Source organism: Phragmites australis, chromosome 12, assembly GCF_958298935.1.
Source record: "Phragmites australis chromosome 12, lpPhrAust1.1, whole genome shotgun sequence".
Classification (NCBI taxonomy): domain Eukaryota; kingdom Viridiplantae; phylum Streptophyta; class Magnoliopsida; order Poales; family Poaceae; genus Phragmites; species Phragmites australis.
In genome coordinates, this window is record NC_084932.1 from 794,655 (window position 1) to 865,873 (window position 71,219).

At 42.1% G+C, this 71,219-nt stretch overlaps 7 protein-coding genes and 1 long non-coding RNA gene across 9 annotated transcripts; 4 read left to right on the forward strand and 4 right to left on the reverse strand.

Moving 5' to 3' along the window:
* The first annotated feature begins 4,073 nt into the window (after nt 1-4,073).
* On the forward strand, nt 4,074-4,864 carry LOC133886986 (non-specific lipid-transfer protein 4-like). Its single transcript, XM_062326898.1, has 2 exons — nt 4,074-4,496; nt 4,606-4,864. Exons 1-2 carry the CDS (start codon nt 4,159-4,161, stop codon nt 4,613-4,615), a joined length of 348 nt encoding a protein of 115 aa, XP_062182882.1. The 5' UTR covers nt 4,074-4,158; the 3' UTR covers nt 4,616-4,864.
* Nucleotides 4,865-7,796: 2,932 nt separating this feature from the next.
* LOC133886973 (eukaryotic translation initiation factor 4G-like) lies at nt 7,797-9,820 on the reverse strand. Its single transcript, XM_062326886.1, has 3 exons — nt 9,321-9,820; nt 9,139-9,198; nt 7,797-8,914 (listed from the first exon to the last, which is right to left on the reverse strand). The coding sequence occupies exons 1-3, from the start codon at nt 9,333-9,335 to the stop codon at nt 7,967-7,969; spliced, it is 1,023 nt and encodes a 340-aa protein (XP_062182870.1). The 5' UTR covers nt 9,336-9,820; the 3' UTR covers nt 7,797-7,966.
* Nucleotides 9,821-22,774: 12,954 nt separating this feature from the next.
* LOC133887092 (non-specific lipid-transfer protein 1-like) lies at nt 22,775-23,528 on the forward strand. Its single transcript, XM_062327010.1, has one exon. The coding sequence runs from the start codon at nt 22,914-22,916 to the stop codon at nt 23,268-23,270; it is 357 nt and encodes a 118-aa protein (XP_062182994.1). The 5' UTR covers nt 22,775-22,913; the 3' UTR covers nt 23,271-23,528.
* Nucleotides 23,529-28,377: 4,849 nt separating this feature from the next.
* On the reverse strand, nt 28,378-29,240 carry LOC133886090 (non-specific lipid-transfer protein 3-like). Its single transcript, XM_062325820.1, has 2 exons — nt 28,788-29,240; nt 28,378-28,663 (listed from the first exon to the last, which is right to left on the reverse strand). The coding sequence occupies exons 1-2, from the start codon at nt 29,144-29,146 to the stop codon at nt 28,654-28,656; spliced, it is 369 nt and encodes a 122-aa protein (XP_062181804.1). The 5' UTR covers nt 29,147-29,240; the 3' UTR covers nt 28,378-28,653.
* Nucleotides 29,241-37,611: 8,371 nt separating this feature from the next.
* Nucleotides 37,612-39,144, reverse strand: LOC133886127 (chalcone isomerase-like protein 2). 2 transcript variants are annotated; one of them, XM_062325861.1, is made up of 5 exons: nt 39,040-39,144; nt 38,832-38,903; nt 38,621-38,716; nt 38,123-38,511; nt 37,612-38,016 (listed from the first exon to the last, which is right to left on the reverse strand). In XM_062325861.1, exons 1-5 carry the CDS (start codon nt 39,059-39,061, stop codon nt 37,855-37,857), a joined length of 741 nt encoding a protein of 246 aa, XP_062181845.1. In that variant the 5' UTR covers nt 39,062-39,144; the 3' UTR covers nt 37,612-37,854. The 2 variants fall into 2 exon arrangements, with proteins under 2 accessions (XP_062181845.1, XP_062181846.1); XM_062325862.1 differs by having other exon boundaries at nt 38,832-38,952; nt 39,040-39,120.
* A 1,710-nt stretch (nt 39,145-40,854) lies between these two features.
* On the forward strand, nt 40,855-46,161 carry LOC133886636 (uncharacterized). Its single transcript, XM_062326371.1, has 5 exons — nt 40,855-40,975; nt 41,072-41,271; nt 41,966-42,048; nt 42,143-45,543; nt 45,638-46,161. Exon 4 carries the CDS (start codon nt 42,365-42,367, stop codon nt 44,690-44,692), a length of 2,328 nt encoding a protein of 775 aa, XP_062182355.1. The 5' UTR covers nt 40,855-40,975; nt 41,072-41,271; nt 41,966-42,048; nt 42,143-42,364; the 3' UTR covers nt 44,693-45,543; nt 45,638-46,161.
* Nucleotides 46,162-48,337: 2,176 nt separating this feature from the next.
* LOC133886637 (probable WRKY transcription factor 46) lies at nt 48,338-50,056 on the reverse strand. Its single transcript, XM_062326372.1, has 3 exons — nt 49,698-50,056; nt 49,504-49,611; nt 48,338-48,994 (listed from the first exon to the last, which is right to left on the reverse strand). Exons 1-3 carry the CDS (start codon nt 50,012-50,014, stop codon nt 48,610-48,612), a joined length of 810 nt encoding a protein of 269 aa, XP_062182356.1. The 5' UTR covers nt 50,015-50,056; the 3' UTR covers nt 48,338-48,609.
* A 16,320-nt stretch (nt 50,057-66,376) lies between these two features.
* LOC133887166 (uncharacterized) lies at nt 66,377-67,610 on the forward strand. Its single transcript, XR_009903528.1, has 3 exons — nt 66,377-66,570; nt 66,786-66,928; nt 67,365-67,610. It is a non-coding gene; the product is annotated as an uncharacterized LOC133887166 (long non-coding RNA).
* Nucleotides 67,611-71,219: the final 3,609 nt, after the last annotated feature.

Below are 71,219 nucleotides of genomic sequence, written 5' to 3' on the forward strand. Positions count from 1 at the left end.
TGCCTATCACACAGCATGGGTCAATGACTCGAGCTTGAGCACGTCGACTTAATTATCATGTAAAGTCGTTTCTAGCTGTTCATACAAGTTCTTCTCCGAATTGGATGCTACTAAAGTCCTATGATGTTTTTCTTGTGCTTCGAAACTTGGGAGAATCAGATGGGAGTAGGACTAACCAAGAGCAAGTTCGGACCGCTAGTTCGGACCACTGGACAACGCCATTTTGAATCGGCCATAACTCTTGACTCTGGATGATGGTGGAGGCTCATGAGTATTTGATGGAAATATCTCCTCGTCTACTTTCAGATGGATCTGACATCACCATCAAATTCCACAGAAGTTGTTCGAAATCGACCAAAGAATGTTCGGACCCTCCAGCTATGGGCCTTGAGCCTTGTATCCAATAGAGCCCATGTGGGCGCATATTAAGTTAGGGTTTGCACCTCTTGGTGGTTTGTTACCTATAAATACCAACAACAGCCGTCACTTTGAACTTGGGTTTTTTAGACTAAAATAGTTTCTGATCCTTACTTGTAAACACGTGTGTCGGCTAGACTACCCAATTTACTCGAATCAGAATCCCACCTTGGTGTAACAGATTGAATCCTGCGGCTAGATTTATGAGTTATCCTCTTGTTCATCTTCTTCTTGATTGTTCATCGATTGCTACCAGGTTCAAGGTTGTTCTTAGCATGACAAGAACCGCAACAATCCAGAGTTGGTGTACCGGTTGCTAAGACGCAGCGCCCCTATGGTCGTTGTAGTCGGACCGCCAACATTGACTCCTCCCTAAATCGAAGTTATCCCAGTTCTTATCGAAAGATCAGGAACCCCCGTTTACATCAGAAGGGGAGGCATGACGATGGCACCATGATCTACGAGTGATGCTCTGGTCGGGAAGGGGAGGAGAGGAGATGAATCGTGGATGGCAGCTCTCAATCTGAGCAGTGGAGAGGCGAATCACCGATGACATTGTTCGGGCTTAGGGAGCGTGGAGGTGGGCAAGTCATGGCTTAGCCTAGGAAGAAGAACAATGTAATACTCCGAATATTCACGAAATTTCTTGAGAAATTTTACGGTGATCCAAAATTAATATGAGCCATCTATTTTTAGAGTCCAACGGTCCAGATTAACCAGGATACTACTCATTTCTCACCGGTAGTACAGGTAGTATATGTGAGTAGTATGGTAGTATTAGGGTTATTTTTGGGAGAAAAATATATGGTATGAAAGTAATATTTCATTACCGTTTTAATATTTTAATCTGTATTTAGCATAAGAGTTCATTTGCTACCTATCGGCTAGGGTTAGCGATCCGATATTTGCGACGTCGATCTTTCTATTAGCAAAAGCATGGTGGGTAATTTTAACAAAATTATCATAATTACCAAAATATCCAATTACGTGGATCGTCGGATTAGATTTATACTACCTCCTACCTCTTAGATAGTATGAACCACCGTAAAAAAAGCTCAATTTCTTCACCCTCTCGCTGGTCCTATGGTTAAGCCAAGCAGGTACTGCGAGGCCAGCTGTCAGACACACTATCGGCATGTCCTTTCCGGTGAGTCCCGATCACTTCGCCCCTGTTCTATTGGTATGTCCATGTGTGTCGGCTACCTGCTTGTTGTATTGCCTGAGCTAAAGAAAAGAACACCTGAGGATGGATTTATCTCTTGGATACAAGATTAGCGAGCTGTTAGCAGTACTTTTTATCATTTTTATTATTAGCTGTTTTGATTGGTTCATGCTTCCTGTAGTGCTCACATTAACAGATGTCATTATTTTGTATCTCTTCATATTCTTTAATGTTCTTGTGTTTGCAATGGAGCAGAATATTAGATGAACAGTTGAACGTGATTCGATTGTGGCTGCTGTCAGATATACTAACTGTATTAGATGAACACTTAAGAAACACTAACTGTATGATGCCAATTTCCATGTTTAAGTGGTGAATCAAGTGTTATACTAGTTGAGAATTAGATGCTGCAATGGTCCAAAAACTGTTGAATGGTTAATAGTTTCTGAATGGTCGTCAATTTTTTCTTTGAATGGCCCAAAAGTTTATGTAATAGGAGGACAGAGTTCAGATTTCAGAATGTAGTGCTATTAATTCAGATTTCAGTAAATTGGCTATTGATACTTCATTTGCATTGGCATTTTGTGCTGTTAATTCAGATTTCAGAATCTGGTGCTATTTGTTGCTATTGGCTATTGAAATTTGATTATGTGTTATTTTTTATTTATAGGATACTAATAAAATATAGGTGAGTGAAATTTAGATAGCGATATTTAGAAAGCTGGTTAGGACGCGTAGAGAAATAGAGAGAGAATTCTTTAGAGAGATTTCTTATATGGAGATATAGATAGTGAGATTTGGAGAGTTATTTGGAGATGCTCGTAGACCTAGGAATTTGGGGTTATAACCCATGAGGATCACGTGGATCAAAAGGGTTTTTACTCACTTGTTTCAGAGTTTGCGCAATAACAGATCAAACTCGTTTTAGAGTGTCTTAGTATTTGAATCAGCCAAGTACATAATAACGAAAGTTGCAGAGGATTTCATAAGCTTTCCATATTGTATTTATATACCATTTTTGGCTGAGTAAATTGAGGGCTATGAATTTTCAAAGTTTACTGAATAATCTGTTGTCGGCAGATTAGACTGTCTCGGTTTTGAGTAGTTTTTGGGGCTTTAGAACTCAGAATCAGTTTTGGGTGTAATTGAAGATGTTGTAGATCTTTTAATTTCTAAGCAGTACTCACACATTTCTTTATACCGAGTAACCTGAAGATATGGAGCTCTAAAGTTTGCTGTCAGCATTAGGTCTGTTTTTTCTATCAGTCTACTTTGAAGTTCAGATTAAACATGCTAAATGTCTTAATTAAATTAGGGCGTGATTACAATAATTGTAGTCATTTTTGTGCAGATGGGGAAAATGCATTTATTTACCCTATAGCCTCTGTAGGAAAATAGATACAAATTATTAAGTAACAATGTTATAATAAATCGACGGTTGCTAGGACTGTTTTGAGGGAATTAAGGCGTTTGAGCGTAGAAGCGTGTTATGTTCTGTACTTACTTGATAATATGTGCCTACGATCCTGGATAACTACCCGGGCTTCCACAATGGCTGGCTCCACCACTGAATGTATGCGAGACAGACAGAGATGAAGGAAGAACACGAGGGACAGCCATGAACGAGAAATATGGATAAAAATGAACAGTCCCATGTATGCATGTGATCACACAGTCAGTGATCGATCAAGATGAACAGGGACTGGCCAGCAGACTGGCCCATGCCTGCACGGAGGTGACTAGTCACAGAGTCGCAGAGCAGATCATGCATGCCATGCCATTCCCATCCGCCGCGCTCAATTGAATGTGATGCTGGACTTCTCTGCACCTGATCGCATGAGAGTCACCGGATGGAGTTGGAGTACTAAGCTATATTATAAGCGGATGTGCAGTGCAGTGTACGCAAGAGCGAAAGTAACGTCGATCTTGGAACCATGTACATATAGAATGGTATATATGCATGCTTTGAAACAAACTCCGAAAGCTAGGGTGGTTTACTCCGAAACTAAGCTTCTTCATGCATCTTCTCACCTGCAATGGCCGGCATCAAATGAACGAGAGACACGTACACCAACTCCACCAAACATGTAGTAAGCTCGAGCTTGTCGATCGGCCGGCCGACACCGACGAGCACACGGAGGTCGACGGTGGCTTGTACTGGACCGTCGAGGCAGAGGCATGGCCATCCCTGCCATGAAATGTGAAATCTGCCATGAATGTGTGTGTCAGGCTATCGAGTTCATTGGATCAAAGTAAATGAACGTGCTGGTCCAACGACCACCAACTCTCTCTCTCTCTCCTCTCTCTTTGCGATTAAAACTACTGGTCGGCCACCGCCGACATGAAAACTATGAAAACAAAAGCAAAAGGAAATTATAGGCTAAATTGTTAAAGATCAAAAGGAAAAGGAAATGAAATATGAAAAGCTAGCTAGGTCCCCGGCCGGCTTTTCTATATAAATCCTCCAACTCAGTCCCCTCCTCACTCCAAGCTAAGCCACATAGAAAGAAACACTTAGCGAGCAGCTACAGCTACGCTAGCTCGATCTCTCATCTGCTACACGCGACCCGATCGATCCCATGGCCCGCTCTGCCCAGCTCGCTGTCCTGGTGGCGCTCCTCGTGGCCACGGCGCCGGCGGTGAGCGCCGTGACGTGCGGGCAAGTCGTGAGCATGCTGTCCCCCTGCCTCAACTACGCCATGGGCAGGTCCCCCACAACCACGCCGGCCTGCTGCGCAGGCGTCAGGGGCCTCAACAACGCCGCCCGCACCACCGCGGACCGCCAGACCACCTGCAACTGCCTCAAGCAGCAGACCAGCGGCATGGGCGGGCTCAAGCCCAACATCGTCGCCGGCATCCCCAGCAAGTGCGGCGTCAGCGTCCCGTACGCCATCAGCCCATCCACCGACTGCTCCAAGTAATTTACTCATCTTTATTACATGCACCATCGATGCAGCCTTGACATGCAGGATTATTTTTTGATCATTTGCATGGTTGCGTCCTGAACTGTTCTTTTGCGCATGCAGGGTTCACTAATATAAGATAGCAACGGTATGAGAGAATAATAAAGATCGATCGATTCCCATGGATCGACCGAGCTGTTCCTCTGGATCGATATGATTCTGCATGGAGGAAGGGGTGCATTGCATGCATGGCTTCTTCACCTCATTTTACCTGCCTTTAATTATCTGTCACTGCTCTTAAGCACTTGTACTGCTACTGCAGAGGGTTACCTATCCAAGGACCTTGTACCATGTTCTCCTTCTAATCGACATCAATCAAGTACAGGTCTTTCAATAATAAAAAATCACGATATATATATATGTATGTGTCAACATGTATCACCAAAAGCGATCGCATCACAACACAATTGAACTCAACAAAACTTTGTGTACAAGAAGATATTCTTTTAGGAGACGTGCATGGTGCATGAGTATAAGAAGATGATTGCACAACCCTTTTTTGTCTTTTTTTAGAAAAGATGGGTGCACAACTTAAGCTTGTAGGCCGACCAGCCCGTGGAAGTTGATACCCAATTTGTCTTGACGGCCCAACTGCAGCACTCCCGTTGGGGCAGACACCAGGCCGAACAAAAACAAATAACAGTCGACTAGTCACTATTCACTCCACACGCAACAGCCCAAGTGCCCAACTAAGGCCTTGCCTTTCTTGTTTCTGCAGACTATCTTATACACTTGTCAAAATCTTGGGTCCATCTTAGACTCCGGACAATGTCTAAGACTCTAAGGTTACGGAATTGAAACTTGAACCAACGCATTGTCACTCTCCTATGCGTTCAGTGGACGGTATACCACGCCTGATCTCAAATATAAATCCATTTGTGATTATCATGAATTGTTACCGTTAGATGCGCAGCACAGCAGAATAAAAGTTGAAGCAGATCGATTTAACGTCATGCGCGTCCTCGACCAGTCCCGACTACGAAAAGCAAGTAGTCGATCTCATACGCGAACCAAGCGTCTCCTCCTAACGTTCTTGTAGTCGATCAACACCGCAACAATAGTAGCAGTGCCTCCACGGTATCTACGCGTATAGGGATAAAATACTATGTGTCAGTGTGCTAGCATCGCGCGCACAGCAAGGAATTGGTGAGTGGCTCAGGTGGATAAAAAACCTTAGAACTAACCAAATGCGAGCTTGCTTGTTTGGGGCAACGGTTTGCCCTATATATATAGGGGAAAATTCTACACCTCTACATCTATTTTCAATACGGGACTAATAGATAATGGCCCTTCCTCACACAAATGAGCCTTTTAATCCAATTATTTGACCCACTACAAATCCAATCTGTAATATTTATGATTGCCTCTAGGGCATATCTCTAACAATCTCACATTTACACTAGAGTCAATCATGCAAGAATCTTAATGTTCCAACCCGTTAAGTATGTGACCCGTTAAATTCATATGTGATAGCCGTGACTCGGAAATCCTTTCCGAATCACAAGTCAATAACAACACCTAGTATGGCATATTGACTCTGAACATATATAAAGATCATATCAGGTTTTCTTATCAAGTACAACTTTGTTCGACGCCTAGAGGGAGCAAATTAAACTGTGTGGAACAACTCCTCTAGCGAAGGGGACGCTCCAGCCCGGCGGTTTCTACCATCACTAGCTTAGGAAGTTGGCGTAATTAGCATGGAAAGTGCATGGGAAGAGTATGAAGAATTCAGCATTCATAGAAAAACTGAAAAAAAAATCAGAAAAAATTCGAGAAACCAAGAACAGAACAACTGATCAGGCCATTGAGCTGCCAGTCGGAGCTCATAGGTGCGCTCGGCTTGGACAATGGTTGCTTGGGGGCAACGATGCTCCAACAAGTGGAACGACTGCCATCAGCCTCGATACCCACACAACCATCGCACTCCGCGCGACAAGAAAGAAAAAGCAGAAGAGCTCGTAAAGGAAAAAGTTGAAGTCCGGATCCGATTCACCGCAGCTTCATGCAATTCTTCAATTCCAACACGGAAAGACAAGGAAAGAAGATTATGCCTTGCAATTTTCCCTGTATAATTTATCAATTCAAACACATCAAATTCTCAATTCGGACACACTATGCAAACTCAATCAAATTAGAGGGAGAAAGACAAGGAAGCAACCCCAAACCGGATCGTGTTGAGAGCGCGAGGATGAGGAGACCGGTGACCATCTCTGCCAATGGCGGAAGTGATTCACCATTGCAGTGGTGCTACTTCTGCATATCATCTCCAGATCTGCACCAGACATGTGGAGCCATGAGGAACCCATCTCGACGTGTCCAGATCCGTCCGTTGGAGAGAGAGTGACGCCTACGCTGCCATGTTGGGGAAGGAGGAGGCCGGCCAATTGCGGGTTTGTAGCAACATGTGTGGTTTTTTTTGCAAGGAGAAGTAAATTCTACGAGATTTGATTTTATAGAAAAAAATTTTCTTGTGTATGTTACGTGTATCTTTCCTTTCTCTTAGTTGCACGTGACAGTCGTTGAATCAGGAAAGAACAATATAGATCAATATTTCGTATGAATTTTTCGGTGAAGTATCTCATAGAATTTTCTTAAAGGGAGAGGATGGCCGAGCGGCTAGGCGGGGACAAAAGCTTTGCATGTGCGGTGAGGAGAGGCCGCGCGAGCGAATGTGAGCGCCCTTCACTGTCCGATTTGATATGGATGCACAGAATAAACGGATGTGATTGGGAAAAAATGAATGGTCTTTGGCAGGAATACTGTAGAAGAGTGAGTAATCCAAATTCGCACTTTTGGCATTATATAGTGGTATAGATAAACATGGAGGGAAGAACATTGATCCCTATGGACTCCCAACATCGTCATCCGTTCCTAATACGAGAGATACCAACACATTAAGAACATCACAGCTTTTGTATTTTTGACAAGAACAATTTTTCCCGGCTAAGGTCCCCAAATAGGACAAGTTGAACATATATTTACTCTTATTTTCAAACACCTCCTCGATAAAAAAAATCCTCTAACTGTTTTTTTATCTAGTGATTTTGCAAAGTTTATGGGATATTTCACAATGCAATATGGATAAATGCCTTTACCATAAAAAAAATGCTTTTTCTTCCATTATTTTCCCAGTTGCCATGACAACTGTTGAACAGGACCGACAAACGTGGCTACCTTCCCCAGTTTGACATGCTTTGTCAATCGCGCAGAACAACATTTACTACTAATAAAGTCATAACGAAAAATGTATATCACAGGCTCATAGTCAAACAGCAGACAAGCTACATCGCAAAACTGATGAAAAGGACATAATTTGCATGCTCGCTCTACATAAATAAGTAGGATGGCAAAGCACCACCGACATAGCGAAATAAACTTCACACAAGAGCTGAGAATCCCCAGATATCTGCAGGAAACGAGATCACTTTACATTCTGCTGCCATTTATTCGTCCTGAGATCCATTGAATCTCTCAACAGAAATCTAACACGAAAAGACAACTTCTGGCTTGTTGACAGCTTCTGCATGATCTCAAAATAGGCATCCATGTGTTGCTTAGCCTTTGGATGATCTATCACCTCCCCAATTGTACTCATCAATTTGCATAGCGCTTCAATATTTTCTTCATCAGGATTATGGAAATCTCCTATCAACTTTTTAATGCATTCATGCATAATGCGTTCTGTCAACATCCTCTTTTTGTACAATTCTCCAAAAAAAGTAATGTTTCCCAGCATGCGCCTTCGAGCACAGATTCTCCTCTCCTCCCTCTCCTCTTTGGTTTGATCAATCCCACCTTCCTCCTCTGTTTTGCCAGCTTCAGCTTCTTCCCTTTCACCCCTCTCAAACTCCTTTTGACATTTGTTCAAAAGTAATCTCTTGAATGTAATTCTTTCATTGTCCTCACTAAAGTCCGGCAAGTTCGAAGCCAAGCGGGAACAAAAATTAGCATATATTTCACAGAAAGTTGGTTCCATCAAAGCTCGGTGAAATATCCGTGAAACGAACCCTGAAAGTGTTACCACATTATCAATGTTAACCTCCTTCACTTTTTTAAAGAGTTTCTCAAAGTTTCGTGGAGTCAGTTTGTTAAGAATGGCATTCAGCTGCCTTAGCTTCACCTCTTCCAGGCCAGAAACTTTTCCAACAACATACTTTTTCTTTGCTTTGTGCATTATTTGCATGGGGGCAACTGGAGAAGGTCCCATCCTCTTATCAAGATTCAGTTCTTCATGAGCTTCTGCATGAGTAATCTCAACATTATTCTTCAGAGGACCAACAAACCTATATGGTTGATGCTGCAATGGCTGCTGTTTAAGATCTAGTTCTACAGGCGTGGAAGGTGCAACCTTAAGTTCTTCTGGAAGTGCCTGAACAGCATATAGAAAGATAACATGATCATAGATCTTTCATTTAGAATACTGGAAGTTAAGAATACCTACCAAAAACAATATCAACAATATACAAGCAAAATGAACTGCTTGTGTGAAACTAATGAAAGATTTTAAAAAACCAGTTACAAGCTAACACGCACCAATAATAATGTAATTAACAAAGATCAGATTTACAACGTTGCGAGGGAAGGACAAGATACCTGATTACGTTTTTGCTCATCCAAGTCCGGGTTAGTTGTGCTTGCCCTAGCAGGAAATTGCTAGAGAAGAGTTCATCAAAATTAGATGATAAGTTTGAAAAGTAAAAAAGTAATTTATTATAAAAATGGAATTATATGTTGCAAGCTTCAAGGGAAAAAAAAAAGGAATAACAAGAGCATACCGGGATGCCTTCCATGTTTACACTATCAAATTGATTGCTAAATCCCTTGGAGGATTCCCCTAATCAAGAAGCAAAACCAAAAGAAAAGCATAAGGCAGTTAACCTGGTTGCACGTACGCCAGCACGTATAACTAAAAGATATATGTGAGCTTCCCTGATGCAATCGCAAACCACCCATTAAGACTCCAACAGAAACAAACAAATAAATCGCGCCGCGAAACCAACTACACGCTGGAGGCTGGACTCGCCCCTCGCCGGTGGGGCACGCACGCACCTGAGGGATCCGGTCCGGTGGAGGCGGCGACGTCTATGGTTTTGTCGTGGCTACGGCGAACCTGAGACCCGGGGGGGGGGGGTGTTGTTGGAGTGGACACGAAACGAAGGTCGGGGTGGTGCTGTGTGGGAGGGTGTGAGGCGTCTTATTACGACGAAAGCTATCACAACACCATGGTAGCACGCCCATACAGTGTTAGACGACAAGTGGTTTCATCACAGTGCCGTGGTTTGACGGCGGTAATAATCTCCTTTGGTCGCGCGCATGGGGCCACAACGACCGCTAATGTTTTCATCCCACAGCAACAGGCGGGCTTCCTCCTCCAGTGCGAGACCGGGAGGAGAGAGGAAGAGGGAGATACTGAGAGGAAGAGGTGAGTTTCTTTTTCTTTTGTCTGCAACGATCATCAATTCCACCATCAAAAGAATACTCTATCAAAGTGAGCCATGTATGTATAATTCTATGAAATTCACCGTACCACTAACTGTACGCCTTTCACGAAAGCTACTTTTCTCTTCCATTTTCAGCCAGGGCCCTGTTGCCGAAAAAAAAGGTTCTTTTTCTCCCACGCAGCATCACAGGAGCCCATGTCACTTTGCCACGCAAGAAAGGAGTGAACGGGGAAAAGATGGGCTGCAGTCACTAGCCTAGCTGGTAGATTTCTCAACTCATGTCATGCTAGCCCGCAGAAACTGTACCCTCCGGTCGATCTTCCTAGCACCAGCTTCTGTCTTAGAGATAGAGAGATACGATGCTGCGTGCTGGAATGCTGCGAAACACTTGTAATTAGCCTCTGTCTTTTTTTTCTAGTTCTGTTTCTGTTGTTGCTAGAAGTCAGAGGTTTTGATGAGTGGTTTTAAAAAACAGAAGTCTGATTCTGAGAAAAATAAAACTGAGAAGCTCGCTGTGAGACGTTTTTTAGAAGCTATGTGCTGAAAAGTCAAAAATTTATTGTAGAAACCAATAATTTATTTTCAAAAATAGCTTTTCAGACAAACAAAAACACAACTTTTCAGAAAAATTTAAAAGTAGAAGCTCAAATAAATAGACCTTAAAATGAAAGAAGTATGCCAACGAGCTTAGTGACCGGTTTGAAACTAACCTTAAGCAGCACCCTTGAGGTCCCAGGTTCGATCCCGAACAGGGACGAATTTTGGTATGTTTTTCGAGAATTTTATTTCTGGGTTGTTTGTTCCCATATTAGATCCTGATAGATTATCACTACTATAAAATTTGTCATAAATAGTGGCTCATCACTGCCGGTTGTTCTAGAACCAGTAGTGAAAATGTATCACTGTCGGTTCTTAACCTCCCATGCCCGAATGATGATGAAACAGTTAAGAATTCTATAGGACTCGGTCTTATAAAAGATCATCTTCTTTGTGATGACACGTGTTCACTTTTTCTCTTTCCTCTTCAGCTCAGTTATTGGATCACGGGGTGGATGGCAAGGATAGGGTCTTGTGAAAATCTTTCTGAACCGGGTCCTATAGAATTTACTTCCAATGGGATATGCGCACGGGCAAAGGCGCGATCAAACCATGCGTGCGGGGCGGACGAAGGAGCTGGACAAGAAAACACTGACTATAGATGGGCTAGAGATTTTTTAAGTAAGAGAGAAAGATATGTATGATGTTAGGACATCAAAATTGAACCGCGTGCATGTTTTGTTGTCCTAACATCATACATATACAATGTTTGGATTATGAACACGTATAAAAAGTTTTAAATTTTTTGAAGTAACAGAAGACCACCATTTTGAAGGAGAGTAGAAACGAAATTTAATCAACATGACTACTGTTTATGGCAACAGGAGTTGATGGAGGGTTGGCTGTATTCAACACTTGAGTTGCTGAATATGACACTGTTCACTATTTTTGGTAAATAAGGTATCAAATACGGATACTAAATTTATAAATACGATGACATATTATCTATTTTAATAAATATGATCAAATATATTTTCTACTTTTGAATTTTTGCCCATATATGACTGGAGGGAGTATATCCTTCGGATGGTTCCCCTAAGAAGCAAAACCGGAAGAAAAATGTAAGGCAGTTAAGTTGGCAGCAGGTACGCCAGCATGTATATCTAAAATGGGGCTAACAACGACCAACTATGCTGGTTGCTGATGGGGGCATTCGGGAAGAGCATGATGCTAACATCTGGCTAGATCGCTTCCCCACTTATGTAACTATTGTGCATATAAGCGATGTAGTCGTGCACCCAGGTTAATTGAATACAAGCATTATTGCAGTTTAAAATAAAAAAGAAAAGAAAAGAAAAGAGAAGAAGTAATCCGCAAGGAAAGCTACCACAACATATAGCACGGCCATCGCACCGTCTACTTCAGCTAGACGCAAGTTCTTTAAAAATAATCATTTTCGTGTTTTACAATAATAATGTGTACATAATTATTTTTCAGAAATAATACAGTATTGCATGGAAACAAAAAAAATCACGATGCAAAGTTATTACAAGGAAAGCTACCACAACACATAGCACACGGCCATATGGTGCTAGAGGACACGTGGTTTCATTACAGTGCTGTGGCACGACGATGTTAATAATCTCGCGCGCAGGTGGCACAATATCTCCTTTGATCGCGCGTATAGAGGCACAATGACCGCTAATGTTTTCGTCCCACAACTAGCGGGCTCCCCTCCTCCTTGTGCTTGACCGGGAGAAGAGAGGAAGGAGGAGGTACTGAGAGGAAGAGGTGAGTTTTCTTTCTTTTGTCCACAACTATCATCAATTCCATTATTCCACCACTATCAAAGTGAGCCATGTACAATTCTATAAAATTCACCGTACCACTAACTTCACATTATTCTTTTGAGACGAACCATGCCTAACTTATATGCCTTTCATGAAAGCTACTTTTCTCTTCCATTTTCAGCCAGGGCACTGCAGCAGCACATGAGCCCATGTCACTTTGCCACGCAAGAAAGGAGTGAATGGAGAAAAGGAACATGGGCTGCAGTCACTAGCCTAGCTAGTAGATTTTGTCCACTCATATCATGCTAGCCCGCAGAAACTGTGCCCTTTGATCGATCTTCCACCAGCTTCTGCCTTAGACCATCTCCAGCAACAGATTATTTATTGTGCAGTATCACTTACTACTATAAAAACTATTTTTCAAGATACCTAAGATAACTTTCTACAGACAGTTTATTTGAAAAACCAGTTGAACAGTTGACGAGGGCCTCCTGCGGTTACGGACCGTCTGTGAAAATATATTTCCATAGGCGGTTCCTTATATTAACCGCCTGTAATAATAAATCTATTATTACAGGCAGTTCATATAAGGAACCGCTTGTAAAAATGGTCATTTTCACAGACGGTTCCTTATGTGAACCACATCTGGAAATGACTATCAATTAAAAAATTTATAACTTTTTCATATGAATTCAGATGAGAAAAAACTCTATATAAAAATTGTAGTTCTCGATGAGATCTAAAACTTTGTAGTTAAGATTTTTTTTTATTTGAAGTCATTTAGATGTACTAATAATCGTTTCAAGTTTCAAACGATTATTTAGGCATCTAAATGACTTCAAATGAAAAAATTTCAACTCAAAGTTGTAGATCTCGTCGAGGGCTACAATTTTTATATAAAGTTTGTCCTCATCCGATTTCATATGAAAAAATTATAAATTTTTAAAGATAAATTGTCACCCATTTCGACAAGCGGTTCACATAAGGAACCACATATAGAAATGTTCATATTTTTACAGACAGTTCACGTAAGGAACCGCATGTGGAAATGAGTGCTAGCTTATCTTAAAAATTCATAACCTTTTTATACAAAGTCGGATGAGAACAAAATTTATATAAAAATTATAGCCCTCGACGAGATCTACAACTTTGTAGTTGAAAAGTTTTTCATTTGAAGTTGTTTAGATGCCCAAATAATCGTTTAAAGTTTCGGATTGCAGATATCAAAAGAATTACATATGTTCATATGTTCAGTAGTCATTCTCTGGTGTGACGGTGGGGAGGGTTCGCGCGACCCAATAGGTTTCGAGTTCGAGTGCCAAAAACCGCGTAGCACGTGTATTTCGCACGAAAAAATGCGTGACTTGTGAACCGCCTGCGGTAATAGATTTCCACAGACGGTCACTTTTGCGTCTGTGAAAATCGTTCATTTCTACAGGCCTTCGATCGCACACGAGTGCACTAAACGCCTGTAAAAACGAGTTACCACCCGCCTCTAGAAATAAATTTTGTAATAGTGAATGTGCCAATTTTCGCTGATCAGAACGGTGGCACACGGCTCCAGCAAAGTCTCTATCCTACTGCTACAGTGAAAAAGAGAGAGAGAGGTACTTAAATTTGAGGTTGTATCCTCCCTTATCACTATTTACAGAGAATGATCATAAATTTGAAAGGAGGAGAAGAGTAATGTAAGGTAGAAAATAGAATATCTGCTGGAGATGAAAAAAATATGAAGTCTTGTAATAGTGTTAGGGGATACTATAATAATATTATAGGAGATAAATTTTTAAAGTATCTACTGGAGATGACCTTAGAGAGAGATATGTTGCTACTTGCTGGAATGCTGCAAAACACGTGGATGGGCATTTAATTTGATGCCTGTTGGAATGCTACATCGAAGTGTCTACCAGCTACTCATTATAACACGAACCGGCACTGATAGTCGGTATTAGTGCCGGTTCTAGCCACGAATCGACACTGATGATTTTTCAGTATAAAGGAGGTATACAAATTGAATGTCTTAACTTATTTCTTATGTAGAATAGAGGTATATAAGTGCAGGACAGACGACATCTACCATGCATGTGGGATTCATCAACCCTTTTAAAGTAAACCCGACAACGATCCAAACCAAACCAAAAGAAATCGAGGACTATGCATTAGAGTGTATTTTGGAGCTACAATAGAAGAAATACATATTTTTACCTTACCACTTTAAGTATGTATTTTCCTCTATAAATATTCTACTATTTTTGAGCAATACAACATTAGAAATTAAGATCAACTAATCCATAGTGATATATGTGCAATTATCATTTAATTCTTCTTATCATCCAGTCAGATATTAGCAAGATCAATGTTTTGGACTCACAAAATAATCCAAAATAAAACTACCATCCGTCATTGGCTTGCTACAAAGGTAAACTTGATTATTTCGTTATTGTTCTTGTAATATTTGATTTGATCAAATCTAAGTCTACTTACGATATTAGTCACACACATACAGGGTGTACACATGATATATCAAGAAGAGTGTTAGACACTGGTCATACGCGAAAGAATGGATAGTGCAACACAATTTTTTTTTTAGGAATCAGGGTGTGGGCAATAATTTATGTGGTTTTTATATATGGGAATTCATGTACGGATTCATCGGAGACACGCCACTCGAGGAGACCGATGCTGAGGTAAGTGGCATACATAATGATGACTAATTTTTAGGTCTGATACCTGTTAATAAGGATTAATATCTTCAATTTTTAAAATTGTAGTTGCTCAAACTAGCCACATATCGACTATTGCCTATTGAGATGAACGCACTTCAAGAATAATTTATCGGGTTCATCAATAACTATGCCATCAATCCAATCTGCGAGTATCATAAAATTGATTGGTCAACCTCATTACCTTCATCTAACCAGAAAAGACAGAGTTCAGACCCTTAGATTAGCAAGAAATCTTAAACTTCTTATCTTTATTGTAATGAAATTTGACATGTATGCGGTGTATATATGCTGTGATGAGACTTGATGTTTTATGATTTAAATTTATACGTGCTTGTGTATATATGCTGTGATGAAACTTGATGTCTCGTGAATTAAATTTATATGTGCGTGTCTATAAGTATGCTGTACACTATTGACGGCAACGACCAAAATTTGAAAATAGCCACGCTATTGGCGGCAACCACCAAAATTTAAAAAGGGCGAGAAACAAATATCACTGTCGGTTAGTAAAATCAACCGATCGATATTGATAGTCCACATATCACTGCCGGTTAGAGTCACAAATCGACAGTGATCAGGACTTTCAGTGCTGGTTCCATAATCGATACTGATAGTCACTGACTATCAGTGCTGAATAATCAGTGGTAGTTTAATATTCGTCACTGATGGTAATTTTGAACCGTCACTGATGGCATATCTGTAGCAGTAGAGGGAGAGAGAGATGCAGATGGCTCACACGACATGCTTTGCACGTTGCTGCTCTTTTGGGATCTCCTTCACCTTCTGCATGTTCGCAATATCTATTGAAAAAGCACTGAAAACTTCCTATTAGTTGTTTTGGGGTACCTTCCATCTATCCTGTATATGCGGATGATGAAATGAATGAGGTTAGAGTAGATATACTTTAGAAGTTTTGAAAAATTCTAAAAAAAATCACACATGTAGAGTAGGTGATCTTACACAAGGGTGCCAAATTTCAAGATCAAACTCAACTCCATTTATCAAATTTGTATCTTCTAAACATAGTTCATTTTGATCTTGAAATTTTACTTGCTAAGATCACCTACGACTCTACGTATGTGTGATTTCTTTTTAGAAATTTCTAAAGCTCTAGATATAGCTTAATTTGGGAGAGGTTTTCACGGTTCCATCGAAGAGGTGATTATTTTCCCATCCATGCTTCCAGCAATAGGAGGGCTGTCTGCATAATTGGAGTCTTCTCTATTGGGTTGAAATCTGGGCGTGAACTTGTGTAAGGATCTGGTATGTGGATTTAATTTCTTTATCATCCAAAGGACACACCTGGAGGGGAACACACCAAATAATTAGCAACAACTATAGATTACCTCCTACAATGGAAGAGACTAAAACAAGTACTTTTTTTTTAAACGAAACTAAAACAAGTAATTAGTCACCATATGATAGCCCGAGCTATCAGGCGGGCAGTAGCCTGATTGGCAACACCCACATGGCGTGGTGAGTCGGGGGTTTCGATTTCCCCTCCCGCATCTTCTCTGTAAAATTTTTTCAAAGAAAGTCTTAGATAAAGAGGGGCCTAACTGTAAAAAAAATGATAGCCCGAGCACCTCGAAAGAACATGACATAAGGCACCGTCGTAGAAACCCCAGCAAAAAGATCCCAGAAGGCACAACCATCTGAACAAGCAAGAAACTATGGGAAGCAACTTCCTATGCACTGGAAATAAGTGAGGAAATGCACTAGAAATAAGTGAGGAAAAGCGAGTGTGTCGTTTTCGATGGAGTATCTTTATGTCATGTTTGACAGAACTTCAACTTTATAAATTAAAAGAGCTAGAATAGTAGATACACCGAATGTATTTGTGTGAGTTATCTTGTTTATATTTCAAACTAGAAACAGAGATTTAAATCATTCTATTTTAACCTATAATTTTAAAATTTAATGTGGAGTTGGAACTGGAACTCCGACAAACAGAGTCTTGTTCTAAGAATTATGCGGAGGAAAGAAACTTGTACATACGACTAGTTTATATACAGCAGTACAAAACAAATTAGGAGAGGGTTTTAGCAAAGGAGAGCTACGTGTCAAGCATTATACAATGGAGTGGGACCTACCTGCAAAGGGAGATAGAAGGTTGGTGAGAGGCTTACTTCCTTACAATTAGTTTTGGTGACCTGACCCGCACAGAAGAGAAAACGGTGACTTGCACACATATTGATAGTAAAAAATGGTATGGCTCAGAATTTTTTAATACCGGATGTTTTGGTGTATTAGGTTGTATCATCAGTAGGACATCCGATGGGTAGAATAGGTCAGTGTGAGTGATTTGCAGAGAGTTTTGGTCTCTGAAAATTATTCCAGTGAAGTTTCTAATGTGTACATTTGTACATAGAAATATCTGGTGTTCATTAAATAGAGTTTAGGGGTTTCAACCCGGATTAACTCATCAGATGTTCCTTTATTCAAAATTTTATTCTCACCAAAACATCCAGTGTTCAAATCGAGTTCGGGAAGTTTCAATATATCAGAACATTTAATATAAGGATCGGAACATCCGATTAATTATTTTCGGCCAAAATGAAAGGTTGATGTTTGTAAAAATCAGATCTTCTGACCCTATGAACTTGCTTTCACAAAATATGAACAGTTAAATGGGTCGTGCCGTGTCAACCCGTCGTGCTACGGCTCCGACCTAGACACGGCCCAAGTCGTCGTGCCGTGCCGGCTCGACCCGTTAGCCGTCGTGCCGTGACGTGCATAGGCTGTACCAGCAGTATCATGCCTCAGATCGACCCACATTGCACCACCCATTTGAAGTTATTTAGATGCCCAAATAATCGTTTAAAGTTTCGGATTGCAGATATCAAAAGAATTACATATGCTCATATGTTCAGTAGTCGTTCTCTGGTGTGATGTTGGGGAGGGTTCGCGCGACCCGATAGGTTTCGAGTTCGAGTGCCAAAAACTGCGTAGCACGCGTATTTCGTGCGAAAAAACACGTGACTTGTGAACCGCCTGCGGTAATAGATTTCCACAGACGGTCACTTTTGCGCATGTGAAAATTGTTCATTTCTACAGGCCTTCGATCGCAGCCGGGTACACTAAATGCCTGTGAAAATGAGTTACCACCCGCCTCTAAAAATAATTTTTGTTGTAGTGACTGTGCCAATTTTTACTGATCAGAACGGTGGCAAACGGCTCCAGCAAAGTCTCTATCGTACTGCTACAGTGAAAAAGAGGGAGAGAGAGGTACTTAAATTTGAGGTTGTATCCTCTCTTATCACTATTTACAGAGAATGATCATAAGTTTGAAAGGATGAGAAAAGTAATGTAAGGTAGAAAATAGGATATGTGCTGGAGATGAAAAAAATATGAAGTCTTGTAATAATGTTAGGGGATGCTATAATAATATTATAGGAGACGAATTTTAAAGTATCTACTAAAGATGACCTTAGAGAGAGATATGTTGCTACTTGCTGGAATGCTGCAAAACACGTGGATGGGCATTTAATTTGATGCCTGTTGGAATGCTACATCGAAGTGTCTGCCAGCTACTCATTATAACACGAACCGGCACTGATAGTCGATATTAGTGCCGGTTCTAGCCACGAATTGACACTGATAATTTCTTAGTATAAAGGAGGTATACAAATTGAATGTCTTAACTTATTTCTTTTGTAGAATAGAGGTACATAAGTGCAGGACGGACGACATCTACCATGCATGTGGGATTCATCAACCCTTTTAAAGTAAACCCGACAACGATCCAAACCAAACCAAAAGAAATCGAGGACTATGCATTAGAGTATATTTTGGAGCTACAATTGAAGAAATACATATTTTTACCTTACCACTTTAGGTATGTGTTTTCCTCCATGAATATTCTACTATTTTTGAGCAATACAACATTAGAAATTAGGATCAACTAATCTATGGTGATATATGTGCAGTTATCATTTAATTCTTCTTATCATCCAGTCAGATATTAGCAAGATCATTGTTTTGGACTCACAAAATAATCCAAAAGAAAACTACCATCCGTCATTGGCTTGCTACAAAGGTAAACTTGATCATTTCGTTATTGTTCTTGTAATATTTGATTTGACTAAATCTAAGTCTACTTATGATAATAATCACACACATACAGGTTGTACACATGATATATCAAGAAGAGTGTTAGACACTGATCATACGCGAAAGAATGGTTAGTGCAACACAATTCTCCTTGTAGGAATCAGGGCATGGGCAACAATTTATGTGGTTTTTATATATGAGAATTCATGTATGGATTCCCTGAAGACATGCCACTCGAGGAGACCGATGCTGAGGTAAGCGGTATACATAATGATAACTAATTTTTAGGTCTGATACCTGTTCATAAGGATTAATATCTTCAATTTTTAAAACTGTAGTTGCTCAAACTAGCCACAGATTGACTATTGCCTATTGAAATGAACGCACTTCAAGAATAATTTATCAGGTTCATCAATAATCATGCCATCAATCCAATCTGCGAGTATCATAAAATTGATTGGTCAACCTCATTACCTTCATCTAACAAGAAAAGACAGAGTTCAGGCCCTTCGATTAGCAAGAAATCTTAAACTTCTTATCCTTATTGTAATGAAACTTGACATGTATGCGGTGTATATATACTGTGATGAGACTTGATATTTTATGATTTAAATTTATATGTGCTTGTGTATATATGCTGTGATGAAACTTGATATCTCGTGAATTAAATTTATATGTGCGTGTCTATAAGTATGTTGTACACTATTGGCGGCAACGGTCAAAATTTGAAAATAGCCACGCTATTGACGGCAACCACCAAAATTTAAAAAGGGCGAGAAACAAATATCACTGTCGGTTAATAAATCAACCGATCGATATTGATAGTCCACATATCACTGCCGGTTAGAGTCATAAATCAACAGTGATCAGGACTTTTAGTGCTGGTTCCATAACCGATACTGACTATCAGTGCTGAGTAATCAGTGGTAGTTTAATATTCATCACTGATGTTAATTTTGAACCGTCACTGATGACATGTCTGTAGCAGTAGAGGGAGAGAGAGATGCAGATGGCTCACACGACATGCTTTGCACGTTGCTGCTCTTTTGGGATCTCCTTCACCTTCTGCATGTTCGCAATATCTATTGAAAAAGCACTGAAAATTCCTATTAGTTGTTTTTGGGGTACCTTCCATCTATCCTGTATATGCGGATGATGAAATGAATGAGGTTAGAGTAGATATACTTTAGAAGTTTTGAAAAATTCTAAAAAAAATCACACATGTAGAGTAGGTGATCTTACACAAGGGTGCCAAATTTCAAGATCAAACTCAACTCCATTTATCAAATTTGTATCTTCTAAACATAGTTCATTTTGATCTTGAAATTTTACTTGCTAAGATCACCTTCGACTCTACGTGTGTGTGATTTCTTTTTAGAAATTTCTAAAGCTCTAGATATAGCTTAATTTAGGAGAGGTTTTCACGGTTCCATCGAAGAGGTGATTATTTTCCCATCCATGCTTCCAGCGATAGGAGGGCTGTCTGCATAATTGGAGTCTTTTCTATTGGGTTGAAATCTGGGCGTGAACTTGTGTAAGGATCTGGTATGTGGATTTAATTTCTTTATCATCCAAAGGACACACCTGGAGGGGAACACACCAAATAATTAGCAACAACTATAGATTACCTCCTACAATGGAAGAGACTAAAACAAGTACTTTTTTTTAAACGAAACTAAAACAAGTAATTAGTCACCATATGATAGCCCGAGCTATCAGGCGGGCAGTAGCCTGATTGGCAACACCCACATGGCGTGGTGAGTCGGGGGTTTCGATTCCCCCTCCCGCATCTTCTCTGTAAAAATTTTTCAAAGAAAGTCTTAGATAAAGAGGGGCCTAACTGTAAAAAAAAATGATAGCCCGAGCACCTCGAAAGAACATGACATAAGGCACCGTCGTAGAAACCCCAGCAAAAAGATCCCACAAGGCACAACCATCTGAACAAGCAAGAAATTATGGGAAGCAACTTTCCATGCACTAAAAATAAGTGAGAAAAAGCGAGTGTGTCGTTTTTGATGGAGTATTTTTATGATCTGTTTGACAAAACTTCAATTTTATGAATTATTAGAGCTAGAGCTATAGGTACACCGAATGTATTTGTGTGAGTTATCTTGTTTCTATTTCAAACTAGAAACAGAGATTTAAATCATTCTATTTTAACCTATAATTTTAAAATTTAATGTGGAGTTGGAACCTGGAATTCCGACAAACAGAGTCTTGTTCTAAGAATTATGCGGAGGAAAGAAACTTGTACATACGACTAGTTTATATACAGCAGTACAAAACAATTTAAGAGAGGGTTTTAGCAAAGGAGAGCTACGTGTCAAGCATTAGACAATGGAGTGGGACCTACCTGCAAGAGGGAGATAGAAGGTTGGTGAGAGGCTTACTTCCTTACAATTAGTTTTGGTGACCTGACCCGCACAGAAGAGAAAACGGTGACTTGCACACATATTGATAGTAAAAAATGGTATGGCTCAGAATTTTTTAATACCGGATGTTTTGGTGTATTAGGTTGTATCATCAGTAGGACATCCGATGGGTAGAATAGGTCAGTGTGAGTAATTTGCAGAGAGTTTTGGTCTCTGAAAATTATTCCAGTGAAGTTTCTAATGTGTACATTTGTATATAGAAATATCTGGTGTTCATTAAATAGAGTTTAGGGGTTTTAACCCGGATTAACTCATCAGATGTTCCTTTATTCAAAATTTTATTCTCACCAAAACATCCAGTGTTCAAATCGAGTTCGGGAAGTTTCAATATATCAGAACATTTAATATAAGGATCGGAACATCCGATTAATTATTTTCGGCCAAAACGAAAGGTTGATGTTTGTAAAAATCAGATCTTCTGACCCTATGAACTTGCTTTCACAAAATATGAACAGTTAAATGGGTCGTGCCGTGTCAACCCGTCGTGCTACGGCTCCGACCTAGACACGGCCTAAGTCGTCGTGCCGTGCCGGCTCGGCCCGTTAGCCGTCGTGCCGTGACGTGCATAGACTGTATCAGCAGTATCGTGCCTCAGATCGACCCACATTGCACGACCCATTTGAATATTTTTAGGCCTAAGTCAAGAAAGCCTGGGGAGCTAAAATTGTGGCATCAGATCAAACGGAGCCTAAGAAATTATGACACACCTAACATGTTGCATCGCAATGTTTGGCGTTTAACCAAACAACTGTTCACAAGAGTATTATAAACTCTTATCGAAGCCAGCATATTCGTGTTCTTGTTTTTCTTGTTTTGCCGGTCTCTAATGAGGTAAATAAACTACTGCTACTAGTAACTGTCTGTAAGATCCTTCTGCTTTGGAGATCTGAACCTTAATTTAGATCGAGACAGGGACATAGGAGGTACGTGTGTTTGTTTGTGGTTGTAGGAAGACTACTGGAAGGATCGGTCGACAGATGGGTGTGTTTATTGTGTGATAAGCGCTTAGATCTAACTCCGAATTAAACACACACTGATCATGAGTGCGGCATATACCTATCTATCTATGGCCCTGCCCCTGCTGCACTGCACACTAGTCGTCGGCTGCTAGTGCTAATTAAGTGATCACTCTCAACTAACTATCGACCATCTGCCCCAGCAACCAACTACCTCCTGCCCAGCTATTAACCTCCTGCCACCGACGACTGGAGCTCCAGAGCATGCATGCATCCATCTCGGCCTCATCACTCACACACAGATCGAAACCCTATTTAAAGAGCAACATCCCCTGCACTGTCCTCACCAGCGCTTGCTCCATCCATCTCTCAGTAACAAGCAAGCAACTTACCAAGCAGAGTCTTCTTCCAAGAGATCGAGATCGAGATCGGCATGGCTCGCGCTCAGCTGGTGTTGATCGCTCTCGTGGCGGCGCTGCTGATCATCGCGGCCCCGCACGCCAACGCGGCCATCAGCTGCGGCCAGGTCAACTCCGCCATCGGACCCTGCCTCGCCTACGCCCGCGGCACCGGCGCCGGCCCCTCGGCGGCATGCTGCAGCGGCGTCAAGAGCCTCAGCTCCGCCGCGGGGACCCCCGCCGACAGGCGCACCGCATGCAACTGCCTCAAGTCGGCCGCCGGGAGGGTCAGCGGGCTCAAGCCCGCCAACGCCGCCAGCATCCCCTCCAAGTGTGGCGTCAGCGTCCCGTACACCATCAGCACATCCGTCGACTGCTCCAGGGTCAGCTGAACGACGACCCTGCATGCATGCATGCATAGCCGATGCCGTTCGTCCGCTTTACATATCTATAACTCTACACAATAAAATCTCTCCTCCGTCGTGTACGCTACCATACGCTTGGTAGTGTCCGTACGTGCATCTCAGAGAGGAGTCACACGTGTCTTCGTTATGTTTTGTGCCTGCAGAGGTGTGTTTATACCTCCTTTTGGTATACTCCATGTACCTCTTTTTTTTATATTCCATGTGTGTTTGTTCGACGATTTTCAATGCTTATGTCTGTGTTTAATAGTTTTCCTATTTTTCTACCGCTCGAAATTAAACCAACTTATTCTTCAATCACCGTCTTGGTTCTTGGGTCAACATTCAACTACTTACGGGTTTGACACGAGACTAATAAGATGGTTACTGAAAAATAAGATGGTTTTTATCACTTAAAAAATAGTCGCAACATTTTTTTTATGTTTCTCCTGTAGCAACGATCTTTTTTTGTGCAGATATATGCATATAACTGACTTACAGCAAAAACAAAAGGCCATCTAAACAAATTCCAAAAAGTAAAACATATACTTATATAATCTAATTAATTAGAGGCTTCTTCAGAAGCTCCACATTAATCCCAAGACAGAAGCATCAAGAAAAGATATACTAGAAATCCCAAAAAGAAAAGCAAAATATCAGACCCTTGAGTTGGCTTCTTAACAAAACATGATCGATAGATCTTACTAAAATATGATCGATGGATCTTATTAGAATCCTCAATAAATAAATGTGCACAGTGGTAGAGCCAGGAAAATAAGACTATAATCTGGGCAAACTTAGCAATACTTTATTACTAAAAATATGCTCTAATTTATAAAGCAACATTCAAATATTAAAAATTCGAAAAAAAAGGAAAAATGACAATGATTACCTCAAAAGCTCCATTGACCCACCAATAAATATTCAACCATAGTACCATGGCTTGGCACCAGCAACTTTTGGTCTTGAATTTCTCGATCGATGAGCAAATTTAAACGGGAATGTATAATTTCATCAATAATCTCTCCATGCTGTGATGCATGCCTTTCCAGTGTGAAGTAAGGGAACAGGCCGCTGGCTTCCAAATAGTAGCATTTTTTGTATGCTTTGATTTGCCTTTCCAGTAATGAGACATGTGCCTTTCAGATTAGTTGGTCTGGGATACCAATGCTTTTATGTAGCATGGTTGAATGTATCATTGAAAGATGTATCATTGCCATTTGATGGAGTTCAGATAACTATTCTTGTGGTCATACTGTTGTAAGGTTTGTATTCAGGATGTTGTGTTGTGGCATATTTATGCCCAATGGTCCTTTCAACTTGCTGAGTGTTCATGTGTTGCAACGGAATCTCTTGTAAACCCACATTCTTTTTTTTTTGTCATTTAGAGTTTAGTAATTGTAGCATTTATTCGAGATTCATGGCAATAGGTAGAAATAATTACCTAATTACCTGTGTTTACTCTCTATCTCTCTCTCAACATTTGCTCTGCTCTCTGATGAGGATTATTTTTTATCTTGAAGTTGATATATGTTGGAACAATCTTGGAGATACTATTGACCTTGGTGTTAGAACTGCTAAGAAATGAATTAAATGAGTGACTTGAATAAATTGTGATTGGACACAGTTTCGAAACCTGTTGCACGAGCTTACACTACCAAAAAATCATTCAATAACGAACAACAGGTCCATGTTAATCGATACTAGCTTGTTGATACATATATAATTGTCATCTTTCATTAGTTGGCCAATCATGTATTTGAAATTAAAGCGGTATTGGGTGTAAAGTTTAGGAAGTTGCAATGAACGAGCACCTTACTAATATCTATGATGCAACTCTTGGAATTGTCTTTTCTTTGCTACTAAATGCATCTACCTCTTGAAAGATAATATAAGAGCATGTTTAATAGGATGCTTATATTCTGTCCATATATCACATCTTTTACATGTGGAGGCAGAGAGACAAGATGGAGGATGAGCACGCCCCTGATCCATTGAGAACTTGAACAATTGATTGGGGTCAAAGAAAAAAAAAATCACAACAGAGTTATGTTTTAGCAAACCTTGATGGTGAATTAATTGACCATTTGATCCTAACACTTGAGCCAAACCTACTTATTTGATATAAGGAAGGAGCCGAGTTAGTGTGATGCAAACCATTTCCATTTTTAATAGAAGGGGCAGTATATACATGTTGACAAATTGGCATATGTATTAGTAAATTGAAATTAAGAAAACTAAAAGCTAGTCCTGAGAAAGACTAATGTTTTGTATGGGGGATTGAATGGCCGGCCACGTATGTTGATAAGAGGTCCATATCATACTCTGAGGAACTAAATATCACACACTTGAGACCGTCCACGAGACAGAGCGATGGGAACAATCTCGCTAGCTAGTTGAAAAATATGCACGGAATTAGCAATCTAATATTAGCGACTATGGGAATATATGAATAAGTTGAACTCCTTTATATTTTCTAGAACGCAAAAAAAAGCTGGTGGGCCTGTCGAGTACTTCACTTGTCATATCGTTTTTCCACAAAAGAGTACGGCATTTCCTTTGTACAATGTTTATTCAATTAACACAGTAAAGCTACGTTTAATAGCCATAAATCAATGTTTAGCTGCACCTCTCTTTTCCCCTCTATTCCAACTGTTTCCTTTGTACAAGGTTTATTCAATTATTTGTTTTCAATTTGGCTGCAACCATAAAACATGCATGCACATCATATAAAATAATATCCCACCTTTTATTCTCATTTATTTTGCATCATCGTCCATGCAAATTATTATCTTTAATTTTCCCATGTCGCTTTGTTGTGTGGGGGTGGCGCCAAGCCGCCAAGCCAAGAAGAGGCTCAAAGCTCTAGACTCAATTGAGCTAGGTGTCGACGATTAATAAAGCACCGATCTTACGAATACGTGATGAGTATAGGGATACCCTTTCTTGCCGAATCAAGCATCAAAGACAAAGATTTTATACAGGTCCAAGCCTCCTGGTGGATAATAACCTTACGTCATATATGTGTTCTTGTATTGATCTTTGAGACTAAGTACAATGGGGATGTGGCTAGCTTAGATGTGATTTAAAACTAGTTGAAGGATCCTTGTGTGTCGTCTGACGAGTTGTTTATGTAGATCGCGATTGTGGATATGATTGCAGATGCAAATGGATTGTTGGCTTTTGGATCGCTTGTGTATTGCCTGTCCTTCTCTGCACGGCCCTCCGGCTCCATATATATGGGGGTTGCCGTGTAGCATCCGAACTCCTTTTCGAGTAAGATTTTGTCATCTTTAATTTTAGAGATAGACTTTTTTTTAAGATATATCTTGGTATCTGCAGAAGGTTTCCATACGTCCGGGGATTCCCTTCTTAAATACAATTGTACGCTCCGAGTATCTAGGGTACCCAGGGATTTATATACATATTTTACATGGTATTTTTATACTACTCATCATCATTAGGTAAACCAATAAAGTTACTAGATTTTCGTAGAACAAAACCACATGATAGATACCGGAGGGATGCCAATCCACATAGGTATATAAAAACTAGAAGTCTTCAGGATAAAGAGAGAGATATCATTTTACACTTTGGCATGTTTGTGTGTGTGTGTGAGGGGGGGTGGGGGGGGGGGGGGTGGAAGGCAACTCTACATGGGGGTGTGGATACACGGGTTATATCGTCCGTCCGTCCCTCCATCTCATATATATTAATCTGTTGATTCTCTCATCTTCCTCACGATTTTCTTCACCTATCTTTCCAGCATGAATCTCAACACAAATGAATGATCTTGATAGTCTATGTGTACGTAAGGTCTAGTAAAAATTTTCCTTCTGTATTTGTGGGTGGGTGTATAATATAAGAGTGCAATCTTAGCGGACACGGGCCTTGCACTTACTTTTTTATCAATATTATCCATATTTTCTTCTATTTTCCATCTACCTTCTAGTGTTACCTCTTTAGGTCTGTACCATTTGGTCCTACAACCACAACAACTTAATGCAGAGATATTGAAGTTGTTGGAGAGACATAGGGCTACATTGTTTAACACGCTGGCCAACCCAGCCTCATCGAATCACCCCGCAACCGGAAAATCCTTTTTATAAAATCGAAAATCACACCTTATAAAACAGGAAAACTATAAACAATAAAATCCTTAATACAAAATAGGAAATCACACAGTATAAATAGGAAAATTGACAACGGTAAGATCTCTATTAAAAAATAGGAACACTCATTCTGAAATCAGAAAGCCGACGAACGAAAAATCCCTATTTAATGTGTTGGGTGTTAAATATGAGTTATATATATATATATAGGTAGATATAGATATAGATATATACACCTACTATATAAAATACAAGTTGGTTCTCGTATCACCTCTTCTCTTACTCCCCTTCCATGTAATAAAAATCCCTAAATTTTGAACGATTTACCCACTTTTGCCACCCACTCTCTTTCTCTAGCCTCCCGCCTCGTTACCGGCTACGAATATAGGACTTATTTTACTAATAAAATTCTCTATTATATAAAATATAAGTTGGTTCTCGCATTACCTCTTCTCTTACTCTCCTCCCATCTAATAAAACCTCTAAATTTCAAATGATTTACCCACTTTTTCCACCCACCCTTGTTCTCAAGTCTCCTTGTCTCGTTACCGGCTACGGATATGGGACATATTTTACTTTTACCATCCACCCTCCTCCTTCATCCTCCTCTCCTCCTACTTTTTCGAATCCAATCTGAAATCAAACTACAACATCGCTCCTAGCATATTCATTTGGTGACGCTCCCATGGCGCATCCACATATCCATACATTGAGTTTGTGCTTGATGTTACCGTGTCCAATATTTGTATTGTTGCACACACATCTTGTTAACAACTAGAAGGGTAAAAAGGAATTAGAGTTTCAATGCAATGGATTCCTATGTGAAAATTCTTATGAAGCTCTTTGAAACAAAGAGATGAACATCTAAAGTTCCTATGGAACAAGATGTTGGATAGGAATTTCTAGAGGATGTTCATATGCCAACTTAATTTAAGATATCGATGCACAAGCATCATTTAAAGATATTAATGCCAAGCATCACCACCTACAGCAATACAACAAAACGATTAATAGTCCCAATAAGTAGGTCAAAGCCACACTGAACAATATAGGAGTAGTAACAACAGTTCACACATACATCAGAGAAAGCTAGCTAGCAGTGTAGCACATATGCATATAGCCATGTATATGCACGCGCACGTACACAGAGCACAAGACACCTAATGTAGACGACGACGCTGCTGCCACAACTTTATTTTATTTTTCTAGCTAGCTAGCTCCATGCCTCCATCACGTAGTACGTTACGTCTGACTGGATTGATCTAGTTGATCCTGCATGCATGCACCAAATAATCCGAGCAAGACATATATGATCAGTAATTAGTTGAGTCGTTAATAATGTAGGAAAGACATATATGCTAAGTAAGTAGCTTAAATAATAAAGAAGATTACGCACTTGTTGCAGTCAGTGGACATGCTGATGGGGAATGGCACGGAGACGCCGCACTTGCCGGGGATGCCGGAGACGGTGCCCATGTTGATCTTGCTGATGCTGCCGGCCAGGCTCTTGAGGCACCGGCACGCCGCCTGCCGGTCCGCTGCCGTGCGCGCCGCGCTGTTGAGGCTGCGCACGCCGCTGCAGCAGCCCGGGGTGAGCGTGCTCCTCCCCGTCGCGTACGGGATACACGAGCTCAGCGCCGAGCCCACCTGCCCGCAGGTGATCGCTGCCGACGTGCGCGGCGCCTCAGACGCCAGCAGCGCTGCCGCCGCAACCACGACGGCGAGGGCGACCACTGCCTGCTTGTCAAGAGCCATCGATTGCGTTAAGCTATAGCTGGTAGCTAGTGATCAAGTGATGAGTGTGTTTGCTCTATGTGATCCAGTGATGAGTGTGGAGGGAGCGAGTTGGATACCGGGGGGTTTAAATAGGAGTAAGTAATATGCATGCGTGATTGATTGGAATGATCAATTGACGATGGTCGTCGCTGTCAGGTTGTTGGCTGTTGAACTAGTATCACTGTACTACTGTCTTCAGTCATCAGCTAGCTGATGGTATAAGATTGATCATAGTGCAACTGCAACAACAACAAATACGTGTGCTTCAATATAATTGGGTTTTCTGGAAAAAATATTTCAGATTTTTTTCCTTTTCCATTACATACGTGTGCCAGATGGAGACTGTTCACCGGCATTTTCCACTACGGCAACTGAACTTTCTTTCCGGCAAAACGATCGATGCTGCACAGATGCGCTAACGCGTCTCCTTTCTATGTTTCCCTGAGGGAGCGGTACCTCAACAATTACCACAGACACATTTTAAAAAGAAAAACAGTTATCACAGACATATATGCTGATGTGACTATGCACATTCCATGTAGTTGCCACCTTATGTCGTACAATAAATTGGTGCAATAGTAGATGCAAGAAATCTTCGTTTCATGTACCAGCTAACCTAGTTAGTATGTCAAGTACCTTTCCGGCCGCTCCTTGAATCGTTGATGCTGCTAGCTTTAAATTGTTTGTTGTCACGTCTCTCTACTACATGTATAGATATGGGTTACCAGCCGCTAGCTCCTCATTCTCGATCGATCGATCACGAGCAACATTATATTCCCTAGCTCATCGACATGCATATGGTTAAATAGCTCTCTTCCATGCATCGCGTGGATGCTTCTCAGCCAAGACTTTGTGCTCACATGCATTCAAGATTCAACTAACTTCAATTCCAACTCCACATCGCGCCGTCGAATTTGTTGGCTAGCTCCATAATCATTTGATTTAGGCATGTAACAAAACAGATTTCATCTACAAGTATGTCATAATAATTCCTCTATTCTTCATAAAGTGATGATAATTACTGCCTTTTTAGAATAGCGTAAATAAAACCACAATTCATCAAAGTAATTTAATGATAAATTAATTTAGCAATATATTCATTTTTTCATGTGTCTAATCTAGGCAGTTTAACCGTATCGATTATCAGTATTTATAAATCTTGACTGCATGTATTCTATAACTTCATTTCAGAACGGACGTGCATGACAGAGAACTTTTTTATATTATAATCGATGTTCTAGTGTTGAGAGGATCGATGTATCATATACACAATCATTATGATCCTGTTTGGCAGAGCTCTAGCTCCGAGATTTATGAAAGATTTCAAATTTGTGTTAAAGTTTTTTAAATATCTTTTTTTAAGTACAAAATAAGAACAAGATGTCTAAACCAAAAACATTTGATCTGCCTACAGCTATATGTCTAAGAATTTCTGGAGCAAGATGATCAACTTCAAAAATTCTTAGAGTTGAAGCTCTGGCAAACAATTATTGTATATCTCTTTAAGACAAAAGTTACTCTATAGATTTCAGAAAGCCCACAATTGAATTGAAGGAATCAAAACATGGACCAATCATTTCAACTACTCTAGCTACAAATTGAAAGGTACTTGTGCAAATTAATCATGCCTACTTCAAATAATTACATACCTACTCAAGTTTAGGCCTTATTTATTTTTTATTCTGATTATATATTCTAGTCTCAAAAGTAAAAAAACAAATGATTACAATATAGAAACCGATTATCACAATCTACAAGTCAATTTGTATAACAAAATCTCACAACCCACAATCTAATGAGAAGTAACAACCTATAATTCTACCGACTAAACTAAATTATCATAATCTAAAGTTAAAATAAACATTCCCTTACATGCTCAACAGCTGCAAGATGCTTGTAAAAAGCTAGGTAAAGAGAGAACGTAACCATGTCATCAAATACCTATAGAAGATGCGCATAGTCCCAAGGTGCCACCATGGCTTTCACGTGCGATGCATCGACATGTGGCTCGCCGTGCACTCATCATGCCGTATATGCCTGAACTCGCTTCTTGAGGAGGCTGGTGCCGGTGAGGCAACGGTGGCCGGTGACATGACATAGCGCCGCGCGGGCAGGTCGTTTATGCATGGGAAATGCAACTCCGCATTCCCTTGCGAATGCACGGTTTATCTTGGATTCTCTCCTACCTGATATTTATCCATTCATTGATTCTCTCACCTACTTTATTTTTTTTTTTTACCAACCTCTCCAGCAAGAATCTCAACGCAAATTAACGGTCATGATAAGGTGTGCGTCCGCAAGGGCTAGTGGAATTTTCGTGTTGTTGTTGATTGCTGGTTTGCAGTTTCTTGTAACGTAGGGGTTGAAGTGCAAAATACATGGTTTTGTTCCCAACTGTTTTGCTATTTTTTTTCTATTTCTCTATGGTGATACCTGTAAAGTGGGATCTAAATTTTGTGACGACACAGGGAGCTAGCTACAATATTTGTAGCGTCTTTGCCACTTTGATTTGTTGTTTGTCCTGCTTCATGATTTTCTCCCCACGTTGGAACCACGTTTGGGATTTTTCTAGATTCCATCTTGTTTAATTTAATTTTGAGGTTGCATTGGGTTTGCGGTGGCCCAGACTTCAGAGCCTTTTTATTTTCGAGTGTTTTTTTTTAAAACGAGTTCAGAACATATTTGGAATGCATGAATTAGAAAACGCAAGAATAATACGATATAGAGATGTTCAACGCAGAGATATTAGAGTTCATAAGTTTGGAAGGTTGGAAAACACAAGAATTTTGAAGAAAAAGGGATAGAATATATAGATTGTACTTCTAGCCGGAAAATAAAATTCACTAGTGGCATATAATGAAATTCTACAAAATAAATTGAAATGTTTAAGCTCGTGTTTATTATTCTATGGAATTAGGGGGCAAGAGAATACATAGCATATATTACTACATAAACCCCCTTCACTACCGATTTTGGAGCTGACGGTGGGTAACAGGCAGTGATAGTCAGGGACTATACCTGACTATCACTGTCGACTTCGTGGACCAGCAGTGAAAGAGGTTATCACTATGGATTGAATGATTCAGTCGGCAGTAATGCCCTGGGTATCATTGTCGGCTGGTGGTTTCAGCCGGCAATGTTGTGCCTCCCCCTTCTACCCTGGCCCTGTCCTCCCTCTCTCTCATCGATCTCTTCGTCTCTCTCCCACTCAATACATGCATACAATGAGATATATTTAATGTAAATTAATAATAAAGACACCTTCATTAATACATAGTAATTCATGTCACACATATATACATAATAGTTCTCACAAGTCACCCTCGAAAAGTCGGTCGAGTTGAGCCAATCCAGTATCCCTTTACCTCTCCATCGATTACAACCAGAACTAGGATTATAACACATTGATCTTGCAAGTCATATCATCTTACATAGCAAAATAATGATGATTACAAACAAAACTAGAATTATAACATCTTTACATGATATCACACTTCTTCTTATTTTCGAAGTTAGCCAATTTTAGCTCGGCTTATATGATTTGACTGTTATATACCGCAATAGCTTTATGTTTGGACTTGTATCCTTTGTAACATGCTCCTTTAAATTCATTAACTTGTGTGTGGTATTCCTCTTAACTAGAGAACACTCCACTTTGTCGACCACGATGAACAACATATCATGTTATAGCAGTCCTAAATTTTAGAGAATATGCAAAAATGATATACTACAAACCACACTAATGCTCTCTGAACTAGTATTACACTAGATAGCCAAACCAACTAGTATTTCAAAAGCATGAATATTATACCACATATCAAAATATAAGAGAATATTCAAGAGTATTCATTACACATGATCTTGAGGTAAAAAGACAACAAGCCATAAAGGACAGTATCTCTCATCATGTATAAAAAAGTAATGGACAACAGGAACATAATTTGTGAAAAAGTGCTCTCAGATATTGAGTAACAATTGGCCCCAGAACTGTTAAAGTTTTGCTCCCTAATTGTTCTAGTGAACATATCATAGACATGTCAATGTTTCTGAGATTTCAGCTAGCAAATAGAACCTGATCTAGTTCTTTAAAATTTAAGACATCATCATGGACATGGCTGCTATGCCAACAAAGTGCACAAACTCTAAACAGAACAAATAAGAAAGTGCTGAGGTTGGAGAACTGAATATCAATTTGCAAAATGGCTGCTCAGAGGAGCCAACATATAATTTACCAAGTATCAATTATATTAGACAAACTTTGAACTCACATCAGTACACGTCCAGGGATCAATTTAACATGTATTGCACTGGATAGCCAAACCAACATGGATTTCTCAGTGTACAGTTACATAATCGAACATACAACAAGGAACATCCAAATCTATGCTAGTGTACTCAGAAATCAAGCCCAGTCTTAATGCATTCTTTCATCATAGAGCATAAAGCACATATAACCTGTTGTCCTTATTAACAAATTAGGGAGGGATGTGATGATAAAATTTACCTTTGCTCTATCGGCCGGCGAGACGGGTGGGCGCGGACGATGGTGGCACGAGCGGGACGGGGGATGGTGGTGTCGGGGACGGAGACGGTGGCATCGGGGACGGAGACGGTGGCCTCCTGGACGGGGAAAGCGGGGGTCTGGGGAAGGGGATGGCGGCCTTTGGGACGGGGACGACAGGGCTCCGGGGATGGCGGCCTCCGGGATGGGGATGACAGGGCTTCGGGGACGGCGGCATTAGGGAGGATGTGGCGGGGATGGTGGTGTCAAGGAGGAGGAGGTGGGAGACGTTTCGACGCGGAGGGCATAGGCCGGAAATTTTTTTCTAAGTGTTACAGGGCAGGCGTCGAGCAATTATATAGGAGAGGGCTTTCACTGCTGGCTCAATATAAGCAACTGCAGTGAAAAAGTACATTCACTGCCAACTCAATAGGACGATCAGCAGTGAAATAATTTTCACTGCTAGCCCAATAAGTCCACCGACAGTGAAAGTAGTTTCACTGCCAGTCTAATATATCCACCAATAGTGAAACCCCTTTCACTGTTGTTACCTCGGGGAGCAAAAAAATTGTTTTAGTTTTGCGCGCGCCTAGAGAATTGAACCCAGAATTTGCACCAAGTAAGAACGAACAAACCACGACTACTCAAGAGTTTTCGATTAAGTTTGTACTATTTATATTTATTAACATTCTGTTGATCTAAGATCCTAATACATATTTATTTAAATTTGAAAGAGTACATTCACTGCCGGCTCAATAGGACGACTGACAGTGAAATTACTTTCAATGTTGGCTTAATAAATCCACCGGTGGTGAAAGTTGTTTCACTGCCGGTCCAATATATCCACCGGCGGTAAAACCCCTTTCACAGTTGATACCACGGGGTGAAAAAAAAATTGTTTTAGTTTCGCATGCGTGCAGAGAAATTGAAGCTTCCCTAATAAAAGTGAGGTATAATTGCGTCTAAAATAAATTAATACGTAGTAATTAATACAATTTTACGATCACCAACAAATAAATTACCTCATCATCTCCTACCGGCAATTAGCCTAGGTTGGAGGAGCTGTCTTTTGTATGCTTTCGCATCTGCTCCGATGAATATTTGTTAGTATCATCCCTAGAATTTTTTTTTATTCAACCCTTCTAGGACTCATTAAGGAAAAATGAAAAATAAATACACTCATACCTAAAATTTATATATTGGAGGTTGCTAATTAAATAAAATATAAAAAATACAATTGGATCTTGCTACATACCTAAATATCGTGGCTAATTTTTCTAATTCATTAAAAATCAAAAAATATGCACATACATAAAGTTTCTATATTGTAGACTTCTAAATTTATTCCTATGGTTCATTAGGACCAACTTTGAAGATTTGCATAGATCTCTATAGGGATAAGATCAACTTTGATTTTTCAGGTAACATTTTAAGTTAAAATGCTAAATATATGATTAACTTTGGGGATTTCAACTTACTTGAGCTCAAGAGGCTCTTGCTAGAATCTTGTTTGCTGTTGGGGAAAAATCTAGAGTTCACTTACCCTAAAAAATGAAGAAATGACAAATGAGCAAATGGAGAGGAAAGAAGAGATTTTATTTGCATAGCTAGAGAGAGCTCATCTAGACCTCCTTCTTGACAAAAATTGAGCTTGAGTGGTGGAGGAATCAATACGGGAGAAGAGATGAAGTGGTTGTTGTTATAGGAGATTTTGTAAGGGAGAGAGTACTGAAAGTGCTCTGTTAGCTTGAGGTAGAAGAAGGTGGGGAAGAGGATGATATCACTGCCAGTTCATATAATTCGCCGGCAGTGATGTAAAGATATCACTGTCGGTCAGTAGATTAAGCCGGCAGTGATGAAATGTGGGTGCACCACTGCCAGCTCAATCCATCGTCCGGCAGTGATGACCCTTATCATTACCGGTTTATAAACTATGATGGCTGATTCTTCCCGCGCGACTAATGAACCGACGGTGATACTTCATCACTATCGGTCTATAAGAAACCGGTAGTGATAGACCAGCATATAAGCTTAGTTCTGTAGCAGTGATAGTAACTTGACAGCTATGTACTAAACAATTCTTATAAGAAAAACTCTCAACTCACAAATATTGAAATTCTCTAATTTTCTATAAAACCCTACGGTTCAAAGGGGCCCTCAAAGTAAAAATATGTGAACCACCATGCACTAAAGGATACGATGTTAAAAACCTAAGTAGCCTATTTGCAAAGTTGAAATCCTTTTAGGTTCATGCTAGAATTAAACTGTTTTCTACAAAAATTGATAAAAAATTATTGTGAAATTGCTGTCTTTCAAAGAGCCCTCTCAAATTGGGCCACCAACATATTTCCCCATTCATCAGCGAGTCAATGTTTTCTAAGGTGCTGCTATCAAACAAATTCCCGTGTCATTTTCCATCTTTATTGTAAGCTTCCAAGTCCCAACGCAATTTAAGCAAAATAAATTTCTAGGCCAAATATAATATGTGTTCACCACGCACTATATTAAATATTCTAACTGTATTCACTTGATGTCTGAAAGACTCTGCAAAAGGCTAATGATACGCAGAAACAATTTGGTACTTTCAGAGGAGAGAAATTCTCCTCTGCTTTGGAGTTTGGGGTTTTATTATCTTTGAAGAGGCACCACTAATTATAACTAAGGAGGTAACAAAAATTTGGTACTTTCTAAGTTATAATTTTGTTATCTCACACGGACGGACATACGGTACTTTCAAAGGAGGGTTTTTTTACGAGCTGTCGAAAGGTACGAGAATGCAACACCTAGAAATGTGGGAAATGGAGCTCTCTCCCCCACCACCGTCCCCTCCCTCTCCTCCACCGTTCCTCACCCCGAGCTCGGCATCCACCCAACACCCATCTCCGGTGCTCCAACAACAGGCTGCATCCCCGATTGCTTCCACTCCCCTATCTCCTCTCGCTTCACCTTTCCTCCCTGGAGCCTCTTCCGCTGGACGCACTAAGGTGTAGCGGTGGCTCAACGACACCCTAGTTTCTGCCTCTTCGACCGAGTGGCTGCCTGCGACGTCACAGTTGGTGCTGGCGCCGGCTGCTGTAGACGGCCGGTTGACCGCAACTCCAAAGGAGAAAGGTATTCTTCTGGCGGCGAATGAGGACCTTGCCCTTCACCACGCGGCCCCATCTGGCTTCATGGCCGCTGCTAAGCTTCCTGGCATACCGTTGTCCCCCATGGCCGACCTTTTGATGCAGCGATTGCCCCCCAGGATCACCCCCTAGCTGGCCATCTGGTGGCCCCGACGGTCGAGGTCAACGATGAGGGCTGGACCTTGGTCACTGCTCGTCGCCGTCGTCGTGGGCCTACGGGTCGCCGTCCCTCCGCGCCGTGCAAGCGTAGTCTGCCGGTCGTCCTCGACGGCTGTTGCCTTAACTGCTTATCGTGGACACACAGGTGGGTGGATTGCCGTCTCCGACCGCGGTATTTCCGTTGTAAAGGCTTTCGACACCATGTCAGGGACTGCAAGCGGCTGCGAAGCACATCCTCTAGATCGACGGAGTCTGACCTTCATCATCAATTCCGTCGCGTCCCCTCTACCGGCTCCACACCCATGGGCTCTGCGGCTGCAACCGGCACCCCGCCTGGCCTCCAGAGCCCACGAGCTGGCTCCACACCGACAGGTTCGGCAGCCTTGGGTCCCACTCCACCTCTCTCACCCTCGGCGGCCATGCCCTCTGTCCCGACACAAATCTTAGCGGAGGAGATTGTTGTTCCCAGTTCAGTGCCGCCACTTGAGCGTTGTACCGTGCCTTGGTCGGATGCTTTATCCGTCGAGGAGGGTCGGTTTTGTTGGGCGCTCTTGGCTTATGCCGATCGTGCTAGGCGAGACCTTGTTATCTCACACGGATGGTATAAAAATTAATTTTATTAGAGAGGTATAAAAATTAATTTTATTAGAGATGACAAGTCAGTCAGCAATCATAATATATTTCCCTCAATTGCTGAACCACGCAATGAGCTGCGGTTCTTTCTGAAATGAACAAGCTTTGTCGTCAGAATGGCAACCATGCCATCAGAACATAATGCAGTCCAGATAGTTGAAAAAACTAGTCTTATTTGCAATTTGCTGCAACACACGAGAGCAGAGGATCGACAGATTCACGATCGAGCTTAGTTTAATCTGGAGGCAAATTATCACTTGCGGCTGTAATCATGGGGAGAGCAGCGCTGCGAAGTGATCGACCAGGCTCCGGACGGTCGTCGGAGAAACCGCGGATGCGCCGCCCAGGAACCACTTCTGGATCATCGCCGCCACGTTCTCGTTCTCCACCGTAACACTCACCTCGCCCTTGCCTTCCGTCGCAAATGATATCTGCACGTTTAAAATTAAATGATTTGAGCAAGAAACAAACTTGTAATTTATTTATATTGGTCACTTGCATCGAATGTATACTGAATACTGAATAAAATTTACGTGCCTCTGCAGTTCCAGGGGTTGTTGGGAAGTGGAAGGTGACGACGGAGTTGGGCTTGAAATACTTGGACTGGAAGAACTCGGTGACCTTCTCGAGCGCCTCTTCCTCGTCATCCTCGTACTTGTCGGCGGCGACCAGGCGGTCGCGGACGGAGCTCTCCAGCTGGACGCCGTACTGCGAGCCCTTGATCTCCTTGATCACCACGACCTTGAACAGCTTCTCCACAGGAGCTGAAACGAGGGCCTGAAAGAAAGCATCGTCTTCCACCAGCTCCTCAGCCTTGCTGCCATTCCACTTCTCCAGATGCTCGAGCAGCTCGCGGTTCTTCTCGAAATAGACACCAATGGCGTTGTACTTGATCTGAAGGAAGTGTATCTCTATGTCCGTGATGCCTGCACGCCATTAATTTGAAGACACGAAACAGAGGCTGATGCTATGTGCTCCGTTCCATAATCATAAACGATCGATTGCTTGTGCCAGAGTTAGGTGAAAAATACATACCATGAGCTAGGAGCGTGAGAGACTTGCCGACGGCGATCTCCGCCAGGAATGCGATGCCTTCCACTTCCACGGTGTTCTTCTCAGCCTCCGAGGCCACTGCACATGCAACATTACCAAGCAAACAATAACCAATTGTTCATGAGATTGGTGTATCCTGTAAATTTGGCAAGGATACGATAAGAATGTAACGAACGATGAGCGTGCAACTCACTTGTTCTTGGGTAGAGGTGAGTGAAGCCTTTGCGTGCTTGTGCAGGAAGAGCTAAGAACCCCTGAAAGCTAGCTGCAGGAAGCAAGAGCAATTAAAAGAGTGTGTGTTGCAGTACCTGCAGCTGCAAATTGCAACCAGTGGGGAAGATCGATTATCGTTAGGTAGGAGGGGAGGCAGGAAAGGAAGGCAGGTGAGGTGGCGAGCTAACCTGATGAATGCTGGACAGACATGTGCCACTCAACCAGTGGCACCAACCTACTGTTCTCTCAGCTACAAGCAAGCAAGAGTGACTGAGTGAGCGAGGGGGCGAGGTAGGTGCATGCTGTGGCCAACAACTTCAGCCTCCATTTATTTAGGGCGGGTTTAGTTACTAGTATCAGGGTCATTCTGATTCTATCTATACATATATTTTTGTGGAGAAAATTATTTAGTTTCTTGCATATACTGTTTCTTTTGTTTGCAGGCCCTTTTCCTCCATTTATTTAGGGCGCACATGTTGATGTTCCCAGGCCCTTTTCCTCTATCTTTTGTTTGCCTCTTTGTAATGTGTACACTTGTTTTTCCACAATCATATATAGTATAACTTTACTATATATGAGGTGGTGATCATCACCACCTTATTCCTAACCCACATATTTGATTTGGGAAATAGAATAGATTAATCCACCACCACATCATTTCTCACATGCATATGCACTTCCACATACCACCTAATCAGTGCCAGTTCACAATCCGTTATTAAACCGGTACTAAAAACAACTGACAGTGATAATCTAATATTATTATTGTCGGTCGTAGAACCGACAAAGATATACCTTTTATTACTATTAGTTCAAAACTAAAATTGACAATAATAATTATGATATCACTGCCGGTTTTAGTCTTAAACCAGTAACGGTAATTACAAAGTCTACATTTCTGGTCACCCTTAGGTATTGATAGTCACACCTTCTAAAATAGAAACACACATCTTGATGTGACGTTTCTAGGGTAAATTGTGCTCCTCATGCTCCTTACTAAAACATTTAAGGATGAATTCTAAAGGAAATTTAATTAAATTGCCTGTGTACCTAGTCACTTGTATTCCACTCTCTTGCTTCCATGAAGTTTATTTGTTGATTCAGGAACATGGATGAGCTGCCATTTTCACTTGGCAAAAATCTATAACATCGCACTACTGCTTCTTCATCTCCTTTGCAGAACTTTCTGATAACCATGTCATCCACAATGCCTCGTACACCTAGATTTCATGAAACATAGAAATTTCGCGCTGTAAGTTTTATTTGGCTCTTCAGCACTGTTCACCGATATAAAAAGATCCGAGAAGCAATCAGCTAGATTTTGTGTGCTATTAAAATCCTTTGTTTCAATTCCTCTGTATGCACTTTTTTCATCTGCAAAACAAGAGGGCAACGGAGAGAGAGTCCACTGCAACAGAAAAATCTTATCATCCAGTTGTTGTCCATCCAAATCGCTACTATATAAAATATAAGTTGATTTTTATATCATATATTTTCTTACTCTTATTTTATCTTAATAAAAACCTCTAAAGTTTAAATAGTATATCCACTTTTTCTATCTATTCTCATCATGAAGTCTTCCCGCCTCGTTACTGGTTATGATATGAAGTCTGTCTTACTAATAAAAATAAATTAAAAAATTAGAAGGAAAATTAGCAGATAGTCTTATCTTTTTTCTCGAATCCCATATGAAATCAAACTATGATATCTCTCCTGACGTATTCGTTCGACGACGCTCCTACGACGTATCTACATCTTTATACTTAAATTTATATTTAATGTTACGATGTTCAATATTTATATTTTTTAAAAAAATAGGCGCACACGAAAACGCTCCAAATTAAAGGCACAAACAGGCTGACTCTGTCTGTGCCCGCAGGGATCAGCAGGCCCAACACCAGCCCATGAACTTCTTCATGGGTAGCCCAATTGAGCCCATGAGCCCAATTGAACCCATTAGCCCAGTTGAGCCCACTCGATCCGACCATCCTCCCACTCGCACCAAGACGATCAGACTCAGGTCTTGTGCTCCAGCCTCCAGGTCGAGGAGGAACAGAGCCGGCGGCGCGAATCCAAGCGGCGGCCGTACGCCGTCGCCCGGTCACCCATCCTCTTGCGCGCGAGGTAAGCCTGGCTGGCCCTCAGGTATTGTGCTCAGATTTGTGCATCGAGTCGAGTTGTTGATCGACGGAGGAAGGGAGTGATTTCTGATCCATCCAGTGAGCGATGGAGCGATCTCGTCGGTGACAAGGACGCCGCAGGAGCCCCCTGCCCCCGCAGCCTGCCGGTTCCAGGTTCCGCCGCCCCGTCCCAGCCAGGCGGAACTTGTCAGAGGTCGCTGGTGCCAGATCGCCGCAGCCCGCGGCCCCGTCGTAGCTGGTGCCGGCCGCCCGTACCAAGTCGTCCACGCCGCCAGCAAGGTGAGGTCGCCCCCTCCCAGATGTATCCATCCTTCTCTTGTATGAACTGATGAGTTCGCACATGTTGATGCATTGTGAAAATTCATTCCAACAATCCTTCTTCTTGTACAGTGATCTAGCTACCACTAGATCTTGTTACGTATACTTCAAATCTGTTGAAATTGATGCCCGACATGAGCCAAATGCTCTTTCCAAGATGTCTGAAATTGATGTATTTGGGGAACTGATCTGTAGTTCATCAGTAACATGAATAAATCCAGCGTCCAAATTTTTTAAAAAAATGGATGAATGTGTGACAAATTGATGCTAATATGCTCATGAATCCCAGATCTGACTAACAGTGCTGTCCATATGCTAATGTATTCTGAAATTTCAGTAATCGATTATGAATGTCACTTATGCTTGCTGCATGGCCTTCTGTATATTGCTCGTATGCTCATCTTTGAATATGGACACATACAGTTCATTATAAATGAGCCCCCCCCCCCCCATTTAATTCCTGGCTCTGCCAGTTGGACTAGGGGGTGTTTCCAACAATTCAAATTCCAAAGCCTCGAGAAATTTGCCATCGTTGCCAGAGAGTGGGAGAAAACTGATGTGCTGTCTTTTGTCAACATTTAACATGGTATAATCTACTTCTCTAAGTGCTGGGGAAAATCATGGCCATGTGATCTCATAAGCTTCGCTTTGTCAGATGCCCGAGATGCCTCCAGCTTCTTGTTGAATACCCCTCCATTCCTGTTTACAGATGTGGTGGCTGCAGTACTGTTCTCAGAGGTACAAACCATTTGATCTATCTTCCATAACCTTACTCTAAAAAAAATGTTTTCAATAGCAATTTAATCATTATCAATTTTATGATGAAGCAAAGAATCGAGCTGTGCCTGCAGCACAATCTGTTTCAGAATCCGAGGAACACAACAATTTTCCAAGTATCCTGAAAGGATCCCCTCAGAATAGCAAATTGGTTTGCTTGGGTGAACAGAAAATTGTTTCCACTGTTGATCAGTCTCATGAAGCCACGACTGATGGAACCATTCCCTCCACTATCAACAATACCAATTCCTTTGAGAACGCAATTCCAGAAACAGCAATGTCTGTGGCAGAGAGTGTAACCTTTGCCAAGAATCAGAATGAGGAAAAATGTTCCTTAGTTGATGGGAATATCCTGAATCCTAGGTTTATGGTCAGAGAGATACATGACAAAGACACAGGAGCTAATTCTAGTTCCAATTTGATTGAAAAAGTAGAGAATCTTGACACACATAAAGATGAAAATGGAGGCAAAGTAGATAATTTTAGCACTAGCGAAGTGAGCACAATGTATGAGAAAACTGGGGTTGTTCAAAAGGAGGAGAGGATGCACACGTATGAAGGTATGCTTGTAGAGTCTCATGAAGCTCTGATTGAAGAGTTGGAGAGGTCTCTATCATTTAGTAGGGATGGTGAAGATTTTTTGGATGAAGCAGAAAACAGTGGGCTTAGTGATGCTCTACGTCATCAAATGGGTAGCCGCATATTTATGTTAAGGGGCAAAATGAATGATGTCTCTCGAAGTGATCCCCATGGTCGATTGATTGAAGAACTGGAGATGTCTTTCAGTGACACAGAAGAGCCAATGGGGCAGCACACTGCTGTTGCAGACAAAGTTCATGGGTATGAGCATGATAAGAATCCACATACCCTGGGTGCTGGAAGTTCACATCCGTCTGAAGAAGGCATTTCCTTGTTTGACCATGGAAATCTCAAATCTGGACAAAGTTTTCATCAAGAAAACAAGCTAGTAGATAATGGCAAGGAAGGAAAGGAAGAGTGCCATATTGAAGATGACAGAAATGAGAATCTTGTGTTCGCAGACGAGAACATTGCAGGAAGAGCTCATGGGAATGAAGATCTAACAGTTGATGGCACTGGAGAAAATGAAGAGAGCCATATGGAAGATGAAAATATGGCTAAATGTATTCATGGGAATGAGCATGTTGCAGTTGCAGATGAGGACATCGCAGTGAGAGTTCATGAGAATGAGCATGGTAATGATCGGCAGTCTATGGAAACTGAAAATGCAAATCTATGTGAAGGAGTCATCTCTTCGTTCAACGCTGGACATATCAAATCTGAACAAAGTTTTCAACAAAGTGAGCTATTAGCTGATGGCACTAAAGGAAAGGAAGAGAGTGATATGGAAGATGGCAATATGACCAACTGTGTTCAAGAAGACAGTGCAGCTGTTGCTAGTTTTTCAAGCTTGTCAAATAAGAGGACTCAATGCAAGTTACCTAGTTTTAATAAGAACAAAGAACAAATGCCCTACAGATATAGAGCTACTCAACTTAGTCAAGGACTGTCACTTGATTCTGAAGACTTCAAGTCCATCCAAAACTTTATCGAGTCGCAAATGGATGGTACCTCAAGTTCTCTTTCAAGTGCCAATCAAGGGGATTTGATGCACAGAACGTCAAACAAGTTCAACAATATTGTAAGACATGACCGGCTCAAAAAGATGGATGAACTAAGAGATCAGCTAAGTAGGCTTTCGAGCCAGAAAGATTTGGAGAAAAGGTACCGGAAAGGAGGCCTAGAGTACCAGCAACAATCCAATAGTTATGATATTGAGCAGCATTTTCAAAGTGTTGATGCTGATTCCATTTCAAATTCCTGTGCTCTAGAATCCTATTATGGTCATGGAAGGTCACCAAGGTACCAACCACCGAATCTTTTCTCTCCAACTCATACATACACACACTGCCATTTTGGACATGCCCAAACATGCATACCGCACAATTACGACGCGTGGGAGTTCAATTCATATTATCAGTCCTCATATGCTGAAAGCACAATTCTTGACCATGAATCAGTGAAGTCAACTTACAAGGAGCAGAAACGAGTCGTGAGAAAGCATATTTTGCGGCCTCTGTCAGGTGCTTGCCCATTCACTATCTGCCACAGCTGTTTCAATTTGGTTCAAATGCCATCAGATATCTACATATCAAAAGCAAAGATTGGCAAAATGCAGTGCTCTCAGTGCTCCAAGGTTCTTGTATTATCATTCCCTGCATTATATCAGGCAGATGCTAAGACCAGCACGGATATGGCACAACAATCAAACTATCTTGATTATAGCATAGTCACTAAGAATGGGGACGTTGCTTCTCATTCTGCTGAGTGCCTAACAGGGTATCCTATTAGTATAAATGAAGAACATGGAGCATCCTTCACAAGAAGCTTCTCTACTCAAGCTGGATCAAGCCTTGTTGCCACACAAAGAGGCAAGAAGGTTTCTGACTCGGCACTTCATCGACTCATGGGGTATGATTCAGCAAGCCAGTTGTTACGTCACAGTGGAGTGTTTGACAATGGATATGAGCTCTTCGAGTCAATGGTGCCAGTTTCAAGTAGAGTATCCAGAAGGAAGAACATGTGAGGTTTTTCTCTGATGTGAAACCTTTGGTCCCTGCAAGAAGGATAGGAAGGTCAAACAATTTTGGAATATACTTCAATCGTACAAGTCTTTCTTATGATTATGAATACAAGCGGACGCCTTTCCTGCAAATAGTTTCATAAGTTTTTCAGAGAACTCAGATTTATTTAAAGTCATTTAGTTTGTCAAATTCTTTAGTTATGGTATATATATGTATATATTATTTATTCTTCCTGTAAATGTGTCCATATTTGATTATGTAATGGTGATTACTGAATAGTGTTGCATCTGATATGTTTCTTGGTCAAAGAACTGGCAACTTCAAATCTTTTTTTTAGGTAAATTTTGCTCCCCTTTTCACCTTCTATAGATCAAAACTGGTTGCACATTATTTATGTTGGCACGCATGCATGTGCATGTGTGGAGGGGGAAATAATTCTATGGCACAGATGAAGGGGACTATCCAACCACTATGTGCATGTGTGGAGGTGGAGCTACCCTTCCATGTGCCTTGTCTGGAATGACATGCATTATGTCTCTCATGATCACAGTAGACAGTTGTTATAAGTTGCTATTGGATCTGGTTTTAGTGTCAAGTGTCAAAGGCCGTGGACATGCTAATACAGCCATTCCTGTTCATGATGGTATTCTGCAAGTTGATGCCCTGATGATATTACTGTGATGTCTTTGTTCCGCAAGTATTTTGTTTGATTCCTTCTGTTGTTTGCAGGCGTAATGTCGGCACATTACTCACATTAGTCTATTTCTAGGTACTGGGTTCTTCATGTGCACTGAAAAAAGGAAGCTGCAAATATAAGTGGTTTCTTTCCAGCTGGTCCTCTGGTTTGGTACAGGTAGATACAATTACCACTGATCACATTCTAACACCAAACCTAAAGCAAACTGTATTTCTTTGTGATACAAAGCAACCTGTTTCTAAAACTGTAGACATCTCAAGAGGAGGGGAAGAAGGGATCGCATAGTCTCTGCAACCTTCAGTACTTCAGCAGTACCAGAATGACCAGGCAAATCTGCTGCCAGGACAATCTCAAGAACCTTTTGTTTGTGTCATCTACTCGATAAAGAAACTTCAATCCCATTCCTCACATTACTCAAGCACAAAAATGTGGCTTGAATCCGGATGAAAAGAAGTAGACAATAATTAAGGCAGTAATATCTCTATGGGGGATCAGTAGGTTGTTGGGTCCCTTTGTTGCAGTCCTGGGACACAAGCACAAAAAAGTGCTGGTGTGCGGACTGAAGCAAATGGACACGGCCTTCTTTGAAGATGACTGCGCTGCAATATCTCTAGTGCTTCCTATGGGATTTGAGCTGGTGCTGCAGGTGTGATGGTGTCCTTCTGCTGGACTTGTTTTGTGGCAGGGCACTTCATTTCGATTTTGTAGGTGCAGCTGTAATAGAACCTGAAAATAGAATGATATTAGCCCAATTTTTCCTGAAGGAAAGAGAGGAATTGCTAAGTGCAAACTATAAATCTATAATACAGTTACCGAGAAGCTTTTACGAAGTTTTATGGACTACAATAGATTTACAATAGTCGAATTCAAGAGCAACATGTTTCCTGAAGGAAAGAGAGGAATTGCTAAGTTGCAAGGAGTAAGTTTTAGAACATGCTAAACCATTTTGCAGTTAGTGAGTAAAGCCAGCACTATACTATAAAAGTTCGGTCTGGAATTTTATGCTTGTCCGCAATCGTGCAAGGGGCTACCATCGCAGTCGAATGCAGGACGAGGCCATGCTCTGGGGCATGGCGGGTGCGAAGGATCTTTCCGAGCTTCGCGAAAGTCATGAAAAAACTTCTTGATGTAAAAAACCCTGTTTTTCTTTTGGCTTTGGCTTTTGCTTTCTGTTGGTTTTCTTGCCAATCTGTCTTGTAACTGAACTTTGTTTTGGCACCTCTGGTGCTCTGCTTGGGAAGCAGATCCTCTGACTTCACTCATATGCGAAGTCAGCGACTTCAATGGATCTGAGTCATTAGATCACAGATAAACAGTTCAGATTCAGCGCTACAGTATTCGGTAAACACCACAGTGTTGATGAACAGTACCTGTGCTACAGTACCGGCTGCAAAATACCCGGGCTCAGTTTACTGTGCGCCTCTGACTTCACGTTGCTGAAGTTAGAGGATCTCGATCCGCTCTGCTTCTCCTATCTAATTTAATCGCCCACGTTTGTGGCTTTCGAAAAAAAAAAGTTCGGTCTGGATGGTTGAACAGCTTCCTGCTTGATTCTTCCAACTTGCCGAGGGACTGTCATCGCCTCTGTGCTGAACACTCTGCTGTTCCTTTCCTTCCCCAGGACACAAGCATGAACAAGGAGTCAATTCCTTTGAACGGAGCTTTGGGCAATCCCACATGCAGTAGTGACCACGAATCCGTAATGCGAGGAATCCTTCATCAGTGGTTGTGAGATGACTGACTTTTTCAGTCCTTTCGACCTCGGTTGGTAATCCAACCCAACTCAGAATTGCCGACCAAACCTGAAAGGAAACCGGGAACTGCACCATTAGGTGGCCAGCAGTTTCCGGAGCCTGATCGCACAGCGCGCATGAGTCAGAGTCCTGAAGCCCATGGCGATGTTGACGGTCTGCTGTCCAGATGCTCTCTCTTTCTCTCTCTCTCTCTGGAAAAAATTTTCAAATAGATTTGGGCGGATTTCCCTACTGTTTGCCTGTGAAACCGTCGGCTGTGAGCAGTGTTCCAGAACCGAATTGTTTGGCCATCGTTTGACTCGTTCCAGACCTACAGCACAGCCGAAGAAAGCACCGCAGTCCATCGGCATACTGTATAGTTTGGAAAAGACCTCAACCTCCGAATATTCATCACCTTCCATTCTTACTCTTGGTTAATTACATCAATGGCCAACCAAATTTACGAGCTAGGGCCTCTAGTACATAGGAGCACAAATTTTGATATCACTGAAATCGGACAAGAATCGTAGTGTTTCGTCTGATCTACAAATCAAATCAGATGTTGTATTGTTTCTGCGGTTGTAACTTGCTAGGTTCAGTTCGACTCAACTGAACAACACATATAAACTGGACCAATTGTCAAGGAGTCATGTGAGAATAACCAGGGGAAAAATGGTTACATGTCCTAAAGTTGATCAACCTTTGATAATATATCCGAAATTGATCATTCTTTAATCATATGTTCTACAGGGACTAGTTTATAACAAAAATTTGTATTGGGTAAGAGATGTGAAGGACAAACTTTGTTTCAAAGTATGATCAACTTCGAACATATTATCAAAACGTTGATCAAATTTAGAACATATAATCAAATTTCCCAATAACCAGCCGGCTAGCTACGCTGCAGTTCAGATTGTTGTGGAGGATATGGCAAGACTTAACTAGCATGGCTATCTATGTGAGCAACTATACAGTTAATTTACACAATTTCTTTAATCCATAAAGAATAGGTCCAATCCATCGGATATAGCAAAACATAGGAACATGTTTTTCGCTAACATGCAGTTTTCATGTTAATTACTATTTCTTGTGGTTCTAATGTTCTCCATCAATATTAGCAAATAAAGTGATGTCACCAGGATTTTACCAGCTGAGAAAACTATGCAGGGTGCTTTCAAACTTAGAATGACAAGTATTCATGGTTTACAATTTACGTGTCAAATAAAAATCTGAACAGTACGTCAATATTATAGCATGTTGGGCACCATATACAAGTTTTATAATACATAATTCCTGTCTATAAATTACTTGCACATGCTTTTCTGCTTATCGCACTTAATTTAGACTCTATTATTGACATACTCGATCATAGTTATGTCCTTTTCTTATCAGAACTCATAACGGCATGGCAAGAACAACAACAAGCATATGACTAACTGCATGCATTGCGAGTTACGCCATATATTCAAAGGACTTCGTTTCTCACTTCTTATTGGCTCACCAGATCCCAATCTTCAGAGATCTGTGGCAAGTCCATAGAGGTAACCTCAAGTACCCTTGCCATTTCAATATCTGTCAAATATTCTGGCGTGTCAGGCACCATGAATAATTTTTCAAAGCTTCCATCCTGAATTCCATGGACATCATTAATAGATATTGAACTACTGCTTTGGTTATGATCGGCGAGTGGCACACTGTGATGAGTTGTCTTAACAATATCTGGATGAAATATGTCATCCCTCTTGCAAATGTGCTGGCCATAATACTCAACATTGAACAACCTCACCACTCCACTTCCATCGTTTTCCTTCTGTTGCACTGTCTTAGTTGCGAGACACCCTTGCCCTTTACTGTTGGCACATCTATAGTAGCTCCTGTAAGAATAAGCTCGTTAGATTAACTTTCTTATATACAAATTATTTACTTTTGTTATATACAATTATGCAATCATTTATGGATGTGATTTTGAGCTTTACTATGCGAAAGCTAAATATATATCCACATAATGAGAATCAAATAAGGAACTGAGTCTAGCTTAGTTGGTTAAGAGTATGGATGTACGTTTAGATCACCCAAGTTCGAGTCCTCTTGGATGCGAATTTGAGTGACTATTTTCAAAAAATGGATTGTGTATTCTGGATATCTTGATCGCTTGTTGGTGCAGAGACCGAAAGTTGTACTTTTATTATCTAAAAAAAAGATGAGAATGTAATATCCAATTTTTTTAATGGCACCTGCCCATTGCGCGGCCTTCTTTGGAGGCCAGGGGTGCGGGACAGGAGCTTGAGCCCCTACCAGTTTGACTCGTCCCATGGAGTCTTACTATTGGGCTCCATGCCTGTCTGCTGTAATATCCAAATTCAATATAGAAATACTAAAATACCTAGAATGCTTTGCTTTGGAGATCCACTTCTGCCCATACTTCCTCCATTGATATCCATCATAGTGTGGTGCTTGTGTCACAACCGAACCTATGTGTTGTGCATTCTTCCTACCATCACCAAGAGAAGCAATCACAATTTTAAGCCTCAATGGTGAATAATAAATAAGTAAACATGTGCACCTTTCAATACATACCTTCTCTTATCTCCAGTGTCCTTGGATTCCTCCTCCAATATGTGTTTCTCCGTGTTATGCTTACCACCTTTTCTTTTAGATTTGATAAGATTGGACAGTTTGCCGCTCTTATCACCAAGTTCTAGAAAGGAGATACACTTACTTGAGGAAGTGAGTATATCTTCAAAGAGTTGCTGAACAAGCTTCGCCTGCCCACTGTAGGGATCAGGTATTGGTAGGATAATGTCACGTAGCTCCATCATGAGAGCCTTTTGGTGCTCAATCTCGTTGATCACCACTTGGAAGACACCATGCGTGGAAGATTCAAGGATGTTCATATGGTGATTTCTCTTTATTTGTGGAAATAATAGCTGGACCGACGGAGTTGAAGATGCTAGGTGACTGCAACTTTAGGCATCTATTTATACCAGCAAGCAGCAGCACACAGAGGCTGAGTGTGGTGGAGGGAACTGATATTGTTCAAACGTTCTCACTACAAAAAGACTAGGGAGAGTGTTGTCCCTATCCAACAGTATGCCAGAACTCACAATTGTGCTATTCGAGGGTAAGGGGTTAGGATGACTCATGACTTGTGAGTTACATATGTGCCATGCACTGCACGTTTTTAATTAGATAATGTGATGGTGGTTAGGTGACACATTTGAGGTAATAGTGTTATAATTTTTTGATGTGATGATGATTAGAGGCCACATTGGTGGTATTAGTGTTATTAACTGTTTGGACGTAGATAGGACACAAAATCAGTATGATCTTATTAGATGTAGTTGATCAGATATAGAAGATTGACTTATGAACATTAAGGCGGATATTATGTGATGCGTGAATAAAGGTTTTTGTTTGTAACTTATTCAGCTTGAAATGGGGCTCACTGGATTGGGCCTAGGTTTTATTCCTGTGGCTGAGAACTGAGACAACTGACACCTTCAAGAGTTGACAAACTATCATGATGGCAGGTGCCTGCATTACTCACATGACATAAACATGGACGAAAAAAATGCGGCCAATAACTCTTGTGGTTGTTATAGAGAGCGACAATGTTACTAATTCGCTGGCCGCAAGATGCCCCACTATTTCTCATTATTTTAAACTTTTGGGTGAATTGGTTGTTGCATGGTATTCCTTATACATGCACAAGAAAAGTATTAACCAGGTTGATATGTATGTAGTCTATGAAAAATTAAACATTAGTAGTTGTCAAAACATGTCAAGAACCCGTGAAGATCGCATGTTATGTGGTTAGGTTACAAAGTTAGAAATCTCAGACATTTTCTAAACTGTAAATGTATTGATAGCTCCACTCAAACTAACCATAGCCTTGAACTAGTTTTGCTGACCACCATCATTTTCAGCCAAAACAGACAAGGAAACAAGTGATATGTGGTGAGCCTTTAGGGTTCCCGAGCACCACATGCATGTCATACGGGTACATAGATGATAGAGCCATTCATACCGACACTAGATTGTGACAAAAGATAAGGGGATCTATAGTTACCAGACGATCGTTCCCTACCGGTGGACAGAAAAACCCTTCATGTCACCATTCAATCTTCCTGTTTCCACATTCTGCACAGGAAAACCCTTCATGTCACCATTCAACCTGGATGCTGAGGCTTCCAATTTGGAGACTCGCATCTTCAAACAGAGGAATTGTTTCAACTATTGACGCAAATATATCAAACACACTACGTGAAAAACGAATAAAGAAGACATAATTTAATGATAGGTCATTATACAATCTATTACTTATGTCGCCTCGGAGCTAAACTGAGTATAGACCTATCATTGATTGTAGGTCATAGGTGATGGGTTATAATATTATCCGTCACTTATTATATAGGTGACGAGTTATAATTACACCCGTCACCTTTGACTAGGTTATAGGTAACATGTCTCCCTACAGAAGTTATAAGTGACGGGTTATATTACGATCTGTCACTTATAACTTGGCATAAGTGACGGGTCGTAATGACCCGTCACTGATGGGTAATTTTATGACCTGTCACTTGCAACTTGGATCTGTTATAAGATCTGGTTCGCTACTGTGTGTGCCCAACAGTTAGAGACTGTCCAGCACTGCACGCGCATAGTAGATCGGCGATTTTCTCCGATTCCGCTAGAGACTCTCCAATATTTTGTTGATTTGAAGTTTGAATTGGTGTTAGGTTTTTGAAGGTTTGCATCTCCCTCTTTCCTCCTCCTTTAATCCATATTTGGTATATTTGTTGTGCTTTGAGTCGTAATCAACCATTTTGTATCTTTGTCCAAAATCTTAGTTCAAGTAAGTTGTATTTATGTTAGATTTGGTACTAGATTTGCCGATCTACCGTGAGATGTCACATATCTAGTGTAATTGTATGAATTTTTTTAATCGCATGCTTAACCACGTAATTAAAGTAATTGTTAATGAAGAATGAATATTTTTATATTAATTGTAGATAACGGACAGAAGTTGGATGTACCTTGAGACCCAGACTTATCCGGAGTACCTGAGCGGGGTGAGGAATTTCATGAGTGTTGCCTTTGCGGCTATGAAAGATCGTGGTAAAACGACAATATATTGTCCATGTTGCGACTATAAGAATAATAAGTTCCCGAAACAGACAATATCCATGCACACTTGGTCATGCGTGGATTTAAAGAGAATTATACATGTTGGAACAAACATGGCGAGGAAGACCTTAATGAGGGAGAGATGGATTGGGCCTTCTGTAGCAAAAATGATCCTATTATGTTATGATTGTGATTTTAGTGATTAATGACAATATAGTCAATGAGACTAACATATTTATCAAGAATATATGTCAGTAGGTCTCATGGATGCAATACATGAAGAAGCCAACATAGTCGAAACAAAGTTGGACTGAATTGAAGAAGTCTCAAGAAGATTTGCCTCACCGGATGATCCAGTGCTTCGGGTGTTGAACTTACCGAAGCATATTTGATAAAGGGGAGAGAGGCCTGATGACCTCACCGGAAGGTCTGGTGATCAGAGAAGATACACACTAGAGCTTTTTGTCCAGGGAAGGTTGCAACATCGAAGTTGAAGATCAAAGCACCGGATGGTCCGGTGATCAATGTGTTGCACACACCAGACAATAAACAGTGCAAAGAGGTAGAATGAAGTTCAATGCATCGAATGGTCCGGTGATGAAGGTTGTGCACACCAGAGCATTATTTCCAGAGAGGGTTGCATTGGCTTGTTTGGCTGAAGTCAACTCACCGGATAGTCCGATGATGAAGTGATGTGCACTGGATGCTGACCCGGAGAAAATTACACTGAGAAGAAGAAAAGACTCGGATGGCTCAGGATAACTCACCGGATAGTCTGGTGATGGAGATGAAGTATACACTGGAGTGTCCGCTATTCACAGAGGTTTGAGTGGGGTTCCAACGGCTAGTTTGTGAGAGTGTACTCACCGGGTGATCCGGTGTTAGTACTACTGTTCTCACCAGATCATCTGGTGTTAATAAATTTTCTAAGTCGTTGGGTTAACGGCTAGTGCGCGGGTTTGATGCTATAAATACTCCTCCACTTAGTCATTTGAAGGTGTGACATACTGCTGGAGTTCAGAGAAATTCATGTACACCTGAGAAGACATAAGCCACCAAAGTGCTTAAAGTGATTATCCAAGGCGATTAAGCATAAGATTAGTGAGTGGTTAGTACTTATAGGTCTAGAGAGAGTGTTGCTAGGTGATTGCTGCCTAGAGAGTGGATCAAGGAGTGATCCAACCTTGTACCAAGTGGTATGTCGACACCTTAGAGTCTTGGTGACTTGCCGGCAAGCTTGTTGACCCTCCGACTTGGTGTGGAATGGCGGCAAGGCGATTGTGCGGGGAAGCAAAGAACCTTGCCTTGGTGGCTCAAGCTCTGAAGTGATCACATCGGTAAGGAACCAGAAGAGAGGCTAATGGTGAGACCTTACCTTGGTGGCTCATCCGGGTGGAGGCCTTGTCTTTGTGACTTGGTGGCTCAAGAGCTGTGACCTAGTGCCGATTGGGAGCATATCCTTTGTGGAGCTCCAACGTGGATTAGGGGTGGCATTCATGCCATCGATACCACGGGAAAAAATTCTTGTGCTGAGTCTGCTCTTTCTACCTTATTTATGTTTCAGCATTTACATTCTTGCAATTTACCTTCTTAGATAGGTTGCAAACATTTTGATCGGTAGAGTAGACACACTAGATAAACCTAGAGGACATCTAGATAGAATTTGATATATGTTTATCTTGTGTAGTTTTTTTAGCCGAAATAGTTCTAAGTGTCATAATTCACCCCTTCTTAGAACGTCACTGATCCCTTCAATTGGTATTAGGGCTAAGGTTCATATCTAGCTCTACAATTTGTGTTAGAGCTTCACACCTTTCACAAGATTTCGGCAATTCAAGTAGTATTTGAGCATTAGTCTCATTATGATCGGTTAGGTTTCATCGCCTAGTGAGTCGTGACGTTTGGGGTTGGGATAAATTTTCATAGTGCTCTACTTTTCGATGGCACAAAATTTTCACGTTGAAAAATTCTAATGTCTTGTTATTTGCAAGCTCAAGGGTTGGATGTTTGGAGAGTCACCGAGGAAGGGATGAGATCTCCCATCACCAACATGGAGAGACTATTAGATGCATTAGACAAGAGTATCCTTTTATCATCTTTAAATATTGATGTATTTATCGTGTTTATTATCTCACCAATGCACATGATATTTGGAATAGTTTCATTGAAATACATGAAGGCACAAAAGATATACGCAATGAGAAATATCATGTGCTTGTTACTAAGATCAATGGCGTCAAGTAATTACCCCATGAAAGTGTTAATGACATTTGCTCACGTTTAAATATTATTGTCAATGAGATCAATGGGTTAGGTTTGACGCTAATTGAAGATGATCAAGTGGTGAGAAGAATACTTCAAACTCTTCTTCCAAAGTACAAGTTGATAGTCTCCATCATCTACGACAACAATGACATCAAGAAGATGACTCCAAGTAAAGTGTTCGGTAAGATCACCGCCCATAAGATGACAATGAACATAGGGGTGAAAGATTCTTCCTCATCCGACACCAAGAATCTTGCTCTCACAAGCAAGCAAGCTCAATGCCAACACATGAAGGCAAGGATGAGGAGACAAGAGCAAGAGTCAAGCTCAAGCGAAGATGATAGTGATCAAGATGAAGAGGATGATCAAAACACATCAAGTGATGAAGAAATTGATCCTAAGATGGCTAAACTCTTCTCAAAGTTAGAGAAGAACATGAATAGGATCAATGCCAAGGTTGATCATCATATCTTCATTGAAGACTTGATCAACACAATTGATCATATCAAGAAGGAGAAGAAAAAGACCAAGAACAAGAGGGAGACAAGGGGAAGAGCCAATGCATTCGCAAGCATAGGAAGATGGGTGAGCGACGATGAAGAGTCAAACTCAAGTGATGAAAACTTCACCATCCTCCCATCCAAGAAAAGCTCTTCCTCAAGACCGTCATCACACAAGTCGTCATCGCGCAAGTCATCCCACAAGTGTTTTATGGCCAAATGTATGAATAGCTGACGGGCTGCCTATGGATGAAAAGGCCCTGAATAGATTTCGGAGGGTCATAGGGCTCATTGCTCGGGAGAGGGTACCGATAACGACTAAGTTTGATGACCTCAATTACTAAGCGAAGAGGGAATTATTCGATAATATTGTTAAGGAGTATCTGGAATACCCTGGAAACATGAGCGAGCGTTAAACGGTCGTCGTAGTCAATGCAGTAATGAAAGTTATTGTGAAACTTCACAGAAGCTTTAAGAGCAAGCTTGCTAATCGATACATGTCTAAAGGGGTGGCGCCCTTTGAGAGCTACAAGCACTTGAAAGAGAAAGATTGAGATGCTTTTGTGTAGATGAAGAACTCAGGGCAGTTCATAAAGGAGAGTGAGAAGAAGAATCAGCTTCGGGCTAGGAACAAGCACAACCACAGGACCGACGCAGCCGATTACGTGCAGATAAGGGCGAAATGGTAGGCAGAGGACGAAAATTTAGTCAGAGAAGGCCGCGAGAATTCTTGGTTGCAATTCTCGGGACGATCGCGGTCATATTGGCGTGCAAGGGGTGAACTATCTGAAAAAGCGAGGGAATCACATTCAGAAATATCGAAACCCAGTCAGTTGTAGAAAAAGTAAAAGAAAAGGCATTCGAAGCTAGCCAAGGTTCTTTCACTGGGGTTAGGAAACATGATATTCTCTCTGTGGCGCTGGAAAACCCGGAGCACCTAGGTCGAGTGCGAGGTGTATCAAGTTCCCAGGGCTAGAAATATGACTTTCCCGAAGACCTCAGGATGTACAAAAAGAGGAAGAGATCGGTAGTAGACGTGGATGCAATTACACAGGATATCACCCAGAAAATTTATGCAAGCATCATGGGGCAGCTTGCATCACAGGGAATAGAGATTTCTGTGCCACAGGAAGCTAGCCCCGGAGCTGCAGGGAAGAGTAGCTGCACCTCCAAGGAGGTCGATCAACAAGTAGCTAATGCTGTGATTGAGCCGGATACGATTGACCTGCTAGAAGGGCCTACACATTGTAGCCTTGTAATCAGGCCTGGCAGGTATCTCATAGAGGTTGCAAGGGGGCAGGTGCTTCCAGACGTCCATATCTTACATAAGGTCCTGATACGTGATAGCTACGCTGTGGTTACGGTAGACATGGTACATAGTAATACCATTGATCACGTGTTGGAGCTCCCCCCAATGATAAAGTCACAACTATGGGTGAAGCTCTTCATCAAAGGATCTAGTGGAAGTAGGGTGGCATCGTGGTCTCCAGTGCATCTCAGTCTGGACGAGCTTTAAGTTCATCACCGCTGCAGCCCTCACTTTCAAAGAAGGCAGCTTCACTGCCTTCTCCTTCTCTAGAGAAGCTGGCTTCACTGCCTTCTCCTCTGCATCCGGCAGCCTCGCTTCCAGATCGAATTTCGTCTCCCTCAAAGAGCCCAAAAAAGAAGGAAAAGGAGGCCGAGAAGAAAGGCTCTAAGAAGCACCTGCCGGAGAGGTTGAAGGCTATTGTACTGATGAAGAAGTCCACGAACATTGGAGCAGCGTGAACTAGTGCCAACACGAAGTCCAATATAGGAAGCCCTTGATGATGGTAGCTAACCTAGTAAGGGTGGAAAAAGCATGTACCAATCTACATAATTACTATGTGCAGGCTTCTAGATACCGGAATGCTCAATCCATAGTCGTACAATACAAACGACGACACTTCTTAACTAATGACAACAGCTATTTCATTGTGCATTTCAATGACTTATACAACCTCTTCAACTTAATGGCTTGGACATATCGTTATTACGGATCTTCACATTGTAATTCCCTTGAAACTGGATATTCATTAATTAACACCTCTAATTCTTGAATCTAACTATGCTCTTATCTGTAGACACTTGATGAAAGAAATGAAGAAGAACAAGGAACTCATCGCATTTCTTAACCCTGAGGCCATTACAACATCGGTCATCCAACTTCACCCTGACTACGCTGTGGACCATGTGGCTGGGGTAATGCAATAATATTTCAAAATGCACTACTTGTTGGGTGCCCACAAAACCGGTGGTATTGGATCTTACTGGTTATTTGCCTCAAGTGGAACTTGGTGTGGTACCACAACTCGTCAAGGCTAGTAGTATCAAAAGGCAAGCTTAGACAGCGTGATTATAGCGCTATAAAAGAACTCCTCGACATGTAAGTTCTGCTTGACTTAGTTTGCATATTTAACTTTTCTAACATTCAAATGCTCCCTAATTGATCCATCTATATGCAGGACTTTTGACAAGTACCTTCAAGTTCAACCTGACTACAACGCGAAAGACGATCACAGACTGACACACAAGACTGGGTTCGCGGTAAGTGCTACTAAACAAATTACAAAATGCTCTCTGTTATTGGTTTTTTCCTTTTTCTCTAACACTAAATTTTCTTTTCAATAGTGCCACCAACAACTACAGGGCAACGCATGCGGATTCTATGTCACGTGGAACATGCTCCTCACGCTCCGCATGAAGGATATCAAATCCCCCAATGTAAGTTCAATATGAGATCATTCGTAACTAAATTTAGTAATTAGTTTAATTCCATGATAACATGATATTGGTTACGCGTCAAATTATACAGAAATTTTCGACTTGTTTTTTCGACGACGGTGCACTCTTGGAGATTCGACGATGGATCGCTGAATTCATGGTGTCTGAAATCATCAGCCCACACAACGAGTTTCACTATAGAATCCTTAGGTTAGACTATCTTCAACCATATTCCCTTCATTTCGTTCCCTTCCAGATTTCCTTCCCCGTTTTCATTTCCTTTATTTTCTCTCATCTCCAACAGCTTCCCTTCGAGGGGAATCACGAAGGTAAAGGAGAGAGAATCCCGTCCTGAAGGGAATGACCCTGGGAATCCCGTCGTGACGGGAACCGTGAAGGGAAACCGTTGGAGCACTGAAGGGAACGAAAATCCCTTCATGACGGGAATCTGACCCCTGAAGGGAATCCCTCAGGGTTAGTCTTATGAGGTCTTATGTAATATGAGTTGATCGAAATTTTGTAATATTTGTGATTCTGTAATGAATTGATTGAAACTTTGCAATCTTTGTGATTCTATGATGAAGCGAGTTCTTATATAAGTGTATTTGTCGATATGGATTTGGATGCGTTGCTGTTGTTTACAAGGAGAAGACAACTGCTAAATTCTGGCTACGCTCCAGGATGCAGTTAAGAAGCAGAATTATCCTATAGGATAATCTACACATAAGTGACAGGTAATCTCTTTACCCGTCACTTATGTCATCTCCTTACAAGACATAAATGACGAGTGAATAGGTTACCCGTCACTTATGTCATACTCCCCAGCATATGGTAGACGCTTATAGACCCGTCACCTATAACATAATTGGTGACGGATCCTTACCCGTCACTTATTACTAATCATCAATGACGTATTCAGGGTGACAGGTACGAGACCCGTCGCCTGTGACAGGTATAACCCGTCACCCATGAACTTTTTTCACGAAATGAAAGCTTTTAAAGAAAGATAGCATTAACTTAGAACTTACAAAATGTTCAACTTTGAACACGAACCATCAGCTCTAAATTCACATAGATCCAAACTTGCATCAAGATATCATCAATTTTGGAATTCCACCATTCAATGTGAAGTCAAATTAGAAAACTCTGAACTCGAAAAGGTGAAAACTTGGAACTCAAAACTCGAAAGCTTTGAACTCGGGATCTTGAACTTCTAATTCAGAAACTCAGAACTTTGTGCTACATTAACTTCAGATTGAACTTTCTCAAAAGGAAAAGCAAAGAGGAGGGATGCGGGTATCAAGCAGCCTGTGCAAGTGCAAGTGAACCTGCTTTCCTCCTCGCTGCAACTAGTAGTGCTGCCATCTGGTTTTTCGGAGGTGAGGCTATGAGCAACTAGGGAGCAGACAATGGCGAGACGGGCAAATGGAGACCACAGCCCACAGCACGAAGTGGACAGAGACGTACAGAGAAGTACGCCGGATCCATATGGTCGGGTCCTAGTCCTGCCCCGCCGTTGTGTTCAACCTGGACAACCGGCTGCAGAACTAGCTTGCAATGTGAGGCCTCGATGGTGTGCCCCCATAGAGTGGACGGCAGGGAAAAAGTTATCTGCCATATGATTCCGATATTTCGGTTTTATCGGTTGGGTCTGGTAACTTTTTTACGGTCTAAAGTTTTGTTTTTTAATCCCTGTCTAGTGGACACCAGTACACTACTACCGTTATATCTTTAAATCAGTGATACTTTCTCATTTATATATTATTATGTGTAGTTTTTTATATTAAATAGTTTGGAGGCAATCGGTGTTATTTTCTAGAAAAATTGAGCCGTTTTTTATTTTGACAAAAGAATTTGTCTATCGCCGATAGAATTATGATAAATCTAAAAATCATGTTTATCGCCCGATAAAATTCTACTACCAGCAGATAAAACCTTGATGGACGGTCGTCAGCTTGGCAACCGTGGCAGGTGCATGGACGCATGGCCGTGTGCACAGAAAAATGGCACTCTAAAGATAACCAACAGATAGTTAACAAATGGTGTACATTGTCTTACTCTTGACCAGTGTCAGACCCGGTGGGTAAGAAGGCTCTATCTTCTTCCTCTTTGGATCACCTCCACTTCCTCTTCTTCTTTTTCTTCTCTTTCCTCCTCTTCCACCTCTAACCTTCAATGAAGTTCTAGCCGGTTGAGGGAGTAGAGCCCCAAGCCCCCTTTAGATCCGCCCCTACTCTTGACAGCTTGATGGTGGTTGATGGACAAACACCGATCACCATTATCACCCCACTCTGGCTTAACCTAGCCTTGCATTGGGTGTGTCACAACCACTTATTAAAATTTCGTCAAAATTTTGGTGAAATTTTACAAATTTTAGAAATTTCGGAGGGGAATAAAATATCTAATTCTAAATATTTCTTTCACTGACATGTGGGACTCACAAAGAAGATGACAAAAAATGACCAAAATTTCAGAGAAATTTAGCGAATTTAAGTCTTTTCGCCGTAGAATGAAAATATATTATAAAACGAAATTGAAATCCTTGGCCATATCAAACAAATTACTCCTACTCTGGGCAACATAACATGTTGGAATTTAATTAGGACGCAACAAGCATATACCTTAGTTTACAAACGCCCCTGGATAGACAATTATATAAGCAAGTTGATGTAGTTTACAAAGTCATTGTCTTGCTTGGATTCCGTCAGGTGTTTGGTGCAAGTTGATGTAGTTTACAAATTATATATTAATTCTTACTACTGGTTATCGTATCTTTATTTTTATAGTATTACTGAGTCTGATGCAAGTAATTACTGTACATATTCTACTCCTAGAGATACATCAACTTGTGCACTAAACTATACTATTCTGGTTTTATAGTATTCTGGTGCAACTTTGTTTTATAGTATTCTGGTGCAACTTTGTTCTTATAGTATTCTGGTTGCAACATCAATTCTATCTACAACCGATCAGGTATGCACGTTGATTGAGAGCATATACGAACAAACTTGTGGCGGCTGGGGGTCAACAGACCCTGTTTATAATTACTTAATCAGCAGCTACTTTCCATCACATACTAACTAATGGAAATTATATATATGTTGGACATATATATGATTTCCAAATTAAGGTAGTACTGATATTCAACTTTTAGAACGCGGCAATCACAGGATTGCATCGTGAGAATCCAATGCCTTCGGACTAGTATCAGATTCCAACAGATGCCACAAGTTCAGGCGTTCGATCAACTCCCTTTATTCACAAATATTTGTCACTATAGTTCACTAGTGTACTTGTTACTCTGCCTTTTCCAATGCATGAATTTTCATTTCCTTTCTCTTATTATCTCCGTATCCCATCCCGTTCCTAAGATTTTTTTCATATCATGTTGATTCATCACTATCTCGTTCGTCGATATCTGAATTACCAGGCTCCAAACCTTAGGAGCACATCCGCAAGTGATGTAGTTAACGCAGTAGTCATCGTCTTGCTTGGGTCTCATCAGGTCTGGGTCAAATGCGTAACACCCTATGTTTTGCCGTCCTTTAAAATTCACTAAAAATTTGAACTTTATCACAAACTCAAATGATTATCGTTAAATATGGGTAAAGTGTTCCAAATACACATCAAATTAAAAATTTGAGTTTTGAAAACATGCACAAATCAAGTCATAGTGCATTTTGGAGTTTTCTGGTTTTTATTGGTTTTTGTTTGGTTTCTGGTTACAAGTTCAAATTTGAACTACTTCGATTCTCAGAAATGTTTTTACATTTCTAAACCTCTAAACCCTCCCTTCCTCAAATTGCAGCCCAGCTTGACCCAATCAAATCACTGCTCTCTTTTGGCCCAGCCTCTGTTTCCCTTGGGTGCCCATCACACCATCCAACCTCGGCTTGTCTTGGCCATCGTCGTCATTCACCTCCGGACGCTTGCGCCCCATGCTATTCCCCTCTCTTTCTCTCTCCTCCCAATCTCCCTCTCTCTCGTCACATCACTCCATAGCCAGCAACGAGCTTCACGTGCTCCCGGTGAAGCCGTCGCTCCGTCTTGTCGACGCGCAGAGTGGCTACTCTGCCTTTTTGATCAAGGAAGCTCATCGCCCCGGAGCTCCGCCTTCGTGTCCCATCGGCCTTCTCTCTCGTCACCACCCTAGCCATGTAGCCACTTTGCCGCCGACATCACTGAGATGACCAAGCTCAGCTCCTCCGCTGTACCGTCTCATCACGATCAAGAAACATCTCACTGGAGGCGAGGTGTTTTGGCCTCCTGTTAGGAAATAAGCCATTAGCGGAAGCAACGGATGGATTTACCGAGATGATGCACACGATCACAGACGACACCAGAGGCACGATGTTTGTTAACGAGATTCAGCCGAAGCCTATATCCCTAGGGCATGACTACAGGCGCTCCTTCCCAACTAGCAACATCGATCACTTCCCAGAGTTCCCGCAGACTTGCGCACCTCGTGCACGTTTGCACGTTTCACCTTGTCACCTGTACACCAATCCATCCGGCGCCTGATCGAATCTTCGATCTCACCTCACCGAATACCAAACTATCCGCCCTCATTGCGAACTGTTTGCACGGGTCCATCACTGAACCTGCCTGTCATCAAAATGCCTTGAGGGAACCTGTCGTCGCCTACCCGCTCACCTCCGCACTGCATAACCAACGCCATGCAGGCTCGTGACCGAACCGGATAAAAGAAAACATAGCACCTGACTCTGTACCCGATTTTTTCACCAGCCGAAACCGACGCGCATGCAGCCGCCCCACATCACGCATGCAGCCACATAAAAACGAGTGGCATGCATCCTTCTGATCGAGCCACTTGCATGCATGCAGCCTGATGCCTTTTTTTTAATACCAATCTTGCATACAGCCTCCTCGCATGGCACATGCATGCATGCATGATTCTTTTAATCAAGCAACCATCATGTCATGCCGCACTTTGGCCCACGCACCTTGCCATCAGATGAGCCTCACCTGCAGAACCGTGCACCCAGACCAGCCGTCCAACAGCACGTCACCGAGATCGTCGCCGCCTCCGGACCGGACCGAGTGCGACTCACTTCCACGCTCCGCACATGTCCCGTGCACCAGGGTCTCCTCTACCATGCTGAGCCGGGTCTCCTCAGCCTGCACGCCAAGTAGACCGAAACCGATTCCACAAGGCCAACACCAAGCGCTTCCAAACTCCGTGCGCGACATCACCAGAACACCAAGCCACACATTCATACGGCCGTGCAACACCTTGGCAACTTCGCTCGCGATGACCACGTACGGCCTCGTCACCAAGCCACTACCCCGCACGACTGCAACACGCGTCCTGACCCCTCCTTGACGATAATGACCGAATAGAAAATCTAGCCACCGCTGACGCTCTCGTACATACTGCGTATCAATGACATCTCTGCATTGTCATCCATGCTGCACTATTCGTATGCCTACATCTACCCGCCGTGGTTGAACATGCCTCGCCTGCACGCACCGGTTGTCACCATGCTCCACCTTGAGCCGTGTCCACCTCGCAACTCGTACGTTGCACGACGCCTTGTAGATGCATAATTCTCGCGCCTCCACATGATCTTTCACGTACCGCCTCTAGATCAACCATGGCGCTAGTACCACTTGTTAGGAAATAAGCCATCAGCGAAAGCAACAGATGAATCTACCGAGATGATGCACACGATCACACACGACACCAGAGGCACGATGTTTGTTAACAAGATTCAGTCGAAGCCTACATCCCCGGGGCATGACTACGGGCGCTCCTCCCCAACTAGCAACACTGACCGCTTCCCAGGGTTCACGCAGACTTGCTGCCCCTTGCAAATCTGTCGCTATACCATCATAGTTACAAACAGTGGCTCTCCTCTCATATTTATGACAAGACCTGATTACAGCAATCCTACTAGGATTCTACTAGAGTCCTACTATGATTCCACCATATACCGCTAATACCTCTAAGTCCTATATGTAACCAATTCCGTACAATTATTTGACACAAAATCCAACACCTCCAAACCGCCTTACTAGGGCTATGAAAGGGCCAGCAAGCCTCCTCTCCACCCCACCTTAGCACTAGAGCCCACTCTCCCTGCTCCAGCCCTCAATCGAGCGCCCTTTGTTCTCTCCCCAAATTTACACGGTGAGCACTACCTCCGCTGCCCTCCCTGCCTCCACTGGTAAGCCTCGGCTCCATATTATTCTTCCTTTAACATCACCACACTAAACCTCACCCCGTCTCCCTCCTCTCTTCGTCAGCCGCGCACTAGAGCTCAGAGTTCTGCCCCGATCTCTTCCTCTCCCACTAGAGTTCCTGGCTTTCCCCAGGTCTTTGGGAGACCCTTATAAGATTCGGCTACACTCAACGCCTTGAATATTGTGGATGAGAGTACCAGGAGTACGGTACTAACCGGTGTGAAATGTACCTGAACGTCTTCAAGACCCCGGAACACACTGACTGGTAGCCATGAATTATATCCACCATTGGAGCAGAGTTGACTGACCCAAAATGAGGCTCTGACAAAATGGAACCTATCCATACAATGGTGAGCACACGGCCTCTCGCATCTACTCTTCATTATACTGCATTCAGGTTATTTTCATATTTATAGATCTAGTTTGATGCAAGTAATGGCAGATAAATACTCCCTAGATATATACTGGTATATGCCGCTAACTATATTACTCCATATAGGAGTGCTACGCAAGTAGATATATAATAAATGGGTACGTACATACTCTAGCTAGCTAATTTCAGATGGTTTGTTGCAACATTATATTAATCCTCCAAGTATGTCAGATTGCCGGTGGCTAGCTAGTTTCTATATATTGATCTGACATGATATGTACGTGTACAAACTAAGAGGACATACGACAATCATGTGGCGGCTGAGGCACTACCGGAGACGGCTTCTTTGCCGAGTGTCCCAGACTTTGCCGCGTGCTTTTTATCGGGCACTCAGCAAAGAGGCTCTTTGCCGAGTGCCAGAGAGAAAGAACTCGGCAAAAATCTGGCACTCGGCAAAAAGCCTATTTGCCGAGTGCCACAGAGAAAGAACTCAGCAAAGAGTATATTTGCCGAGTGCCAGAGATAAAGAACTCGGCAAACATCTGGCACTCGGCAAAGAGGCTCCTTTCCCGAGTGTCATTTTTTGACACTCGGCAAACCCTACCTATTTGCCGAGTGCCAGAGAGAAAGAACTCGGCAAACACGTGGCACTCGGCAAAGAGGCTCCTTTCCCGAGTGTCATTTTTTTTTTCACTTTTGACCTCCAAATTTTTTCTGCAGTCCTCATACAATACCTGGTACTCCATGTTCCAATGTGGCACATTTTTCGGACTTTTTCTATATTTCTTTAATTTATTTCAATTAATTGAATTTTCTTGGATAATTCAAATTATAACTGCTAGTCATTCGAATAATGAAAAAAAATGAATGGAAAAATGATATTCATGTTATTTAGTATAATGTGAGGCCGTATCCAGGAACAGACCATAATTTTCGAACATCTTGTTCACGAAACATGACCACGAACTTGCGGTCGAGTTGTTTTTAAATTGTATAAAAAGCAAACGAAGTCCGAAAATCATGAAACTTGTCAAGATGTCATGATATCATATGTGGAGGCTGTGATAAAAATTTAAGAAGGTTTTGCACAAGTTGTCACGTACGATGCTTGCAAACCGAATAATCTCCGAAGAAACCTGGGTAAACTTCTTCGGTTTGCAACAGATTACAAGCATCGTACATGACAACTTGCGCAAAACCTTCTCAAATTTTAATCACAGCCTCCACATATGATATCATGACATCTTGACAAGTTTCATGATTTTCGGACTTCGTTTGCTTTTTATACAATTTAAAAACAACTCGACCGCAAGTTAGTGGTCATGTTTCGTGAACAAGATGTTCGAAATTTGTGGTCTGTTCCTGGATACGGCCTCACATTATACTAAATAACATGAATATCATTTTTCCATTCATTTTTTTTCATTATTCGAATGACTAGCAGTTATAATTTGAATTATCCAAGAAAATTCAATTAATTAAAATAAATTAAAGAAATATAGAAAAAGTCCGAGAAATGTGCCACATTGGAACATGGAGTACTAGGTATTGTATGAGGACTGCAGAAAAAGTTTGGAGGTCAAAAGTGAAAAAAAAATTAAGGTTTGCCGAGTGTCAAAAAATGACACTCGGGAAAGGAGCCTCTTTGCCGAGTGCCAGGACGTCTGGCACTCGGCAAAGAATTTCAATTTTTTTTAAAAAAACCCCTCTTTGCCGAGTGCCAGATCGGGGGCACTCGGCAAAGATTTTTAATTTTTTTTTAAGAAAACCCCTCTTTGCCGAGTGCCAGATCGGGGGCACTCGGCAAAGGGGGGATTTAACCCCCGGCCCACGCACCGCACGCACGCACACACGCCCCGCCGCCGCCCGTGCCCGCGCCAGCCGCCCCTGCCCCCGCGCCCGCGCCAGCCCACCCCGCGCCAGCGCCGCCCGCGCCGGCGCCGCCCGCGCCCGCGGCGCCTGCGGCCGCGCCCGCGCCGGCCGCGCCCGCGCCCGTGGCGCCCGCGCCCGCGCCAGCCGCCCCCGGGCCAGCGCCGCGCCGCCGGAGCAGGAGGAGAAAGAGAGGAGGAGGAGGAGAGGAGGAAGAAGGAGGAAGAGAAGGAGGAGGAGGAAGAAGGAGGAAGGAGGAAGAAGAAGGAGGAGGAGGAGGAGGCGCCCCGGCCGCCGTTGCCACGTCCCCGACGCCTTGTCCACCGGCGCCCTGGCCCCTTCACCACCGCTGCCCTACGACGCCCACTAGGTATGCCATACCGTCGTCGTCGTCGTAGTATTACTAGTAGTTGCGGTATTTGTAGTGGTGGTATTACTTGTGCATGTCGGCCATCGTGCCGTTCATATATATGTGCATGTCGGCCATCGTGCCGTTGGTTTTCTTGCAGGTTTTGGAAACCTCACCGTGCAGGGGAGGTGCTGCCGAAATTTTGTATTGACAGTTTTATGTTTCTTTTTTTGCAGAGAAGAGCCAGTCGGAGCGGCGCCGGAGTACCTCGGCGACCCCGATCGCCTTCCTTGCCGCTGCGGGTCTGCCTGCACCGCGTCGCCTCGCCACTGCACCGACCCGCCACGGCCCCGCTAGCCTGACTCCACCGCCACCCTAGGTATAACCCCTCTTTCCGTATCATGGTCGTAGATCACGTAACCCAGTTAGGCGTCTCCCGTTCGAAAGAGATACGGTTGGAAATATGCAGATATTTCCATATCTAAAACCGTATCTGTTTCGAATTGTCCACGTTTTTTGGACAGCCCGCGGATGCGTAGGTGGGGTTAGTTTCCATGGTCTGCTCCGATCCGAGATAGAGTTTCGGCATCATCTCCCTGTTGTTCTCCGGATACACACTCTCCCTAGCAGGACGTGTATTTGGAGAACAGCGGGGAGGTGCTGCCGAAATTCTGTCTCGAATAGGAGTAGAGCATGGAAACTAACCTCATCTACGGATCCTCGCGTGGGATTAGGACCTATCCTCACCTATTAGATAGTAGGAATGTCGTGTAGATGCAATTGATGTTTATATTACTCGCCGCTATATATGTTAGAGGATGGAGGACCGTGAGTGGATGTACACGGGCCGCGCAAGTCAGGGTCAGGTCACCAATGAATGGATCGACAAGACCGATGCTTTCTTGGAACGGGCATTTGGCGTGGCTGCTAAAGGAGCGAGTAAAATTTGCTGTCCCTGCAGCAAATGTGCAAACAGGAAAAGACAAACGAAGAAGGTCATGGGGGAACATCTTTGGAAGAATGGATTTACGGCAGACTATACCCGGTGGGTCTACCATGGTGAAGCCGATCGTATGAGAGAGGAAGTGGTGAGACCACGCGTCGAGGATTATGATGCTGATGCTGGGGTAGCAAACATGTTAAATGACTATCACGAGGCACAGTTCGCTGAAGGCCGTACGGAGGAGGAGCCAGAGGCAACCGCAAAGGCGTTCTACGACATGTTTGCCGCGGCACAGAAACCCCTTCACGGCCAGACAAAGGTTTCTCAACTGGATGCCATTGGACGCATAATGGCGTTAAAGTCCCAGTATAGCCTGAGTCGAGACGCCTTCGATGGTATGTTGACAGTTATTGGCAGCCTGCTTCCGGAGGGTCACCTTCTGCCAAAGAGCATGCACGAGTCACAGAAACTCCTTCATGCACTTAAGATGCCGTATGAGCAGATACATGCTTGCCCGAAGGGGTGCGTCCTATTTAGGAAAGAATACGTGGAAGCAAAGTAATGTCCAAAGTGTAAATCATCTAGGTTCCTGGAGGTAGATTCTGGTGATGGCCAGAAGAGGCAGATTGACATTCCCGTGACAATCCTACGGCACCTTCCGTTCATACCGAGGATCCAACGGCTATACATGACCGAGGAATCCGCGAAACAGATGACATGGCACAAAAATGGCAAACGATACAATCCTGACAGGATGGTACATGCATCCGATGGTGAAGCATGGACCCACTTTGATGGCATTCATCATGAGAAAGCTAAAGAGGCTCGTAATGTACGTGTTGCGCTGGCAACAGATGGGTTCAATCCTTATGGAATGATGGCTGCCCCATACACATGTTGGCCCGTGTTCGTTATCCCCCTCAATCTCCCCCCCCCAGCATATGCTTTCAACGACAGAACGTATTCTTGTCGTTGATAATTCCTGGACACCCGGGGAATAATATGGGTGTGTTCATGGAGCCTGTGATTGATGAATTGGTCCGTGCTTGGGAGGAAGGGGTATGGACATACGATCGAGCTACAAAGAAAAACTTCAAAATGCATGTTTGGTACCACTACTCCCTGCATGACTTCCTGGCGTATGGGATATTCTGCGCCTGGTGTGTTCACGGGAAGTTCCCATGCCCAGTATGCAAGGAAGGTCTGAGGTTCATTTGGTTGCAGAAGGGTGGCAAGTATTCATCGTTCGACAAACATCGGCAATTCCTCCCTCTTGACCATGCATTTAGACGAGACATCAAGAACTTTACGAAAGGTGTCGTAGTGACAGACCCTGCACCACTGATAATGACTGGTGCCACGGTTCGTGAACAGATAGATGGTCTCGAGGTCAATCCAGAAGGTGGTTTTGTGGGATATGGTGAGCAACATATGTGGACTCATAAGTCGGGCTTGACTCGGCTCCCCTATTTTGATGACCTTCTCCTTCCACACAACATTGATGTAATGCACACTGAAAAGAATGTTGCCGAGGCACTTTGGGCAACAATCATGGACATTCCTGACAAGTCAAAGGACAACGTTAAGGCTAGAGTGGATCTGGCAACGATATGCGATAGACCAAACCAACATATGAAGCCTCCTAGTCGCGGCAAGACATGGAGAAGGCCTAAGGCCGATTTTGTCTTGAGCAAGCCCCAAAAGAGGGAAGTACTAGAATGGATCCAGACGTTAATGTTCCCTGATGGGTATGCAGCTAATCTGAGGAGGGGAGTGAACTTATCTACTATGTGGTGTTGGTGATATATATGTGGTGTTGGTGATATATATGTGCTGTTGATGATATATATGTGATGTTGGTGATGTTTGTTATATATATATCTGTTTGTTTGGATGGGATGTCAAAAACAAATAAAAAAGGCTGTTTTCAGTCACTTTGCCGAGTGCAATGGCCATGACACTCGGCAAATTGACAACATGCTTTGCCGAGAGCCACGGTCCAGGCACTCGGCAAAGATGGCCTGTTTGCCGAGTGTCCTCCAGGTGGCACTCGGCACAGACGCCACCTTTGCCGAGTGTCCTCCAGGTGGCACTCGGCACAGACGCCACCTTTGCCGAGTGTCAGCTTAGCGCTCGGCAAAGCCTTTGCCGAGTGCCCGATAAATTGCACTCGGCAAAGAGGTCTTTGCCGACAAACTTTTTACCGAGCGCCCTTTGCCGAGTGTAGCACTCGGCAAAGCCTTTGCCGAGTGTATATCGTCCTTTGCCGAGTGCCTGAGGCACTCGGCAAAGAAGCTGTCTCCGGTAGTGAGGGTCATCATACCCCTAAGACGTATTTTGATTTGAAAAGGCCTTCGAGAGTATATTTTGATCACCAACACACACACTTTGACTAATTGTTGATCAAAGTTTACAAAGTTTGACTTTTTCAAGTTAAAATATGCCTTATAGAGATGGACAGAATGAGTACTTTTTAATCACCCATATAGTAAGCACTACTAAATAATTAAATACTATTATTTGCTTGCCAACTAGCTGTGTTACATAAGCATGAGTGCATGACACTACTGCTAACATATGTTTTCCAGATTAAGTAGTACTAATATGCCAAATCCAGTACACAATGATATGAGTAAGAAGGTATCCCATGCACTGATTCCTATCAGGTGAGACAAGTTAAGGCTTATCGATTTACATTTATAGTAGAGAAAAGGAAGGTTGATAAGTAAGCTGAAAAATTGCTACTACCTCCATAGGTTCTAATTTAGAAAATAAGAAAAATAATGAGAATTGCCGCATTGTCTTTTTGCTGATCTCTATGGAACTTTGTGATAGAAAGAATCTTACAGCATGTGGGAATAGCTAGTGGGGTGAAAAATATTCTGTTTATAGTTTTTCTGATGCTAATTAGGATTCATGTGGCACCATGTCATGCATATCAATTCCTGCTGGAATGGATCGAGGGTGGCACAAAACCTGCTCTTGGTTAAAAAAAACGACCTATAGTTGAGAGCTCTGGTACGGTACCCATCAATCTTTATGGACTGTTCAATCATGGTAATGCAATGGATCAGATCGATTGGTATTTTTTTTTAACTCCGTCACCAAATATGAGGAAGTTGTTCGAAATTAATCTTGTTTTGGTGTCTTTAGGTAAGTTAAGTATTTAGTACAGGCAAGTCAGATGCATGCACATAGAAAGTTAGGATAGTTTTGGTTGGTCAGTTGCCGTATACGTACTCGTATAGAAGATCTACGAGTCCGCGGGATACACGGCAGCCGATCAAGTCCGAGTCGTATATTTGCATGTGTCTAGGTCATAGAGTTCGAGTCGAAGTCTGCATATTTGTATGGCAAAGTGCACGTGCAGGTGTAAGGAGTCCAGATCCTATACAAGTCGGAGACGATGGCTTGTATGTCTAGCCGGTCATATACTCAAAGCCTATATAAGCAAGAGCATTTAATAGGAGTTTAGATGCATCGGGAAAAAAGTTCGATGTACTCAGTTAAGTACTCGGCGAGCTCAGATCTCCTCGATGTATCGAATCGTGGAAAGCTCAAAGTACCTGGTTAGATATTCGGAGAGTTCAGATATATGATTGGGTTGAGGAAAGCTCGAAGTACTCAGTTAAATACTCAGTAAGCTCGGATCTTGGATCTAGACTTTGAAAGAAATAGAAGAGAAGAAAAGGTTAAGCTGTCGTGGCCTCGAAAATTTTGTCTGTTA

Coding starts and splice junctions, on each gene's coding strand:
- LOC133886986 (XM_062326898.1), top strand. CDS start 4,159: ATGGCCCGCTCTGCCCAGCTCGCTGTCCTGGTGGCGCTCCTCGTGGCC.
- LOC133886973 (XM_062326886.1), bottom strand. Junction 8,915..9,138: donor ATGAGCAAAAACGTAATCAG/GTATCTTGTCCT, acceptor TATGCTGTTCAG/GCACTTCCAGAAGAACTTAA.
- LOC133887092 (XM_062327010.1), top strand. CDS start 22,914: ATGGCTCGCGCTCAGCTGGTGTTGATCGCTCTCGTGGCGGCGCTGCTG.
- LOC133886090 (XM_062325820.1), bottom strand. CDS start 29,146: ATGGCTCTTGACAAGCAGGCAGTGGTCGCCCTCGCCGTCGTGGTTGCG.
- LOC133886127 (XM_062325861.1), bottom strand. CDS start 39,061: ATGTCTGTCCAGCATTCATCAG. Junction 38,717..38,831: donor TCACCTCTACCCAAGAACAA/GTGAGTTGCACG, acceptor TTGCATGTGCAG/TGGCCTCGGAGGCTGAGAAG. Junction 38,512..38,620: donor TCTCACGCTCCTAGCTCATG/GTATGTATTTTT, acceptor AATGGCGTGCAG/GCATCACGGACATAGAGATA.
- LOC133886636 (XM_062326371.1), top strand. CDS start 42,365: ATGTCTGTGGCAGAGAGTGTAACCTTTGCCAAGAATCAGAATGAGGAA.
- LOC133886637 (XM_062326372.1), bottom strand. CDS start 50,014: ATGAACATCCTTGAATCTTCCACGCATGGTGTCTTCCAAGTGGTGATC. Junction 49,612..49,697: donor GACACTGGAGATAAGAGAAG/GTATGTATTGAA, acceptor TGGTGATGGTAG/GAAGAATGCACAACACATAG. Junction 48,995..49,503: donor TCCAAAGCAAAGCATTCTAG/GTATTTTAGTAT, acceptor TTATTCTTACAG/GAGCTACTATAGATGTGCCA.